This window comes from Pollachius pollachius, assembly GCF_949987615.1.
Source record: "Pollachius pollachius genome assembly, chromosome: 17".
In the NCBI taxonomy this organism is placed as follows: domain Eukaryota; kingdom Metazoa; phylum Chordata; class Actinopteri; order Gadiformes; family Gadidae; genus Pollachius; species Pollachius pollachius.
Window position 1 is genome coordinate 6,459,700 of NC_136950.1, and position 72,089 is coordinate 6,531,788.

Consider the following 72,089-nt stretch of genomic DNA (forward strand, 5'->3'; position numbering starts at 1 on the left):
CATTTGAAAATATCACTGGATAACACACATTGGATAACACAATGACCAATCAGAAGAATACAAGGGGTGACGTATCCAGACCAGTGGAGCTAACCAATAGATAAGACTCTTGCCGTATCCGGTCAGTAAAACAGCAACGCTTTTGGCCCGCCTATATTGATACATCGATGTGATTGATTAATGTTCTGGCCCAGGGGAGGCCAAGAATATACACGAGTATATTGCTCGCTCCCAGAGTGACTCGCTGAGCAAATTCAAATTGTGCTCTAGCGAGAACTCTGGATTTCCAGTGTATTATCGGCTCCAAATATCGGCTCAAGAAAATCGGTATAGGCGTATCGGTTATCGGCTAAGGCTGATAAAAAATCTGTATCGGTATCGGCCCTAAAAAATCTGTATCGGTCGATCCCTACTCGCGACCGGTTTCAACAACAAACAAGGGCATATTCAGATGTTCCAGCTGCAGTGGTCGCCATTCCGTCACGGTCTGAAGAAACATTTATTAATTAATATATTTAACACTTGAATCCCAAGACATTTTGGGACAAGCTAGGTAAGGCATTCAAATGATTGAATGAATAAATAACTGCATTTTAAAACAGCAGTTGAATTCAAAGTGTTGCCAGACCAGTGCAGTGCAAAGTAAATACCTTTAAGTTGTTGACTACGACCCCTAAACAGAGTTCAGAATACAAAACAAGTGAGGCAACAACTGTGCAAGAGCAACATTAAATATCCAAAATGCAATGCACCTTGTGTGCAAAAGTTTGAAAATGAATGGTGGGATTTTAAATAATCTGCAGCTCGGTCGCAGAGGGGGTTCCAAAGCAAGACAATTCAAAATGAAAGACTCCAAGTAGGGGGTTTGAAAAAACAAGTGATGACAAAAGTGGACTAAAAACCAGAGCTAGGACAAGGCCGGCATGACTTAACTGTGCATATTCTTATTATAGTAAAAGTATTTTCTTCTGCTCACTGGTAAGCTTTTTTACGAGGTTTGCAGAAAGACATCCTGTTGATTCGCTCAGCAAATTTAATTCTTCTTAGGCCTACTTATTTTTAAATGAATACAAATGCTGTTTCAAACTTTTCCAATTCCATATTATAAGTTGAGTGACAGAATAAAACAAAGACGGCAAAGAGTTGTTTACTTAAATTGTTTCACTTTAATTGCCTTTCCGTTAACACATTTCCCTTCACGCTAAAATCGGTGTTCTTGAGATGTTACCTTTTTTTGCTCCTAGGTGCTGGTTGGACATGTGGGTGTCTTAAAAACAACAAGAGAACACAATGTCTCTGCATAACTTTAAATCCTTTTCTCACACTGTAGGCAGATGCGGCAGATATGAAGCTGAACTTCATTTCCCAAAGTCCCATAGGCCTTCCCGTTAGAGCATGAAGCAGATAAAACGTCAGGGAAGCAGAAATATCAGGGAGTTTTAGGGGCCTCGATCAATTGATAAGGAGTACCACGTCTGCAGAGGAAATGAAGTCAAAACCTTTAAAAGGCAGACAGAAGTTAATTTCAGTGTTCACGTTATCAGGCATTTCCCCCCAGAAATAAATAAAGAGAACAACTGATAGTGGTATAGGGGGAAAACAGAAAATGCTAAAGTGTAGATTAAAAAAAGCCTGATTATATTATTGTGAAAGTAACATGAACATTACAATCAGACAAGTGAAAGTATTCAGCAGGTGAACGGAGAAGTGAAAAAGTGTTTGGTTTAGATTCTCTGGCGCCCTCTGGTGTACTTTGCAGGATTCGACGAGTCCACTTTTATTCATTGCCAGGTACATTTGCACAAATTCATAATATGTGCCAACTTACCTGGCAATACATTTTTTTCTGATTAAGATCTGCTAGAGTGCCAAGCCAGCTGACTTCTCTCTTGTTCCTTTTTTTTGCTTTGTATCCTTATTTGGGTCTTCATGTCTCGACCTCTCCACAGCGGTCCGATTGATCTTGTGTGCATCAGATCGGGGAGCCCCCGCCCGCTGTGAGTTATTTATGACTCTCTCACGCTCATTACTCGCTGGCGCTAACGCGTATCAACACGAGGTCAGCAAGAAGGAATTATTCCACCTCAAAGGGCACTGCCAGCATCGATTTCTCCATAACCAGAAAACCTTTAATGGAAGGGCCATCTTGGGACCAGTTGTTATTTACAGGACTGTTATTGATGATATAGTGTGTTATCTGCTTTCATATAAATAGGTATAACATATTTGTACTGTAAATGAAGGCTGTGCCAGGTACATAGTAGACTATAAAACAGCAACTGCTGGCTGTTTGGCACAAGAAGTTTTCTCCTGAATTGTAGGAATATTGACCTATAAAAATACATTAAACTGGGTGTTCTTGTGTCTGTGATGAATCAGCATGCAGGAAGAGTAGGGTTGGAGTTCTCCATTGATTTGTTGTTATTGGTTTGCTCCTATAAATTGACAAAACCAAATAGCTGGTTAAAGTAGGACAGATTTATCTCAGATTTGTCTTGGTCTGAAGACATTGGATGATATTTCAAAGTTTTGGATTGCTGATATTGATATTGATTGCATTGAGTTCCTAATATGAAGGGCATCGTGTAGCACTAGGGGTGAACAAGCAATTACAATGAGCTATTGAGTACTGGAAGCAAAAATATATGTATTTTCCAATATTCTAATGGCGGTCAGCTTACGTGCCAAGTCAAAGCAGGCAAGTATTTTATAGTATAGTACTGCAGTGGCGGACTCAGACTGTTTGAAGTGCAGGGGCGAAAAAATAAAAACGGCACATTCTGCACAACATGGGGCCAGCTCGTAAAAAGAAATGAAGTATAATGAAATGAAGTATAATGAAATAGTCCTCATCCTCATTAAGATTAGCATTAGGTTATAAGGAGATCCAGATCAAAGTAATAAATGATATGGTACAGACAATTAAAATTATAACCACACCTCTTTGATAAAACCACACAGGGATCTACAAACCCTTTACAATGTTTATTTCACAAACACCTCTTCAAGTAAAACACAGCGGGAACTATTAATATTTGTTTCACAAACAGATACACAGGCATGATAATGTCAAAGAGAAAGCTATGATTTGGGAGCTTAGTAGTCAGGGGGTGGAGATGGTGGGTGGTGCAGTCATAGCAGAATTCTTCTTTTGGGCATGTGTTTGCATTGTTGGGGAGTAACTGAATACATGTACCGGCGTTACATATTCAGAATACAAATTACAAGTAGCTGTATTCCGTTACAGTTACAATTTAAATAGTTGGTATTTAGAGTACAGATATATTGTTGAAATCAATGGATTACATGACAATACTTGTCTGTTTCATAAGTTTATTCGTGCTTTCAAACCAACAGCATTTAGTGCGCACTAAACGACTTTGGTCCCTTGGTTCGGTACATTTGCGGTGGTGTGAATGCAACCACCTCACTTTTATGCGCACCAAATCAGCCGGCCGAGACCTCCCTGAAGAGGTGGTCTCGTTTAGCTTCCAAATGAACCCTGGGTACGGTTCGCTTGAGATGTGAAAGTGAACGCACCTCGGTCCGAACCAATTCTAAGAAGAATACGCCTCTTTGGACGTAACAGGCAACCGCTCAGCCGCACACATTATGGGAATATTGATTGATTAGCTGTAACCCCAAGACTAGCAGCACATTGCCGGACCGTCGGGTGAAAACGAGTCGCGGCTCTGCATGGAGCAAAGAGGAGACGGAATGTCTATTGGATAATTGGACAGACACCCACATAAAACGCATGCTTGAAAACACACTGTAACCCAGTTGGGATTCGGGTTCTGGTTATTCATAAGAATAAACAACATTATATACGAGTATTATTTTTCATAATGTTTTTTGACGTGTGTGTAATGGTTGCAAACTTTGTAGATGTTATTTGATGTATTGTAAATGTTGTATATATCCTTTGCTTAATTGAACTGTGATATGGCCATCCAGCCAGGAGGGGGCGCGATGAGGTGTTTGTGGGTGAATGTGGGGAAGGCGGGAAGGGAGAGGAGAGAAGACGTGCTGGAGTTGGGGAGAATGGAGAAAAGACGTTCGTTAGATGTTTTTCGTTGGAGTACCGTCTGTTGATGACATATCAGCAACTCTGAAGATGCAAGATAAAGTTCAATACGAACTTTACTAAAAAGCTCCACCGGACCAGTCCACATTAACGACCCGGACAGTTAATTAACACAAGGAGCTGAACAGTAGTGGCCTGCTAACTAGCGCAGCTAGCGACTCTACTACAAAGGGATTTTCCCGTGGACCGCCGCACCAGATAACTTTCGCAGACTTTCCCGATAGTGGCCTTTCCACGGACATTCAAGGACGCCCGTTGCCGTTCACCTGGACGTGTGAGTAGCCTACCGTGTTCCCGTTGGCTCGGAGGAGCGAAGAGGACTACTAAAATCAACAGGCCTGCAACAGGGTTTTCTTTTTGTACAGGATTGTTTTCTTTTGTGTTCTTTTATATATTATGCCGGCTTAGTTTAGTAGTGTTATTATTACTTATAGCCTGTATTGTGATATTGTGATATGGTATCTGTGACATGCACATGCATTTATATTTTGTTCTAAAATAAGTAAACGTTCTACTACTTACTTTTTTGTTGGTTGCTTACTTATACGTGTAGTGTTGATATTGTGTATGTTTAGTGTTTAATATTCATTAAGGATGCTCTTGTTATATGGTTACCAAATATAGGAATTCAAAAATAATAATTTAAGATTGATAGAAGAACCTAGGGCCCTGCCCTCTTTATTATAGGGGTAAAAGGGCTACAACACGTAAAATTGCCTTTAACACATTCAGCACCAGGATGAGGGAGAAGGAGCTGTATGACCGGTCCGCGACCGGTCCGCAACTCTATGAAACAAATCAATATCAGCACAACGAGTGCCGCCCGCTGGATATCCATGATTATTTACTTTCACAGACGCTTTCCCCCACTTTTTTTATCTTTACCACTTTACCCCACCCCAGACCTTTTTGTTCAATGATTTAACGATCTTTCCTCACATGTGCATTGTGGACAAATTCTGGGACTGTTGCGATTGCAATGTGAAAAGGAATCGCACCAATCCAAAAAATTATATTAAGGGTGTGTGAATGTGCCCAAAATAGTCTCTCTCTGTCTCCGTCTCATCTCTCTCTCTCTCTCTCTCTCTCTCTCTCTCTCTCTCTCTCTCTCTCTCTCTCTCTCTCTCTCTCTCTCTCTCTCTCTCTCTCTCTCTCTCTCTCTCTCTCTCTTAAGGTGACTTTAAAGGCTGAACCTATGCGCTTAGCTCAGTGATTATTTTTTTTAGATGGAGATCGGAGAGCCTTATTTCCCAACATCAGTTTCTGAGCTGGCTTTTGATCAACTTCAGTTTAGAAACGATTGCTCTACTGAAGCATATGTTTTTAGAAGCAAAGTCAGACTAGTGAAAACTGATTCCACATTGTTGTCCTTTAGGCACCCTAGCACAGCTTTCACATTGCTGGATGGCAGAGCATATGATGAGTGGAATACAGAGTTCGGTGCAACATTTTTCTACTCCACATCATAAAATCGGCACACATCTCTGACAGATAGGGCAACTCTGTCATTTCTCATGCCTTACCAGTGACTTGGGATGGTAAGGCAGTGAAGGCCTGAAACAATTAATCCAGTTGGTGTGTCATCCTTCCCCTTGAACCTCCGGTGTAGTTCCTCGGAGAGTATATTGAGAAAGAACACCTTTCCCCGGTATTGATCCTCCAAGTCTTGGTCTTGGTAGTCCTCTGTTGAAGATTGGGTGCTGTATTTGTACAGGAGTGTTGCATTATAACAAACGCAGCATGGCGTTCTGTAGATCCGGCAACAAATGTGTATAGACTTTCAACTTTCAAAAAAACGAACAAAATGCTGGTTTTGATTTGGCACCCAAGACCAAGTTGAGACAGTGGGCATGGCAGTGCACATATAAAACAATATCATTATGTCTCTGAATTCACGACTGCAGACCCTGTAATGTAAGAGAAATCATTATATGAATACATGATCAAGTGCATACAATTAAAAGGAATTGCTTTTACTGTACAGGTACTTGGCAACAGGAGATTTCTTCAGGTCTGTTGCCTTTGGTTTCAGGATGGGTGCCAGCACTGTGGCTGGAATAGTGAACGAGGTGTGTGCGGCGATATGGAACTCTCTCCTGGCTGATTACATGCCCAGGCCAGATGCAGCAGAGTGGAGGAAGATAGCTGCTGAGTTCAGCCACCTTGCTTTTCCCAACTGCATTGGTGCAATGTATGGGAAACACGTCATCACCGAAGCTCCTCCATCCAGCGGTTCTTTGTACTACAACTACAAAGGAACATTTTCCATCGTGCTCCTTGCAGTAGTAGATGCAAATTACCGATTCAGGGTGGTGGATATCGGTGCCTATGGCAGAAACAGCGATGGGGGCACACTGTCGGCCTCAGCCTTTGGTACTGCCCTGCATCAGAACACCCTGGGGATTCCTGCAGACTCCCCTCTCCCAGGCGCAGAACATCTTGGGCCAATGCCACGTGTTCCTGGCCGATGAGGCATTTCCATTGCGCCGAAACATCATGCGCCCTTACCCAGGCCACAACACTGGGGAGAAGAAAGTTTTTAATTTTCGTCTTTCCCACGTGCGAAGGATGGTGGAGTGTGCCTTTGGCATACTAGCATCACAGTGGAGGGTGTATTGGAGGGTTCTGGGCTAGCTCTTGAGGTAGTGGAGAACATCGTGAAGGCCACCTGCACGCTACACACATTTCTTGCGGTGGGATGGCAACACAGGCCTTCCTGGTGGGGCATCAACTGAACCATCTTTGGGCCTTCAGAGTGCACCCCGGTTTGGTACCAACAATGCCACCAGAGATGTGGGAGAGAAAATGCAACCAGAGCTGTGGGAGAGAAATTTGCTGCATATTTCATGTCTCCAGCTGGGCAAGTACCCTGGCAGGATCGCTGAGGCACACCAACAGCTTCTGCAAACCAACAGCTCTTTAAAGAGCTACCCAAAACCACTAAAGTTATTCCATTCCATCACCATCTAACACTAACATGAACATTTCACAATGTATCATTTTCTGTAATGCAGCTTGACAATTTATCCAGTCGGCATTTATGAGAATACCACATATGCTGAAATCATGGTACAAAAATCGGAATATACCTCATCCCACCCTCTGATTCCTTGCCACAGCCCCTACACCCCATCATGCTTACAATTGAGTTATTGACATAATAAAACAGTGTTGGCAATCTTAAAATGTTTGAAATAGTGATTCATATGGATACCATAATAATAATGCAAGTCCTAGGCGCCAATCTACACCACCACCACCACCACCACCACCACAAGGAGCTACACGAGTCTCAGGGAGGAGGAGGTCGCAGGAGAGCACAGTGACGCCATACCAGCAACGGTTGCTCGAGGCTATAAACAGAGAGCAGGACGAGCATGAGCAGGCAATGGCAAGGGTGAGGATGCAAACCCAATTTTTTTAGATTGAATTTGGCGAAAAATAGGATAATATAATATAATAATATAATAATAGGATAATATTGATTTATTGCGATCACATGGATTAAATAATATACAAATATTAACTTCATTGGAAAAATTTGGATTTATTTACAGCTTTTTCATTCATTAACTAACTATTGATGGTAAAAAATATATATTATCCTATTATTATATAATATTATCCTATTATTCGCAGAATAATAGGATTGTAGAGTAGAATGTCTACTCTACAAGCATGCAAACCTGTCATCTTTTAGCTAAATTTGCCATTTACCAATCATACTACTAAATAAGGGCACTTGTGGTTTTCTTGCTTTGGGCTGGATCAAAAAGAATATGTTACTGCTGTTCCTGCATCTTGGCTCCGTTGTCATGTTAATGTAAGGCGTGCGCAAGGAAAGTGTTTCCTCATTGGTCAAACATTTTCTATAGACGACTGCAACCAGGATTCAACAAAATAACCTGTTAACTTTAGAGTACAGGCTACATTCGGATTCTACTTTCTACACAACCTGTGGACAGTCCCATATAGGGTCCGTTTTTCAGCCCATTTAATATCCATATGGGCCCCACATACAAATGTTTTCTCTGAACTACAAAAAGATGCCAGTAAAGGTTCAAATCCACATTGGTTGACTGGCCACAGTAGAAACGTGTTAAAAGCCCCTTCTGAATGCGTCATCGCTGTACTTAGTTCCCCAAAAAGTATAACCACAGCATCATGAGTTGCACAGTTGAAGCATGATGTACACTTTCTCCTATGTCAATTTATGTCTCCTATATGGTTATTTGCTACATGGTAAATTAATGTAACCTTATTATAAGTTTAATATAAGTTTTAAGGTTAAGTTTTAATGGCCTTTATATGTCCATAAAGGACATAAGGATTAGACATTTGAATAAATAAGGGGGGTGCCACCCAAAAAAACAACACCTGCCTGCCACTCCCACCTCATCAGTGCAACCACCTTCACCTGTGTTCCCTCACCTGATTTAAACCCACTCTTTCCACTCATTCTCTGCCAGATTGTCTTTTGCAGCATGCAAAGGTCTCTAGTGTTATTTCCCGGATTGCTTCCTTGGTTTCGACCCTGCCTATCCCTGACCCGTACTCATTGTCCCTGCCCTGGTAACCTGAACAGCATTGTGTCCCTGACCCGTCCTCATCGTCCCTGCCCTGGTAACCTGAACAGCCTCCTGTCCCTGACCCCCCTGCCGGCTCGCCCCTTGTCTGTCTCCAGTTTGCTTGGATTCCCTCCCCGGAGGTGTGGACTATTCTCTGTGGATTTTAAGACCAGATTCATCTTCAATCATTGAATGTGTCAAATCCTGGTTGCATATAGACACATAGTCATATGTTAATGATCATCTATTAATAATATCTGATATTTAAGATGCATACAAATATCACTCCTCTTTTTTTTCCACTGGTGGCCTGTACTGAAGTCTATGCTATAGCCTTACAATTCCTAATCCTAACAAGTAAATATTTGGTAAAGAAAGAAAGAAAAGCATGCCCAGCTGTGATATAAATGGAACAACATGAACACATGATTAAAATGTCAATTTGTTCATTCCCTAATTGCAGAAAGATAATACATTGCACTTTTAGCTGTACTGTAAAAAAAAAAGTTGCCCACATAAGGAAGATGATGTTTCAAACACTTACCTATTTGTTTTTCATTTCAGAAAACCCACCAATCCAAATCCCACCAGACAATGTTTCGTTTCTCGATGTGGTTTCTTTCTCGGTGTGAACATATAGGAGACAATTGCTTCTTTAAAAGTTCCTTTCACTTCCTAAATGAGGAAGTGAAAGGAAGTTGTCAGATAAACTGTTACATTACATTTTGTCTTTAAGAAGGTCGTCTCATATCTAGCTGTGGTGAGTCTTGAAGCTAAGAATTATAGTGTTTGGCATTGCAATTGGTTGTACTAACTTTAACCCTAGTTTCTGCAGTGTTGGTTTTTGCTTTGTTGTTGTTGATAGTAAGGTCGTTGAGTCTAGTTCGGCCACCATTGAATGTTGTACGTCCTGGCACTTGCACATTACACTTATTCAAGATACTTAATTGTGTAGCATCTACAGTAGCTGCTATCGTTGCTTTACACGGGGAATGGGTTAGCCTAGCGATTGTAATACTTGGTTCTATGAATATCTTTACTGTACCGACAGCGATATATTGTTTCACTTCTTATGACAAATGTACTTATTGTAACAAATGCACTTATTGTAAGTCGCTTTGGATAAAAGCGTCTGCTAAATGCCCTAAATGTAAACTAGAAAAATGGATTCTACAAAGAGAACTGACAGAATATAAATATATATATCTTTTTATTTAATGAGTCAGATCTATACGCAGACAATATACGTATAGATGGTCCGGGGTCAAGCCCCCCATGGAAGAAAAATGTGAAAAATTACCCTTTAAATTGGTTTGTTCTGGTAAGATTTTTTTGGGAAAAATGTACGGATTGAGCTTCCAAATATGACATACAATTAAAAAAATGAAGAAGCTATCATGTTTTCAGTTCTGCAATTCACGTTGCTGAGGGGGGTTGTAGGGTTCGATCTAAAAAGCCCTTTTGAGATGAAATGTGTTTAAGAGCTATACAATAAGATGGACTTGACTTCTTATTACAAACAGGACATTAGGGAATAAATAATGATAAAATCGAGTTTCCATGAAACTAAGGAAATTAGTCTTCAGAGTAAAACAAAGACAAAAAAGAGTCTTAAAGATGCACACATTTTGCTAAGAGCAAAAAAATTACATTCCATGACTGTGATAAAATGTGCATTTTTTGGCATGTCTCAATAAGAGCTAAAAAATACAGCTTACAAGTTCTATAATTAATCTCTACTGTTTTTGCCTATGCTATTTTATACTGGTATGGACATTTCCATCAATCATTAGTTATTCAAATGCATCAGCAAAGTGACCAGTGTGTATCCATGACTAAGCAGGGTCAGTGGTTATAATGGCCTATACAGGACTCTGAAGTCTCACGCATTGGGCGTGAGACACACGCATTTCAACCCAGTCACACGCTCACTAGTCAAGGACCTGGGGAAGATTTGTATGTGCTTCATTTAGCGGAGAATATCTCAAATGTTATACACTAATATTACCCCACTGAACAATGTGTGATGTGTGCCAAAATCTCTATCCGGGACGAAAGTCCTGAAAATGACCACTATAGGTGACACTTTTATCACAATACAGGTGAATGGGACATTTTTTTCCCTTTATAGATATCCTAATCAATTTCTACCAGATTAATCTTCAACTTAATAGAAATACTTTTTGTATTACACTTTGTCTCAAAAATAATAAAAATATGCAAATTAGGCAATCTCTCATTAGATATGCGTACATATAAACTCTTGAAGCTACAGATTTTCTTAGGTGATCACAATGTTTACAGTGTAAGAATTCTGGGTTGATAGTTCTAATTGTGTCTCCAGGGTGGATGCTGTGTGTGTGTTTGGGGTGGGGGTGGGGTTATAAATACAATTGTATACAAACACAGGACTTTTTTCAAAGAAAGAAAACAAGCATTTTATTGATATACAGACATTTTATATCCAACCTTGCTAATATCATAAGAACGTTAACTTAAAGTGAAAACTACAAAGCAGCAGGTTAATTCCCTGTGTTGCAAGGTAACACGTCAAGTCCAGGTACTGATGGAATCCAGGTAAGGTGATGATGATGAGAGCTCATTCAGTGATAGGATTTTTACAACTATTGCCTCCCTTGCATTTGCAGTACTTGCAGCAACGGATACCAGCTACCCGACAGGGACATCCATTCTTGTGTGCACATTTGGCACATGAGCAGGGATCTGGCAACCCTTCAGGTTTTGAGATTACAATCTCAGGGACTAATAAACTGCCCTTTCTTATAAAACCATAAGCATCTGCATTTAAGATTGAGGTGGCGTCTGTAAATGGTGCTTGGACCCAAAGCTGCTGTTGATAATAGGCTCTTTGCATATGTTTTCCTGCATTAGTTGAGGTGCAAGCAGTTCTCTCAAAGTCCATCTTGAGGACATTACTATCGAACGCAGCAATGCGCAGGTCGTCAAATGTCTCCATGTCTGTTGATGGTTTGAGACATTTGACCAAGAATCTTTCAGCCATTTGTATTGCACTCTCTGTTAGCTGTGGACAGTTGAAATTGAGAATCAGAGAAGAGTTGTCTGGTTTGCGGACAGTGTTCAGAGCTGCAAGTTTAGTTGAAATTTTGCTAGTTGTATCACACCCAGTCAGCGCATGTAGTGCTGGGAGGCACTGTGTGAGCTCGTCTCCCAGTGCTTTGCAGATATCATGAAGTGGTAATATTGATCTTTTCACTCCTGAGTTACGGATAAGCCAGAGCTCTTGGAGGCCAAGACTTCTCCAATTGACTGTTATGTGGTATAATAGGCACACAAAGACATCTGTGTCACCCAATGACAGTGTCAGTGATGTAGATCCTGTGCGGTGACTTAAAATGTCCTGCACATGGAACATCATCCTGTCATCAGCTTCCTCGTGTGTGCAGTTGAGCCGAGGGAATGGAGTAGCACTCGCTGCTGACACAATCCATGCCTTTGGTGATATACCAAGGTATAGTGGTTTGGTGCCTTTGTAATTGGTGGTCAGCCACTCAACATAGAATGCCTGAAAAGCAGTTTTGCTAATGGAACATGACCAAAAGTTCTCTAATACCACTGGAACATTTTGGTTTGGTGATACCACATCAAGGACAACCATGTTTTTTGATTTTCCTCTTCTCTCCCTCTCTCCATGTTTGATGCTGTCCTCTCGGTAAGTGTCGAAAACTACATGGATCTCATCACAGTCGCCTCCAGCTTTGGTGACCATAAATGTCAAAGCATTAGCAAAGTCGTGGAATGTCTTGATGGGTGGATCAAGTTTCTTTAAGGAGACCTTTCTCACCAATGCCATGAAGTCGATAATGATGGCGTGTGTTTGCGGGGGGGTAACTGGACCTTTTATATCTATTTGTGGACACAACTTCAACAGCTCAGTCCCAAGTTGTGATTTGGCACTCTTCCTCAAGTAACCGTCTTTGTCAACCAAGAAGAATGCAGAGTTGGTGATCTCATGCTGGAGTAGCTCCTCAACTGTGAATCCCCGGTGACACCCGTACTCAATAAACATGAGAGCTTTGATTGTCTCATCTTTGATGTCTGCTTTGGAAGCCAAGTTCAAGGTGGTCTTTCGCAAAGTAAACTTGACTTTACTAATAGTCGAGTGTATCGATATCGACTTATTTCTGAGTCGATCATCGGTAAATTTAGCACAAGTAGCACTGCCCTCTGTGATGCAGCACAACAACTTGTCGACATTTACCTTGGTCACAATTTCTCCAGTGAGAACATTCTTAAGCATGCCCTGGTCTCTTCTCTTAGAAGGAAGTCTTTGAAAAAAAATGGGGTTTCTTTTCAGCTAACTACAAGATGACATGGAACCACAGACTAGTTTTCAGAACAGCTTTCTCTTCTAAAGTAGGATGATGCACTTTCTTAACTGTTATGCTTAAAAAAATGTAATTCAAAGAGTTTTCCTTGATTTCCTCTGTTTTTACCTGCAGGTGTGTTTACATATCTCCCAGAACAACAAAGTGAGAAAGGACAGCACTCACTATGAATTTAGGATCAGCAGCAAGAGGATTTATAGCCCTCCTTCTGTCAGTACCAGGTTGGTTAATTTACATTGTTAACATTTAGTTGAACGTTGAAGATAGAATTATAGTACAATAAAAGTATATTTCAGTTTTGGTTCATTAGTCATTGGAAATTACCACTTCACTGCAAGTTGTATACCGCCTCTTGAATGTACTATGTTGGTTTTTAGATCACAATACTCGTATTTCATATTTGAATGAATATATTTGGATTTGTGATTTGTTGGCTGTTTCCGTGTTGCTTGTCAAACACATCAGAGGCTTAATTTAGTTACTTTTACACTTTTTGAAAATAAATAAATCTCAAAAAGTTTTTCCCAGATTTATTTTATACATTGTGATTTAGACCTTGTATATCAATCTTCTGCTGCAATGTTGGAATAATCTTTCCGTGTAATAAGAGACACGGAATGCCATTTCCTGTCATCTATCCTATCTCCTGCTTTCCTCTCCCCTCCTTTTCTTCTCTCATATTTTTGTCTCCTCTCCTTTCCTTGACTTGATTTGTCTCTTCTCCTCTCCTTACCTTGTTTTTTCACCACTAATCCCACCTCCTCCCCATGTCTCGAATCCTTTCCTTGTCTCCTCTCCTCTCCTCCTCTACTCTACATTCCTTGTCTCCACATCTAAGTAATAACAAAGCCTATAATCACTTAAGACAGCCTAGAAGTATACACTACCATAATGCATTAACTATTAGTGTATGTTGTTCAGTTAGTGAAGTTTTCATTTTCTTACTCCACTAGTGTCACATGATGTTCTGGAACATTCCTCCTACATCTCAGTGATCAGCATCTATCTGTAGTTCCCATCTCCACCCACTAGCCTCCATCTCTTTATGTATTGTTCGGGTTATGTGGTAACTGCCGTGTTCTTAAAGAAAGTAGTCTAAACCGGATCGCTTTTAACTCACTTTATTTGTTAAAGTATTTCGGTATGGTAACTAAGAAGCAAAAGGAGGGGAATTGTATTTATCACGCGAGTGGAGCGACTCACGGCAGACCAATCTTCTAGCCACGGGGCTACCAACGGGGCTGCCATGGGTTTCTGACCTGATATGACTCCTGCTCCGCGTTTGTATCAAGTAGGGGTGGCCTATGTGACGGATTGGCTCCGGCTTCCGCGTCTGTCTTAAAGATGCTGCCTTCTGTGGCTGGAGTAGTTATTACAGCTTGTATGTTGGTCCTGCTCCCCTTATGGCTATGTATAGTAATTGCAGCTCATGTGTTCGATCCTGCTTCCTTGTGGCTATGTGGGGGTAGCTTATGTGCTTAAAATACGTAACATAACCCAAACAATACATACAGGCTTTAAGACACACTGGCACACCCTGTGTTTCCGGGCGGCCTGTGTCCGGGCGGCCTCTTGATTGGAGAGATGGTGTCTTCACTCAGAGATCCAGGGTTACCATGTAACCTGAACATTCTCTATCGTATTGAGACCATCTCTCCACTCCGTTAGATATTCCATATGTACGGGGTAACTCGTTAAGAAACCCCGCTAGGAGACGGTGCCACCTAATAGACAGATAGATAGATAGATAGATAGATAGATAGATAGATAGATTCTTTATTCATCCCGAGGGATGTGAAGCATACCCAACACCGTGTGAACCCAAAGAGCTATTTACAAATGTACACTATTTACATGCCAATTGGGACGATGCCCCGCAAGGCGCAAAGGCAAAGCCCGAAAGGCAGAAGGCTGCTTCGGCGGGTCTGCCAGACGCAAGACCCAACGCCGGAACACAGGTATAGCCCCGCCAGGCGCAAGGGCCAACTCTGTGCAGATAAGCAGCCCAGGTCAGCCCGCAAGACGCAAGGCTGACCAATTGAGGGCTCAGAGTTACCTCTGAGTCCGAGCCACGCCAAGTACCTGCTCCGCGAAGGAGGGTTCCGCTGCGACATTCAGGCGGTAAAATCTGGTGAACGTGGAGTGGGAGGACCAAGTGGCTGCTGCGCATATGGTGGCAAGAGAGGCTCCCCGCCACAAAGCCCAAGAAGTCGACATGCTGCGGGTTGAGTGTGCTTGATTGCTGGAGGGGGCAGGAGCGCCCGAAAGGGTGTAACCTTGCTGGATGGTGTCCACAACTCAGTGAGAAAGAACCCAAACAACTAGAGTGAAAACATACAAAGAGCTGGTCTGACTTTCTTAGCGGCTTAGTGCGCTGATACACTCAAACAGGGCCCTTACCGGGCAGAGTGCTAGCTGGTCCGCTGCTGAGACAGGTAGGAACTGCAGCTCTATGGTCTGGGACAGATGGAAATCAGACAGGACCTTGGGCAAGAAGGCTTGGTTGGGGCGAAGAACCACCTTCAACCCTTCCGGAGAAAAAGTACAGCAGTCCCTGTGGGCGGACAGCGCATGGAGCTCGCTTATCCTCCTAGCCAAAGTGATGGCCAAGAGGAAAGCTGTTTTTAGAGAGTGCCACTTTAGGTCCACATTGCCGAGGGGCTCAATACGCAGATACCGCAGGGACAAGATCCAAGTCCCAGGATGATACCTGAGGACCCCTACTGGGCGCTAAGGTATCAGGAGATCATGGAGCAACCATCCTCATAATGGCAAACTCTCTGATACGGACTGCCTTGATAGCTGCTAGCATGCCTCTCGGAGTGATTGCGGATTTACTGGCCTCCAACTGTGACTGCAGGAAGAGCAGGATGTCCTGGGTTGAGGCCAAGAAGGGGTCTGTCTGGTGTGCCTGGCCCGACCCTGCGAAAACTCGCCATCAAAGTGTAAGCTGCCCTAGTTGATGGCGCTCAGGCCTCCTGCATCGTCCGCACCACCCCTCTCAGGGGACAGCAACCAGCCTCAGCCCTGCTGGAAAGGAGTGGAACAATTTCCCGCCTGCCTGAGACAGGAGGTCCCCCCTGAGAGGAAGCATCCATGACTGACCCTCTAGTAGGGTAGGAATCGTCGAGAACCAAGACATGTGAGGCAAAAACAGTGCAACCAGGATAAGCCTCACCTGCTCCATTTTTACCCTGTACAGAAGGGCTTTGAAGGAGGGTAAATGGGGGAAAGGCGTAGAGCAGGGTCTGCGTCCAAGGGTGCGCCAGCGCATCCCATCCAGATGAGGATCGTCTCTCCTAAGGGAGAGGAAATGACCTCTGCCCTGCCAAATCAGGAACAGATTTCCTCAACCACCTGGGGGTGGAGTCTCCACTCTCCTGGACTCGGTCCCCCTCTGGACAACATGTTCGCCGCCACGTTAAGGGGCCCTGGCACATGAACGGCCCTAAATGAACTGAACTGTGGATGAGCCCATAGCCACAGAGCTGTTACCAGCTTGCAGTGGGTTTGGGAGCCCAAACCCCCCTGCCTGTTAATGTACGCAGCTGTCACTGTGCTGTCGGTTCTGACTATGACATGCTGACCCATGAGCCGCGGCAAAAAGTGCTTTAGGGCTAAACAAACCGCCCTCAGCTCCAACAATTTGATACGCTGAGTCCCCCAGCAACCCCTCCAGGTTCCGTTGATACTCTGACCTTTGTGTACAGCTCCCCAGTCTGCTAGGGATGCGTCTGTAAATACGATCTGGCAGTGAGTCACTGACCCCATGGTCTGCCCCCTCCTGATGTTGGCTGGGTCCCTCCACCAGCGTAGGGCCTACACTTAGGAGACACCTCTGAACAGGGCGCATGTGAAGAAGGGTCAGAGGGACTATCTATACCATTGCTGCCATTAGGCACATGAGTCTGAGGCAAACCCTTCAGTCCCTCTGAGCCCTGAGGGTGAAGAGACGGAGACAGGCCGCACAGGACTGCTGTCTCGCTGGAGAGAGGGTAACAATAGCCCTCCTGGAGTCTAACATCATGCCGAGGAAATTCGTTACCCGGCTGGGTTGCAGTTTGCTCTTCTTGGTATTGAGGCCCAACCCCAGACGCTGAATGTGAGTCAATAGCAGGGCCACATGTTGGCACAGCTCCTCTGAGTTTGCACAGATCAGCCAATCATCCAAATAGTTGAGTAAACTGAGCCCCTACTGCGTCCATGCACCTGGTAATGGTCCAAGGGGCAAGGGACATTCCGAACAGGAGTACCTGAAACTCGAAGATCCGGCCCTCGAAAGCAAATCTCCGGAAACCCCAATGCCCTGGCTAGATCGGAATAAGAAAATAGGCATCTTTTCAGATGGTCTTTTCGATGGTCGCGAACCAATCCCCTGCCTTGATGGTCTGCCGAACCCGTGGAACCGTCAAGAACCTGCATCTTAAGAGGCGGAGGTACTTGTTGAGCCCCCTGAGGTCTAAGATAGGGCAAATCCCCCCATCCTTCTTGGGGATGTCGGAGCGCTCGACCTCCCCGATCGTCCCCTTCTCTCAGAGAGTAGACAGCTCCATTCGCAGAGTCTGGGCTTGTAGTTGGTTGGCCGCCGTGGTAGAGATCTCACTACCCTGGGCCTGCACCTAAACTGCAGGCGGTACCCCTGAGTCATGGTAGAGACCACTCATGGGTCCGCCGCCAGAGCCAGCCAAGCCCTCCTGTGCTGTGATGAGAGGCGGGGCTGACTGGCCCGCAAACCGTCAGGAACGATGCGGGCGTCTGGAGGGCCCCTGTCTGCTAGCAGATGGCCCCCTCCGACCACCTCTTGGGAAATCACCATGCCCCCAGGGTGCTAGGAGCCGGTGTTTGAGGTCTCCCAGGCCCCAGGCCTGAGTTACTGACTGAGACGGCGCCCGAGTTGCAGGCGCTGCGGGTGCGTTGCCCGCTACCCCCGACTGCCGAGGGACTCTGACACCTCCTCTGCTTAGCGTTGTCTCACCACCCAGAGCTGAGCCAACGAGCACTGATGCCTGATGCCACTGCCTGCTCCTTGGACATCGGCTGACTGGTACTCCCTTGCCAGAGAGGCGTCCACCGGCTGGTTCTGCATGAGAACAGAGAGGTTGTGGGTGTACAGAGACAGTATGGCCGCAGTATTAGTCAGTCAGGCTTACATCACCGTGGACCTGTGCAGCTTACCAAACAGACTCTCAAAACACTTTAGTCTGCCTTGACCATCGATGATAGGATGATAGTGAAGTAAACTGGCGACATAACAGTTCCTTGAAGTCTGGTAGGAGAAGGATATCTGCTGACCTGAGACTTTCCTCTGCTTCAGCCTCGAACCTGGAGGCAGCAGCTGTCGGCGTTTCGGGGAGAACGATGTTCAGGGCCTTGGTTCCCCTGCCAACAATCTCCCCAAAAAGGTGAGCCAGCTCTTGCCCGGAAGGGTTGGCTGAGGGAGGCTGCTCACTGGGAAACTCCCCACTCTCTGAAGAGAATACTGTCTCCACATCCAAGTCCTCCTCCTCAGAACCATCATACTCCCTGTCAGAGAAAAGACTGGGAGGAGGAGAGGGACCCACGCTGAGAGAGACTGGGGCCCTAGGAACACTGAGGGAGAACAAAGAGGCTCGCGGAGCCCTTGAGTACTCCCCTGGCCCCCTGGAAAATCTCCCCATCTTTCTTGCTGGCCCTTCCAGGATAGGTAACCCTTCCCGTTTTGATGTGAAAAAACGGTAGCTTGTATGGATCGGCATGATGAAACAGTTCATACACGACTGGGGCGTAACCCTGGCCAACGCATGCTGGTGGCCTAAACATAACACACATTTTTCGTGGCCATCCTCTAGGGGCATGGCAATGGTACAACCAACACAGTGATGGCCTGAAGTGCCCTCCATACTACTGGGAGGAGTCAACTTGGCCACACAGCTCTGCTATAGCTTACTCATGGGGTACAAAAAGCAGCGTTTCACAGAAAACCCGCTTTTTATTTATTATTATTCATTTATTTTTGTTTATTTTTTTTACTTACCCAGTTTACGGTTTGAGGAATTGCTTACTGACCCAGTTCCGAGCAAAGCGCTGGCTTTCCAGGATTGGTGGCAAGATGGAACAATGTTCACCTGCCTTCAGCTCGCCGAAGCCCAGCCTACTGTTCGGCATGGCGTCGCAAAGTGCATGTCTTGGGTTTCACGTACAATACAATGTGAAGACTCTCACAGCTTTGCTTTCAGCCAGGGAGCGGATTTAACAAGATATGGCTATGGAAAAGGTGTTGGACAATCACACTCGCCGGCTGCTCAGGCTAAAGCCCCTACTGAGGTCAACAGCAGCCCTCTGGAGCGCAGCGACACACCGATAAGGAGTGGGACACCAGCCTTGGTAGGACTTCTGTGAATCCACAGAAATGTTTGTCGCTTCGCCTCTAGCGGACCCAAGACACTGCCAGGCGAGGGACCTGAAGCCAACGCGTGAGTCGTGGGTTGCACGTACAATACGTCGGTGTCACTACCAAGCCCAAAAGGATCTTTCTTTTAACCTTATCCGGGTTAGGCTACGCGATCCAAGGAGGCTGCCCGCAGACAGACTCCCAAAACGTACACAGGTAAGCGGATACCAATGCTGTAACCCACACATGTTCAACTAATTCACAACCCCACACCTTTCACAGTGTCACAATCAAACAATCACTGATTGCACGTCTACACAGGTGCTTTATAAGTTTGGTTGTAGGCGTGACCGGGCGTGCCGGTGTGTCTTAAAGCCTATCCACAGTCATATAGAATATGTAACGGAGTGGAGAGATGGTCTCGATACGATAGAGAACGTTTGATCTAATCATCAGGTGAACCTCTGTGTCTTGTTTATCTCATTGAGATGTGTGTGTTTTTTCACAGCGCTTCAGCTTAATGGTGAATGGAGAGTAAATTACTCATCTAGTAATGTCTGCGCTTTAAGAGGAGCAATGGTTCACCTCGGCTGCACTTATGAATACCCTGACGATGTACAGTACCGCTCTAACACAGTCAGAAGACTGTGGTTTACTAAAGTATCCAACGAGCAGCCAGTTGATCTGGAACACGATGCAGACTATACAGGTCGTGTTGAATCCGGCTGTGGAGTGGTCAAATGTATCGGGTCCAGATGTCATGGAACATGTACCCTGAGTATCAGAGACCTGAGACAGAGTGACTCTGCTGTCTACAAGTTTATGTCCAATACAAATCAACCAGGTGGGGAATATCCTGGTGACCCTGGAGTGAAGTTATCTGTTCAAGGTAAACTTGGATTACCAGTGAGTACAGTGTGGGTGGGTTTGTTGATGTTGTGTGTGTGTGTGTGTGTTTGTGTGTATGTGTGTGTGTGTGTTTGTGGATGTGTGTGTGTGTTTGACATAGTGTGTGTGTGTGTGTGTGTGTGTCTGTGACTATGTGGGTTCTAGAATGTTATCTTAATTATTCTCATAGAATAATTGTGGGTAACTTGTTGTTACAACAAGATCTCGATGACCAATGAGTATTGTGTGTGTGTGTGTGTGTGTCTATTGTGTATTAATAATACACAAGATCTCCAGGTGAAGGTGTCCTTTCCTCACCCTACCGATCCTACCCATGCAGAACTGGAGTGTCACAGTAGATGTGGTCTAGCTGATGACCCTGCCTACATCTGGTTCAGGAATGGACTGTATGTAGGACAGGGAGTGAACTACAGGGCCTACATTCAGTCTGCAGACAGCTTTTCGTGTGCTGTTGAAGGACACAATCTCCGATCTCCTTTAGTGTGTAAGTCCATCCACGGTACACTGACAAGATACCAGAAGTATTGGACCTTTAAGGGTACAGAACTACATGTTACCATCAACTATGAGTGCAGAGTCCATTCAAAACGTTCCCTGTCCAAGAGGGGCCGATGGCTTGGCCTCCTGTATTGCTGCTTGCAACTTTCTCGAGAGTCTCTCCTTTAAAATACTTCACACTCGACCCGGCACTTTCTGTGTTCACAGTAAAACGCCCGCCACGCTATGTGAAGTAGATCAAATGACATCAAGACATACAGAGACTCTTCTAATTATTGTTAAACTAATACAGGGCTCTCAAGTCTCACGCATTTGGCGTGAGACACACGCAATTCAACCCATGCACACGCTCACACTACACACTTCGTATTTCTCACGCAGAGAAATTATCAGTATAGCGCCCAACAATTTGCGCTGCTATTTAACAGTGGAACAGGTAGGAATCAAATGGTTTCCCCGTACGTAGGGTAACCAGTCATCCTCTTTTGCCTGGACATGCCCGCTTTTTGAGACACCTTTAAAACAATGTGTCTGGGCGGAATTTCATAATCATCCTGGATTTCATTACAAAGCCTCATACATGTTCACAATGAATTTGCGTTGCGTTTCTCTGGTCGTAGTTAGGCTACACCCTCCCCTACTCAGCTCTGTTCGCTTTGCATTGGTGGAAGTGAGTAGGGGCCAGGTTAAGTAGAGCCTTCAGATTGGACTGTTTGACTTTAGAGGTTCCGTCATGTTTTGTATTTCTTTTTTTTACCATTATTGTTTTATTGGGACAAACATTGACAAATTTCTCCTAAAGGGGATTGATAAAGTTATATCTATTGAACAGAAAGAAAAACCTGGTCATACCTTCCACACTTTTCCACAGCACTGGCCTACTGAATGCGACAGATATATGTTAAGCATTGGACTGAATGCCACATAAATATAAATGTATGTTTTTGCACACTTGCGACGGTTAAAATTTCAGGGAAAAGTACATGCCTTTACTGGTATTGCTTAGTCTAAATAGCCTTTTGAGGCAGTGTTGTTTCTGAATAGAAGTGTTAACGGCCAATAATGCTTACTATCATACATTAGTCACCATGTGACACATTTGTATGCAGTCACATGTTATATACCCTAATATAGTCCTGAAGTCCCGCCCGTTGCTGCACAGTTTAGTTCAAAGTGTGTTAATATTGAACGTGTCATGTGTCCAAATAAGTCAACACTGCACTTCCTCAGCTCTCAGCAATACACACACCAAGTACGAAGTAGATCAGATATACGGTCCTACAGATACACAGAGGGCATACATACATACATAATTTCATACACATAACAGTGAAGGCTTCTCCAGTGAGGAGAGGGAGGAAGATCCTCCTTAACATTGTTGAGAATAAAAAATGTAGATTATCCAGACTACTGTATGAATAAATGCCCTTAAATATGACTACTTCAATGCCTTTGTATATGTAATGTTTGTTTCCCTGGGTGAATGGATATTAGCACCCCCTATCGCCTTTTGACAATAACTTCCGGGAGGACGTTCCTCCCTCAGCCTCCATTGACTCCCATTCATTTCCCCGAAAGTGTTGGCGGCTGGTGAATAACATGGGGTTCAATGGGTGAGAATCACAATCCTAATTGGCTCAACACCATGACCAACATTCTGAAACAAACACAATTGTTTGTTACTCTGTCCATTCTGTTTGATATTGTGGAAAGGATGTTAGTGAAAGATTAAGAGCATGATGCATCTTAAATGGAATCACTTTTGGTTTTGTGTCCTCATTTTTCTTAAAACAATTGTAGCTGAAAATAAACATAGCCAAATTACAACCAATAGCTTCAGTCCATGAGGGCAAAAATAGGCCCAGATTTTTTATTTAGTTTTACAAATCAAAAGTAGGCCTAATTTGACTAATTGGCTTTGCATCCTTTCCTTCTGCCCTTGTAGTCCAAGACATGCTGCCCACCAGCTTTCAAAGTACAATGCTGCCACTGGTGGATTTGTATCAATTCACATAATTATCCCTCCCTGCTATTTTGTAGTTCAGCCAACACCCTGAAACAATGTCTTATGCCACCATACGCCACTAACAGTGCAAGCAGGCCAATGGCAACCAAGTGCGCAGTCCTTCCTCCCTCACTTTAAAAACCGCCAGCCGCCACTGATACATACATACATACACACACACACACACACACACACACACACACACACACATATAGATACATACATACATACATACAGGGTGCGATTTGCCGGTGGGGATGGTGGGGATTATCCCCCCCTCTGGTTTACACGTCCTACCCTCTGCTGAATTACTTTTATCCTCGGTGGGGATAAAAATTATCCCCCCCACCCAAAGTATTTTCACCATTACATCGTAATAATTAACAACCAAAATACACAGGGTCCGTCTTCATTTTGAAACATTTTAAAATGTTTCTCAAAATTATCCCCCCCTCTGGTTTTTTCACAAATCGCACCCTGCATACATACATGCATACATACATACATACATACATACATACATACATACATACATACATACATACATACATACATACATACATACATACATACATGCATAACAAAACATAACATTTCAAACATACAACACATACTATATATAACATATATACATAGCCTACATACATTCCTTGTTTTACCGGTACAGGGACCCATATTGCCGGTATTTTATATAATGACTTAAATGAAACCTGAGTCCCCCTGGTGAAATAGAGGAGTGCATTTCAGTGATTCTGAGCTGCAGCAGTCACTCCACCTCAGCAGCTAGCTCCACCTGGTTCAAGTAGAATGAAGATAATTCCCTGAAATTAACCAGTGACTACAGCTCGTCTTTGGGAGCATCCTGTTTTCAGACTTTGGACAATAATACTAGCCAAGTTTAGACTGAGCTACAACAACATCTAGTTTGATATTTATTGAATATTGAATCTTGTCCACATTAGTCATCAGACAAACCCAAAAACTTCTCCACTTCGTGATTTTTGTCATCATTAATCAGGGATAAATATAAATTTACATGCTCTTCTTACATGTCTCTATTTGTCTCCAGATGGGCCTCAACAAACATCTGTGTATTCAAGTCCCTCTGGTGAAATAGAGGAGGGCAGTTCAGTGACTCTGAGCTGCAGCAGTGATGCCAACCCAGCAGCTGACTACACCTGGTTCAAGGAACATGAAGTCTCAGTGAAAGAATCAGGACAGAACTACACCATCACTCATATCACATCTGATTTCGGAGGAAACTATTACTGCCAAGCTCATAATGCAATCGGAGTTCATAATTCCACCTTTTTGTTTATCAAAGGTAATTTCTCATTTAAAACACACCCACCCCTTCCAGTTACAGGCACACAGTTAAACATTGGCATATTTATGTTGCAGTTTGTTTTTCAGTGTTTGTAATGGACTGACTATTTTCCAGTATCATCATCATCACATACAGCAATGGTAGCTGTAAGAACCATTGGTGTGTTCGTGTTCACCATACTCCTCCTCGCCTTCTTCTGCATGAGGTGAGATATGAGAGAGCGATATATCCCTGTCTCTTTATCGTTTCACATTCCTTCGCTCTCCTGTGTCTTCTTCATCTCTCTGTTCCCTACTCCAGAAGAAAGAGGGCCTCCAGAAGGGCATGTGGACAGGGAGGAAGGGCAGATACCATAGAGGAGGTGAGACACAGGAAGCCTTTTAATTCTAACCCTTCCTTTACTAAGACACACAGTGGAAATGCCCTGACGCCAAAACACAAGACCACACAAGAGACTTCTAGTTGTTTCCTTAATGATTGTCCTTCCCTGTTGCTTTAGCCAAGTAGCAGGAGTGACTGTAGGAGTGACTTTCGCTATCTTTCAGAAATAATGTGAGGTTAAACCCTCAGCCTGCTTTGGATAATTCAGAAGAGGAGAAGAAAATCCAATTTTAATACTAGATTGATATAGACCTCCCAAACAGTAGGAGTGTTCTAAAGAGCTCCCAAACACAATGACTTTTAAAAGTGGGAAGAGACTGATTGCTGCAGTCATAATGTATTTTTACATGAATAGTGTATCTGACTTAGCGATCCTAATGTTCTTACAGGAAGCTAGTGTCTCTTACAGTGGGATTTTCATGCAAACTGAACGAACGTGGGAAGTTTTTGGAGTTAAACAACTAATCAAGGAGCCAAACACGGTTGTGTACAGATAACGCATCATTTCTTAATGTTGTGATGTATCGGATAGAGACAAAATATGTAAGTCAGGTGTTTTTAACTCTACTATTAGAGATCACTTGCTAATTTTGGCACCTCGAAAATCCTGAAAGTGCTGTTGTAACAGGGAAACATCTGCATAATGTTTCATGAATTCTTCCCCAAAAGATTGATTAAATCACACATTAAGGTAATTCACGAATTAAGGTAGCAGGATTGTCTCAGAGTTTACCATTAGCTCTGATATAAACAATATCATTCTGTCGAGTTTCTACCACGACAGAAGAGAGAGCTTTGAGCTGGGTGAAACAGCTGATAATGAACTTGCCAGCTTGTTGCGCTCAATGAGCCTAAACAAGGCCACTGGCCTGGATGGACTTCCTGCTAGGTTCATTCCCACTGGAATGGTCCTGTAAGATCTACAGAAGGCTTTTAATACACGAGACCGGACCATATTGTTTATAAACTAAAATGTTAAAGGCTAAGTGACACATCAATAGTGTTTTAAATCATGTTTGGCAGATAGATGATGGTGTGCAAGTTAATAAAGATGGTATCAGATGTCAGAGAGATAATTGTGGGATCCCCCAGGGGTCTATTCTTGGCCCTGTTTTATATTTGATATTTCAATGTTATATGATATGATATACTTTCATGTGCTAATCTGATCTAATCTAATGATTCCTAATTTTGTTCAAAAGAAGCAAATTAATATGTTGGTCAAAGATAAAACGTTTTTGGGAGCTCAGCGGTTGGAGAAAACCTTGCAGGAAGGACTTGAAGTGAGGCCTACAGCAGCCTGCATGCTGGCACAACTAGCCACCACCAAGGGTCTCTAGAGATTAACCAGAAACACCTGACCTTCAGGACTGTCTTCAGGAAGTGTAAAGTGTTTTCTAAATGTTCTCTTCTTTCTCCATCAGCTACTTCCTGTTTCTGTGTATGAAAACACCTCAGATCTGACCAATCGATTGGCTCCTGCAGCACAGAGAGAACCAATAGAAGAGCAGGATGTCTTTGACTGTGCCAGCAACTACACCTCTCTCTCAGAGAACCAGGAAGTGCCTTACTGTTTGGCTGGCTCTCATGCCCAATCAGAGCAGGCAGATGCAGTCTTTTACTCTGTGGTCAAAAATAAGAGACCCAACGCTGTCCCTGGGTAAGCTTCTCTTGGTATTTCTAAAGATGAAATAGACACTACATTTTGGGACTTTATCAACCCAATGGATCTGGTTTACAGGGTGACTGACGTTCTGTCTTCTTTTCAGAGAGTGACCAGACAGAGACGGTAGAAACCTCAGAGTTGTACAGCACTGTCAAAAAATAACTCTGATATTGAACCAGTTGCGGCAGCAAGATTTAAATAGTAGGACTAGGTAGAGTGTCTCATCCATTTAGTTTAACAGGACAATACGCTGGCTGCATATCATATGGCGCTTAATTACCTTTACGGAATACTTGCCACCAGGGCTAATACATTTTCTGATGGCAGTTTAGTTTATTTGACTTATTTACTTGATTGTGTATGTTCCACTTGTGATGGCTCCAGCAAGACCATATCTTATCCAGGGCCTCTTGCTCTGGTGGATTTAGCTCTGCATCATCGCTACCACCTGCTGGTGACCAGGATGTACTTAGAATTGCATTGAATTACCTAGAATTGCTTCTGTTTATAACTTTCTACATTTGAAAAAGAAATGTTCAACCACACCCAGTCGGAGATATGTTGTGTGGTTCATAAGTAGGCCTACAATACTGTTTTTTGCTTATGTGTCATTCTAATGGGGACTTTTTTTTATCTGAGCCAGCCGGAGGTAGTCGTAGATGTTAGATGTTTAGGTATGAGTTTTCAATAGACAGTCAGTATTTCGATTCCTATAATGTAGGCCTGTAAAGTCCTTTGAGTATGTAAATGTGATGAAGAGTGTTGCGTTCTTGAAGAAAGTAGTCTAATCAGGATCGCTTTGAACTCACTTTATTTGTTAAAGTATTTCGGTATGGTAACTATGAAGCAAAAGGAGGGGAATTGTATGGACACACGTGTGAGCGACAAACAGCAGGCCTCTCTACCTAACTCCCTAGTATGGACTGCCGGATGTTTCTGATTTGGTTGGCTCCAGGCCCTGCTTTAATACTGAGTAGGCGTGTCCTATGTGTCGTATTGGCTCCACCCTCCTCACCTGTCTAAAGGTGCTGCCATCTGTGGCTGGAATAGTTATTGCAGCTTATATGTCCTGCCCCCCTTGTGGCTATGTATAGTAATTACAGCTTATGTGTTTGATCCTACTTCCTAGTGGCTATGTATGGTAATTACAGCTTATGTGTTCGATCCTACTTCCTAGTGGCTATGTATGGTAATTACAGCTTATGTGTTCGATCCTACTTCCTATTGGCTATGTATGGTAGCCCATGTGCTTACAATACGTAACAAGAGCAATACAAATACATTGATTTCCAGTGTTTACAGGGAGACTATTGATCTCAAAAGTATATTATACAGATAATCAGAACATGCATCCACAAATAAAGTAGTTCTCTGAGGAAAGGAGCACATATCCTTCTACTCAGTTTATTCCCAGCACAATATCAACCTCACATTAATTAAACCTCACCATCACCGCTAAATAGTTTAGCCAGTCATTTCGACGTTGATAAGAAGTCTAAACGACGTTGGTCGTAGAGGTCGATGCGACGTCTAGTTGAGGGGTTGATGCCGCCTTCAAAAAGCTCAGAGTTTCAGGGAGGTTCGGACTTTAAGCTCGAAGGAAAGTGCTTTGAACCAGTGGCGGTTAAAGACAAACTGCAAGTCTATTTAGCCTGTGCGTTTCCTTCCTCTTCACCAGTTCGTCTTTGTTTCAAGCACCTCAGCATTTTAAGAGTGCTATACTGTTGAGAGTGGATAAATGTATGAATGCATGTAGCTGTATGTGTCCAGGAGAAGGCGCTGTTGCGCTAAAAATGGCATGGAGTCACGTGTGACTGATGACACCTTTTATAAGTGAGATGTTCCCTTTCGCTTCCCTTGGTACCTGGCTCTCACGGAGAGCAGCATGTTGTGCACAAAAAAAGAAAAAATGTTTTTCCAATAAACGTCTGAACGTTCATTTCATTCCTTCGAATTATTATTCCGCTGTGAACGGTAGGCAGGAGAACCTGCCTACATTTACGGTTCCCGGTTTTCTCACTCCTGTCCGTTTACTCCCGACTATGCCTTCTCCCTACCGGATTGTTTTCCCAATCTCCCAGAGATGTTCCGTACTACCGACCTATTTTAGTAAAGACCATTCTTTCTATACCCAGACTTTTTCCTTCCGAGTCGAGCTGTTGAATTTTATTTCCTGTGTTGCCCACCAAGCTGTTACACAATGCACTACAGAGGGAATGATACAACTTAACAAATACAAAACACTGTTTTGTACGCACGCACGCACGCACGCACGCACACACACACACACACACACACACACACACACACACACACACACACACACACACACACACACACAGGGCCGGCGCTCGGCATAGGCGACCTAGGCGATCGCCTAGGGCGGCAAATGCGTTGGGGGCGCCCTTAACTAGTCAATTAAAATATACGAAACAAACGGAGAAGGGAGGGGGCGCTGGAGCAATTGCTAGGGCGCCCCGAAACAGTGACCGTAGCACAGTCGCCTAGGGCGCCGAAACGGCCAGCGCCGGCTCTGCACACACACACACACACACACACACACACACACACACACACACACACACACACACACACACACACACACACACACACACACACACACACACACACACCCCCCCCCACCCCCACACACACACACACACACACCAGTGATAGGTTCACTTTGTGTCCGTCTCTTTGTCTCTCTGTCCACACATACATTCATCTATCTATCTTCAGATTTGGAGTTGAAAAAGATAAATAAGTAGATCATAAGTTGTATGTATGTATGCATATATATATATATATATATATATATGTGTATGTAATGACTACATTATGGGTTCGTGTTCCCCTCTTACTGATCGAGTTGGAGGGAACTGGCTATGAGTCACGGGGGTCTAGGGGGACGGGTTATGCAGTTGCACGAGTTCTAGCCATGCGCTGCGAGTGATTGTTCTGCTCTGTCGTTTTTGGATTAAAACGGTTATTATTACGCTGCCTACGTCCTCCTTTTCCTCCGGCACTACATATATATATATATATATATATATATATATATATATATATATATATATATATATATATATATATATATATATATATATATATGCATACATATATACATGACATGACAAAAGTGATATGACAAAGGTGTAATAGTCGAGTGCATTGCAGAAAATGTAAGTTCTCTGAACAAGAATTTTATTTCTAATGCAATTTATATTGAAAGAAAACTACTACTACTACACAACAGATGTAGAAACTTAATTAAATCTGTATCACACCTGGATCCATCATAGTTTTTTCTAACAGGATGCAAGGGCTTCTGTATGCAGCATTTGTTTTCTGTTACTTAATCATCTAACTTCCGGTTAACCTGCACGTAGGCCTTTAAAGGCCTACGTACAGGTTAACCGGAAGTTTTGATTAATAGGTACATAAAGTACTCAAAATATGTGTATCATTAAAGTGTAGTTTTTGGCAGTAACGGGTGTTTTCTAATGCCATTCGGCCATGACGTCACGTTGGGGAGACGTTGTGGAAGGTAGCCTCAGCCTAGTACTAGAACTATGGCGTCTAAGAGGTGGCAAGAACCGCAAATAATGTATGATGGCCCACAGCAGTATCATTTCGAACCTGTCAGACGTGAGAGGGCGAATGAGGAATTGCCGAGAACTGATCAAAGCCAATTAAATGCATGGTCAGAGGAGAATGAGTGGAGAGTTGCTATCATTTAGCAACGCAGCAACGAGTGCTGGAGCTAGTCAATGCACAGCAGTGCATACATAACAACACTTTTATTTATTTATTACTGTCAGTGAATAGCACAGAGTGAAAGTCAACGTTTTCTTTATATCTAGTGACAGCGTACCGGTAAACTTAGTCAGAAGATCTAGAAATAGAAGGCATAATGCTAGCTATGGGCTAACTTAGCCTATCGGATACGCAATCAGTGCACTTGCAAAGGAGTGCTTGCAAGTATAACCGATCGTTGTGTGACATTATTTAACTATCAATCTACTGCAAATACGACCAGACAGATGTACATTGAACACATACACAAAGCACATCGTCCAACCCGGCGGATGCTGGCAGACAGCCCACAACAAGCCAAACATCACCAAGGCGGGTGTGCTCACACTCTCGCACGCCCGTACACAATCACTCCAACTTATCCAACTCCAAGGCTAGGCTGCTTCACTAAGACCACAACTAACCACAAGGCCTTCATAACCATGCAGTATGCCGAAGCCGGAAAGGACACACGCACAGTCACACACACTCATCTTATGCAAAACAATCCGTTTTATCATCAACATTCAGTCACTGCAAAGATTTAAAGACTAGCCTCTTACCATAAGTTAGAATGGACCCAAAGTATGTGATTGATACAGTCTGGTTTAGCTTTCGCTTGCTATCCGTTTTTAGTATGACTTCTCCACATTAGTCTTTCTTGTGTTAGGCGCACATGGCTAATTTGAATACGCGCACAGGATTGGCTGGCTCCGTAAGGCAAATAATAGAACATATTTAATTATCTTTCTATCTGTCTATCTATCTATCTATCTATCTATCTATCTATCTATCTATCTATCAACGCATGTGTCTAGTTTTAATGTGATGTATTTTGTGTATGTCCAGTAAGACTTGTTGTCTCCCTTGTTCTGTGTGGTCTTGTAGTCTATACTGTGTGAATCACCTAAATGTGCCGAATCACCTAAATTAATTCCAGACGATTTGTGTAGTTTGGTATTAATAAAGACTTGACTAGGCTATCTATCTATCTAGGCTATAGTCAACAATTATTCACCGAAGGCCAAGTGAATAGTGGGGAATAGCCCCCGAGACCGAAGGTTTATTTGTTGTTATTAGGGGACATTTTGTGATGAAAACAATATCGAGTTTGAGATGTCAATCATGGGATATTGCCCAATATCCCGAGATAGCGAACCAATCAAATTGCGCCATCTTAGGAGGTTCACATGTAGCATATACTAACTATACATAATATCTATGTATTTATCTTTGTATCTGTATAATCTGCTGAACACCCTCTCACTAGTCTCTACTCTCAAGGGTCTCAATGTGGCTTTGGTCTGTGTCTCCCCAACGTGACGTCATGCAATGCATTCTGGGGGAAATGAGAATCAATAGCAAACCGCTGAAATATTACCTACTTTTTCGCATTACATTCTGTTTTGTGATACCTAAGAACAATAAATACCATAAATAACAGTTTAAATCTTTATTACCAACAAGCAAATTGCACAAATTTGTTGGAAAATAAACCCTGCAACACAGCCTTTAAGCATGTGGCTTAAAGCCAAGAAAGGAAAAAAACACGTGTGGCAGTCATTATCGTTATACAACAGGATAATAATCTCTAAATAGTTTGAAAACATCCAAAGTAAATAAATACCTTTAGTTTTCTATAGGCTGGCGAGACCGATGGATCCGTAACCACAATGCATACAAATGAACACCAGATGTACATTCAACCCAAATAAGAAGATGTTTTGCAATACAGCCAATAATGAGAGTTTTAGCTAACAAAGCCAGCAAGGGGAACTCTTTCACTTTCCCACCATAGAGACAGACCCCAGGTGTCTCTAGTATAATCCCCCCCCCCCCCCCCCCCCCCTCCATCCCCACAGCATTTGTAAGCCTTTTACTGGTCTGGTCCCTCTCCGGGGGGTCCGTCCTCCACGGTGAGCCGTAGATGCTCTCCCATTGGGTGCTCCTGGGTCTCCAGGGCCTGCCGGAGCTTCTCCCAGAACAGGCCTGGGTGTGCGTTTGCGCGGGACCAGCTCAGGTAGGTTTGTCTCTTCAGGAGCCTCCTCATGCGGTAGTACGGAGACAGCTGCTGCATGGGAATGTCCTGCAGGAACACCAGGATCAGCACGTCCTTCTGCTCGTCAAACAGACGGAAGCTGGGAAATGGAAACAGGGAGAGTTGTTTTTTCATGTATGTGAGCTGTTAAACCTTCAGAGGAAGGCTGGCCTGGGCTCATGCCCCTATGAAGACCTCATTGTGCCTCTGGGCACCCATCCTCACCCAGCACCGCACCAACCATACCTAGCATCCACATGGTTGTATTGGTATAGAAATACTTTCTTACCATACTCAAGTATTCCTTCTGATCATCTGTACTTTAATGGAGGTGAGTGCTGTAGCAGGGAGCATGTTTCCACTGTTGAACTGGACCGCTAGTGTAATAGAGTGACAGATGCCCTATGGGTTTACCTCACTACTGAGGCCTTAAAGTTGGTTTATTGGGATTGATGATGATATGAGAGTTTCAAAGAGAGAGAGCAGAAAAAAAAGATTTTGAAGCAATATTCTTCTCCCCCCCCTCCGACATTTCTCCACCAAAAGTGTTGCATTTGAAGAACCTGTGATTCATAGCCAATATGGATTCCCAAAACCAGTCGCGACAAAGTTACCCCAATTGGTCAGAAATAAGCCGGGAGTGCCGTAGACCGCTCCCTATGCATGTTAACTGGGGCGATGGATGCATGTAAACTTGGGGTTCTTACCTGGCCATCTGGATCTCTCTGGAGCACCATTCACTCTCCAGGTAATCGCGACTGACCACACAGATGGTTTTTCGGCTGCCATAGATGGCGTCTGTAATGTTTTCCATGATTGGTTTGCCTGAAAAGCATTGGTTATTTACAATACATTATTCATTATTATTATTATTATCATACATTGTCTAAACTCTGTTATAATATATTGAGCTTTTCCAGCCATGTGGGTCCATTCTCGCAGTAGCCAAACGGATGTTAGTTGCTTAAGAACAGGTAGGCAAGTCAGTTAGCTCAGATCCAGCAGAGCGACTGTTTTTTCAGAGCTTCTTGGGTGAGACAGCACAGAGCCTTGGCCAGAAACCAACAACTGTTATGGGCGGAGTTACGCCATGCTTCCTCAAGCAACACGATTGGTTGAAACAAATTAATCTAAAGAAAGTGAAACACACCGTTCTTGATCTCGTCTTCCATCAGACTTACGATATAAGTGACAAGTCTGATAAGTGAGACCACTGAGTCAGTCAGTTTTAGCCATTTTTTAACCATTCATTAGTTTACATGCTAACGACTGTAACATTGTTACTGTCATTAGCCCTTCTGTTCTGTAAGCATTTTCTTCTGGAGCCAAAACCACTGATTTAAAATATAAGTGGATGAAACTAGATATAATGACTTGGTTTATAGTCTAAACACTAAACTGACATTTTCGTGCTTTGACACTGAGTTCAAAATAAACGTATATTATTGGTTTTCATGTAAATAATTCAAAATGTCGTTTAAATTATTTACATTTCAACAAATCATAATATTCTGTGAATCTAAGAGATTTATTTTGAATGTGTTCAAACTAACCATTGATTATAGTCTTATAGTTTTATATTTCATGAATGTAAGTTCTTGCCCAATTATCTGTGTATAGGTCACAAGTTTGTGAGAAAGATTCATAAAATATAAAACCTACCAACAAACTAAGAAAATGCAGGAGCCGTCGCTGTTGGTACAAAAAAATAAGATTATCTTTCTTTTGTCTTTCAATCTGCAAAGAAATTATAAATATAAAGCCAGAGCAGCCTTGGAATGAATACAAATAGGTGAAATACACACATGTCAGAATGGGTCAAACCCAATATAATAATCTCTGAGTAGTGCGGATTCAAACTAAATCTGTTCAAATTTAAAACCCTGTTTTGCGCCACATTCAATTTTTTATATTGGACATACAGAAGAGTGTGAGTAGAATATAACCAGTTGGCATGAGACAAGATACAAAGCCCCACAATCCTCTAGTTTCACAGACCACTCCTACTCTTACAGGGCGAAAAACGGCATCAAGTCAGGAATGAGATTTTTAAATGGATAAATGGGATTGGGAGAGGCAAAAATTAAAGGATGAAGAATGGGAGGAAAAGAAGTGGGAGGAGGGATGATAGGATTCATTTGACTTGTTATTTTATTTGTGGTTGTGATAGTAAGGACCAGTCAATTGACCTGTCCACCAATGCCACCAATGCAATTTGCTGATCCTCCCTACATTATAATACCATTTTTAATTCATCAGTTTTGTTGAATGGGGTTTAATTTACTCTAGCATAATATATCTTTTTGTTTATCAAATGGTCATAAATAACAGGAAATTAATTGATTTCTGTATAATGTAACCTTGCCTTTACTGTACACAGAGCAATCATGCTTATTGTTTTCACCCGGGGGTGAAGAGGCTCATTTCTCAGCCAGGAAAAATCGCCCTAGCATGTTCATGAGCATATTTAATCAGTGGCGGTTGGTCAATAGAGGGCGCTAGGGCGCTGCCCCTCCGTGAAATATTCACTTGAATATATCTGCCAACTATTAATCAACTATTATCAATACGAAATAAATCAACAAAAATACATAGCATTTATCCTCGTTTAATTGTGTGATATACTTGTCACTGCCAGCAACCATTTAAATGTGTCTGAATGTCAATGATTTGCGCTAGGCTAGTTATTGGTCATTCGAAATAAAGCCCTCCTCCAAGTCAGGGGCACCGGTGTGAGTACCAAATGTGTTCGGCTGCCAGATCGGTTCGGGGGTCCTAGATGCGCAATAATGACGCACTTCCTGTAAACGATGTCATTAAATGCGCATGCGCATACTAAAACGCTGACCTGTTTTTCCGCTCTGTAGGTAAGTACTGTATTAACGATCTCTTTTTCTTTTCTAATCTATGAATTAAAGAGGCGTTTTTATGTGACTAAACACGCCACAAACTATTCGAAGCAGCATACTTGAGAAATAAAACAAAATAACTACAGCCAACTTATAATAAAGCAAAAACAATATAAATAAAATAGATAGAAATTTTAAAAATGAACTAAATTTGTATGAAGTTGTGTGTGTGTGTGTGGGGGGCTTTTGTAGGTGATAATTACCCTTAACCTAATACCATTGAATTAATTGTTTTCTGGCCTTAATTCTGAAAACTGCCTTTCTCTTTGTTTATTTCATTTATTTTCACAGAAATGGAAGGGTTTTATACTGAAGTCAAGCATTACCTCAATCTAAAAACATACCACAGCTTAACAACAACCGCCCCAAACCCAGAGAGCAGGAAGGCCAACATTAGGAGGGTCTCAAAGACCTACTTTCTGAAAGGTAAGTCACAGTGTGTCAAACACAAATGCACATTTGAGCCAGTTTATCGGAAGTATTCTGTATTGGCACTATTCCTTTGCTTTTTTCTTCCAAGTACTGCCCAAAACATTTGCATTTTATTTTGTTTTATGAAACCATATTCGACTTGCGCATTGTTGCGAGTTGGAATTTCACATCGAACAGATACTTTAAACTGTGCTAAAAAAAAAAGCTAATTGTTTTTTTGCCACCAAGATAATATATTTCTTATTTACTGCCATTTGATTTCTTTTTTTTTTCCTCAGAATGTTATCGTTTGATTTTGCTTGTGTATGTGTGACATAATAACACGACAATGTAGAAATGCTCAAAGATGTTTAAAATATTAACTTTCTCAATGACAAATGCGTTACACTTTTTCTATTTTAAACAAACATCCAAGTACAAAACATCTAGTTCCATCTAGTTCCTTTATTTGTAACTTGGCAATTTCACTAGATTTCCTGAAGCTACTTGTTGTCATAATGTTACCTAACCACATATTGTACATACACATTCATAAATGAAGTAGGGCTGCCCCCTAATAGTTGACTAAAAACTTGTTGGTTTTACTAGTAATGTTGTTATACAAAAGAAATGAGAGGGAATATTCTAAATGGAAAACTCTTAGTCAGGGCAGCTCTAAGTGAATTTTTTTTCCCGCTGCATCAGATGAGGAGTTGTATTATAGGCACAAAAACAATGTAAGATTGGTGGTGTGCACTAATGAGCGGGCTCGTGATGTCCTCCGGGAGTGCCATGACAACCTGGGCACTGGAGGTCATCCAGGGAGGCGCAGGACAATGGACAAAATAAAGGCATCCTACCACTGGGCAACATTGCGAGAGGACGTTAAGAAATGGGTAAGTTTTTGGACTTTTTGAAAGGTGAGTTATGAGACTGAATTGAGATGGATTTATTTTAAATTTAGACATTCTGTAGAAGTATTTTAATCTGTCTCCTGTAACCTCCTTAAATTGCAACAAATATACAGAGAACTTGTTATTTGCTTTGTCATACTTATGTAATACCATGATACCAGTAGATCTTAATGGAACTTTATTTCACTGCTTTAAAGGTTGATGAATGTCCCCGTTGTCAGCGTCAGGAAGTGATGAAGACGGTTGCCCCTGTCCTTCATCCTATTAATGTCAGCAAGGCATGGAGTGTCCTTGGAATTGACCTAATTGGTCCCGTTTCCACTACCGCAAAAGGCAAAAGGTAGCTTTTTGCATGGCTGATGTATGTGTAACCACATTTTAAGATTATCAATGCAAAAGATTTGGTTTAAAGGAAAACTAGTGACAGGGATGGAATGTCTATTAATGATTATTACTATATTTATCACATGCATTTTATGTTGCAGATTTATTCTGACAGCAACAGACCTTTTTTCTAAGTGGGTTGTGGCAAAACCGCTGTGCTCCAAAACAGCAGTTGAGGTGTCACGAAAAATTGTAAATATCCTCCTCGACTTCGGTCTGGTCGACAGGATTATTACAGACCAAGGACGGGAATTTGTTAATGAGGTACAGTTATGTTTATAAAACAGTGTATGTGTGACATAGAATATTTGTCATTGAATCCTATCTTTCAAGTTAATTTACATAAACTAATGCATTGCAGCTCAACCATGGGGTGTTTGCAGCGCTCGGTGTGAAACACTGCATCACTTCAGCCTATTACCCACAGTCCAATGGACAAGCAGAGAGGACAAATAAGACAATAAAGTCAGCCCTGGCCAAGTACTGTGGGGAAGAGCAGAATGACTGGGATCTGTATTTAAGGGGAATTGTTGCGAGTATCAACACCTCAAAGCAGGTAATATTAGGTAACGACTGCAAATGGAAACAATATTCAACATCGACAGATTTTCAATAAAATACTATATCCCCTTTTTAATTAAGAGATCAACCAAGTTCACACCCTATTGTGCCCTTTTCGGGAGGCACCCTCGCTCCCCTGGGGTGGTTAATGTGAAGAAAAATGGGGACTCTCTAACATCCTGTGACACAAGCGACGAACAGCTTGAGGCACACACTGCAGAAGTGGCAGATCTGCATGCAAAGGTGATGGTAAAATGGCAATATATATATATATCTCAATTGCTCCTGAAATTAAGTTTTAAGTGACAATTACATTACAATCATTTCATAATTTTCTCAGATATACGAGAACATCCAGGTGGCCCAACAAAGGCAAAAGAAGGCCTTTGAGCAAGCAAAGGGGAGGAAAAAGAGTTTCTCTTTCAAAGATGGGGATGAGATCATGAAGGCCAATATGTGGAAGCAGGGTCGGAAAGGGGGAAAACTGGAGGACAACTGGTCTGGGCCTTACATAATGTCCTCCTTGTCCTCCAAGGGTGTGGCGACTGACCAGCAAGACAGGTGTTGAGCTTAAACAGAAGCCAAATGTTTCTCAGCTGAAGCCTTTCGTTAGGCCTACATTCAGAGGTATTATAATTCTTAATATGAGAACACTTTGAATCTCTATTCCAAATACACTTTCTTGCACAGTACATTATCCCTCTCATTAGACTCCTGCAAGCCTGAGCATGCTTTCTCGACCCAATGTGTCACTGACCACAAGTATGCCTCCACTGGAGTGGTCTATTTAAAAACAAGACATCCTGTTCAGGACATGCTGGTATAGATGTCTATTTTTTACACAATTATGGAGGGGATATTTTTTCAATGTTTTCTTCTCTGGTTTAAAGTATGTTTTGCAATCTTTCATTTGTAGCTGAACTATGCACTTGACATAAGCAGACCTGGAGGGGAAATGCTTGTCAAGGAGGGAGATGTCTGCCTGACCAGGGAAGATTTTTGGAGCTTGGGCCTTCCGAGGAACATGGAATCCAATGTAGGCATAGTGAAGCTTTAACATGTAGGGATTTTTTGTTAGAAATTATTTCAAAAGTACATTTTGTTACTTTTCTTTTCAGATTGGAAACGCATGTTTTAAACTCGTGGCGGAGGCCGCCCGAAGACATGTGAGGCGTTTTCATTTGTTGACCTGTGAAACATTGTATTTTTTTCCAAATCATTTTAACAGTTTTGTAATGAGGTTTCCCCTTGGTGGTGCACTTATTACTATGAATATTTAATCTCAATCAATACAGGGAAAAGACATCCACGTTGTGGATACCTATGTGGTTCCAACATGGAAATCCAAAACAGTGGACCCTATGGCTGGTCTTCCAGTACGTCATTATTTCCTGCAAGCTTCTGTGTTGCTTGAGACTGACCAACAGTAAATGCCCAAGAATGTGTTCAAATTGCTAGGGTGACCTGCTGCAGAAGGACCTAATCCTCCTCCCTGCCTGGAGCCGACAGCCAGGGAAAGCAGACCACTATCTGTTTTGCGTGAGTCTATTATAGATCTACTCAACCGGTGAAGTAAAAATTAGCTGCAGTTTTGGTATATGTTTTCATTCCTAATTATGAACAGTTTGTGATTTGAGCTGTTCTGTGAATGGTTTACAGGTCATGAAACCAGCAGATAGGGAGCTCATTTTGCTGGACTCTCTAGAACCTGAAGGGTTTGGTGACAGTGGTTACCAGGACATTTTTAGGTTTTGTAACATAAGGACAGCTATCAGCCCTGTTCTGTGGCTTTTTATGGATATTGTACAGATTTCATAGTAACCGGATACTATGAAATATAATCAAGCCTGGTTCAAAGGCCATTTTCAAGGTTAGCCCTGTTCAGTGGCTATAAATGCTATTTTTGCTTGCAATGGTATTTCAGAATGTAAGGAAAACCTAAAAAGTGAAACTTATACCAGTATAATTATGATTGATCTTGACAGAGATCTAGCACAACGCATTTCCCCAGGCCAGTGGAGAACTACGCTTGGCAGAGACATCAAGGTACAGTTCTTTAGTATTTCATGCACTTGCATATGCATGTTTTTATTTTCCTTTAGCCCATGTCACAGTGATATTGCCTTGCCTATGTCTTACAGGGTTTCCCATGCCAAACCACTGGCAATTACTGTGGTGTCCTCATGCTGATGGTAAATATCTTATGTAGTCTCTATTTAAGGTGTGTTGGTATCCTTTGACACTTTCATAACTTCATATGTTTCCCTTTTACAGTATGCATTCTGCATATGCACGGATGCTCCACTTCTTTTCACCGAGGTCAGCATTTTATTTATGGGAGAAAGGAGACATAAAACCAACACCACTGTGTTGTTTCTTTTTAACATTGAGTTTTGGAGACTTTACTTGAAACAGTGAATTGCATGCAAAATGTTTAATGTTGAGCAGAGAAGTTATAAAGTACTGATTATTGGCTGAAAATGACAATTAGTACTCAACCTAATGCATATATTCTTCCATTGCTTTTAGCTGGACATGGCAGACATCAGGAAATGGTCGTGCATTTCCCTGATGGAACGTTTCCAGATTGATGGGTTCGACAGAACTTTAAAAGTAATTTCTTAAATACATTTTTTTTTATAAATAGGTTTAACTATTATGTTACTATCTCACCAAAAAGCCACGGACGGAGGCTTGCATACTGGACCAAGGAGGCCTGAGCATTGCTCGCAGGGTTGCTGGAGCCAGTGTTTAGGGTCCCAAAGGCCAGAAAGACTGAACATAAGGTGACATGCTTGAAGAAATGCAGTTTTGAACATACATGCCAATATCAATCTTTCTGTACATCGTTTATCCATACTAAGCTTTTTTTTTTTATGTAATTGAACAATAAGAGTTTATTTATCCTTCAAAGGTTCAGTCTGAGAAGTCCGACCGGTGCTTCATTTCGGAGGTAATTGTTTTTACTTCACTAGTGCTGTAATTATTAAATTATTAAAACTCATCAACTGCTTTCTTTAGCTCTTTAAAGGACATTGATAAAGAATTAAACACTTTACATCCCATATGTTTTTGTGGTAGTGGAAACCAAATGGGCATATATGGGGATGTGTTATAATCAATTTACATATAATTTTCGATATTGAAATTGCTGTAGCCTTATGCAAAAAGCTTTAAACGCCCCATTGCGTTTGAAACTGTGTTGTTGTTGTGTTATCTATGAAATCTTGTTGATCTTGCCTGACATCTATTTTACAGTTGCCAAAGTCAGTGCTGTCTGACATCCTCACTGAGGTGGTACTCCAAGAGGGAGATAAAGCTTACCCAACTCTGGCTCTGGTGTGTTCCACCTTCAGGAACATAGTGTCCACTGACAGGTTCAAAAGACAGGCATATTTTCTTTGGCTCAACAGTAAGTGCATCAGTGAAGGGTGCATCAGTGTACAATATCCTAATTGAATATAATAATGTAATGTCCTGTGGGGTCTATACATGTTTTTACTGCTCTATAAAAATAAATGTGCTATTTCATCTTACACTTTGTTTGTCACAGGCGTCACTACATGGTGTAGAGTATCCGCCAACTACAGAGCAGAGTTCTACACCATGTACAGTATTGGGACCTGCATGGCATGTGGTCGGCTCTACAAAGTCTGCAGAGGTTCTTACCTTCGATAATAGGGACTTTAAGCAGCAACGTTTTATGGCAACGGCATCGGGTTGCCGTAATATAACTCAAGTATCACTTAGCCACTCTCTACTTGCTTGACAAAACACCCATTCCTCCTTATAAACAGACGGACTACTGGAACGGGAGGTGATAACATAAATTCCAGAATGCCAGAAGTTGTTCTTTTTTTCTGTTTTAGGATATATTGGTACAGGGAAAAGAGGCAAACTGGAAGGAATATATTCCGACAGCTACGACGGGGGGTACTGTGATGACATCTGCCGTCCAAGGTCATAGGTACATTTAAATTGTAAATATGGATACAAATCCCTGACGAGACTAATTGTATGAAGTTGAAGGTCTCAAGATAAATACATCTGCACACCTCTGCTTCTTTCAGATGGCATTTCCACCCCCCCCCCCCCTTCCCGTCGAGAGGAGTGGAGATATGGCTTGATGACTGTTGTTTTCAGAGCCTGTGGGAATACACCTGTGCGATATCGCCACTGCAGGCCACATGAATAAAAAAATATATAATAATATGCAAATATGTCAGTGTGTGTGCCCGTGTGTGTATCCAAACACATACACTGCAATTCACATACACACATACAGCTCAATGTAAATCCATAAAAAACTGGATGTTTTGATCCCACGGCCAATTGAGGATATATTCATGAATTATATACATTCTTATAGGCCTACCTTGAATTTTTTACTATTTTACAGATGTTTGTTAAATTGTAGAGCAAAGATACCCCTAGTGGAAACGAGGAAAATGTTACATTTTATATTGTTATTAGTTGTATAGGCAAGGATACAACTCAGTGAACATCTGGAAAATCATTAAAAAAAAAATCAATATTCAAGGACTAGGATGAATATCTAATATGAACACATTCATGAATTCATCCTCAATTCAACATGGGATCTAAACATGCCGTTTATTATGGATTTACATTTAGCTGTTCCTCAGTTGTATGTATTGTCTTATTTATTCTGTTTTGTATGAGCAAATAAAATCTCATCAATCATATGACTGTCCAAGCTCTTCATTTTCAGTAAATAGAAACTAGAAAATGTATATAGAAAATATTAATCCTGTACTTTTGTCATTACAGAAAATACTGTCTTAATATCTAACTTTAACAATGGCAATCCTTACTTTAACATATGTGAAAATAAAAATATGCATTCATCAGCGCTTATAGACTTATTTCCAATGGCTTTGTGAGAGAACGGGCTCCGTTCAATGAATTCAAAACCAAAACTGATTGAGCACCGTTTATAAACAACCCTTCCGGGTTTTGTCCGTTGGCTTTTGTCGATACGTCAAGTGTCGATACGTCATCTGTAAGCGCAGGACCCCGAACCATTCTGGCAGCCGAACACATTTGGTACTCACACCGGCCACGTTGAAGTCAATGTAAGCTCGCTAACTTTTTGCTGTCTATCAAGCAGAGACAGCTTTTCATTGGCGCAAGAAAATTCACCCTCGGGACGCACCAGTGTGCGCCCCAGGCCAATGGTATCGCTTTTCTTTTTTGTTATCACCACATGATTGGACAATTCAGCGAATAAATCCAATAGGCTACCTCCCTCAGCAGCATTCACACAACACAACTACATGTAGAGAAGAGATACATCGCTAACTAGCAGAGAGTTGTAAGCACTTTCCGCCCTTTTCAGTGGAGGAATTGGGCTCCCCAAGCAATGTTATACTATAAAAGAGCAAGTAAGTTACATATTAATTTAGTCTTTCGGCCTGTAGCATCTAAAAAAAATGAAGCAACTGTCCCATATTTCTAACTGCATTTGAAGTAGACATTAGCTGCGTTTCCATCCCCCTGATTTTATGCGAATTTTGAAGTAACGAATCAGTAAGCTGTGATGGAAGCACTAAAATTCGCATAAAAATCCTCTAATTCGCAAAAAAGTGAGGTGGTTTTTGAGAAATGCGAAAGAGAGTAAATGCGCAAAATAGGAGATGGAAACACGTTTCGAAACAGCTGTGACGTAACGAACATTGAACACACAGGACTGACAACGTCCTTCCGATTTCCGCAAAACGACCGGCCATAGCAACCCTGCCAACATCAACTTGTATATATTTTAAGCATTTGTATACATAGACATCCTATATCATATATATGATATAGGATGTCTATGTTTGCATATCCTTTAATTATACCGTGTCCATTAATCCCTGATATATGGACACCTACTAAGTAATTCCAGTCAAATTGTCTGTTCAGCCTTCAAAACGAGAGAGCTGGTACATTGTGAAAAATGCATTAAACTGTAATCAGAAAACGTGGTTATATATAGTATCTGTGGTATAAAAGGCTGGGGCGAATTTCAAATTATAAATATGTACACTTTATGTTGAAAATATAGACCGTCGCGATTCCCATTTAAACGAATGGCGAGGTGAATAGTCTTCAAAACGAGAGCTGGTAAATTGTTAAAAAATAATTAAACTGTAATCAGACAACGCGGTTATATGCTATAGACCCTGGAGTATATGGGGTATAAAGGCTGCAACGAATTTCGAATTATAAATATGTACAATGTATCCTTTAAATACGTCCATGGAACAGATGGCCAATGTGAATAATAGATACATGTGGACCGCTGAAGAGGTGAAACTTTTCCTTGCTCTCATCGAAGAAAAAAATATTACAGCTATTTTAGATGGAAAAAAACGCAATTCCACTATATATCAGGACCTAAGAGAGGATTTTATCAAAAGGATACGACAAGCCCTGAAATGTGTGTCGTTTTCCGCTCCAACCACTTGATGGAAATGCACCTAATTTGAATTTATTTTTTGCGAACTTTCTAAAGATTCACTTCACCTTTTAGATGGAAACGTGACTATTGAGACTCACAAAAAATGGACGCTATAGGACAGTGATCATGATTTGTCTCAATATCAGAATAACAACAATGGGTCAAATAGCAAAGGCTGGTGGAATGGTCCATAAAGTAGGTCTGTATATGCAGTGTAAGCTTGTCCAGGCCCTGCAAGTCAGGATGTAGGCTATGAATCTGAATGAATAGTAGGTAAATAGGTAGTGGCCATCCCCAAAATGCACCAGAATACAGGAAATCAAATCTATTAAATTCAATTTTTTTTATGGGGGGGGGGGAACCCCGGACCCCAGACCCCAGACCCCCTGTCTATTACTGTGCCCCACCAACATTTTTGATCACCAGCCGCCACTGTATCTAATTGCATATCCGCTGGCATGTACGATATATGAAATAGTGTAGGCTAGCATGTATGCTAATGGAGGTGCAGAGGATGTTCAGGGTAGGGCTCCTCACCTGGCTGGAAGTCTCGGTGGTGCAGACACAGTCTCCAGCCCTGCTCGTCCTCCAGCATGGGCAGCAGCTCCCCCAGCACCCAGCCCTCGTCGTTTGCGTTGTAGGAGATGAAGGCGTCGTATTGATGAGCGCGCTTGTCCTTGTGCTTGGAGTTGTAGAGGAACGCCAGCATGAGGTAGTACGCGTAGACCAGATGCCATTGCAGGAAATGGTAGGTGAAGGACACTGCCATGGTCATGATGACCACACATGCCGTTGAAACATAACAGATGTAGCCTGTGTCGTCTGTACAAGAACCAACGTCAATCTCCAAGAGTTTTCTTCCTTTGAGGTTTGGAGGCCAGTTGCATTCAAAGTTGTACGCATCATACACTTGTATTTGCTTGTTGGTGATTACCCATCGGAGGAACCATGCGTTGTCACAGTTACAGGTGAAGCTATTACCCTGCATATCCAGGTATTTAAGTGCTGACAGAGACAGCATCACTGGCTCTCTAATCACAGAAAAGGCATTCTTCCTCACCTGCAAGAACTCCAGCTCTGTGAGGTTAGCAGGGAGCAGAAAATCGAGAGACCTCAGGTTTATCCGTGAAATGTAAAGACTTTTAAGTTTTTGAATCGGGGAAAATAAATTGTCGGGAAGGTCTGTGAAATCATTTGAGCACAAATAAAGCTTATTCAAATTAGGAGTATAGTTGAAGGTGAGTGGGTGCAGGGATGTAAGTTGCATACTTCTGATATTGAGTACCGACAGATTTGTCAGGCCTTTCAGAAAGTTTTGTGGGAGGGCGCTCTTAAGTCGCTTGCGTTGAACTGAAATAAGCAATGTATCCAGTTGTGAAAGCTCAGCAAATGGTGGATCATCAATACGCTCTTCCGATGTATATTTAAGGTGATTGGTCATCAAATTCAATGTCTTCAAAGCTTTCAAATCACTAAAAGTACCGTTGTTAATTTTTGTTATTTCATTTGATTGAAGATTAAGATATGTAAGATTGGACAGTCCATTAAAATTCCCCTTATTAAGTTCTTTTAATTTATTTCCTTGTAATGACAGACTTTTGAGGGATTTCAAAGCTTTAAATTCTCCCTGATCTATATGAATGAGTTGATTTTCAAACAAATTAAGCACTTGGAGTTTTGGCATGTTTTTTTTGAAGGCACCGTTTAATTGATAAATGCTGCTGTTTTGCAAGCCTAAGGTCGTTAAACTGACCAAATCTTTGAAAACACAGTCATTTAAAGTCCACAAATGATTGCCATTAAGCTGAAGAATACTGAGACGGGTCATATTGGCAAAATCATCACAGCCAAGAACAATGATGTTATTGAGGCTGAGATCCAGTTTTGAGATTTGAGTTTTCCTTACGGCATAGGGGACCGATGTGAGACGGTTAGACTTCAACATTAAAATGTTAAGCTTCCTAAGAGATTGAAACGAATTGTCAGAGATGTCAGTTATCTCATTCGTCCCCAAGTCCAATATGTTAAGATTAGTACACAAGTGCAGCATGTCTGATCTAATAACTTTGATGCTGTTATTTCGGACTTCAAGAGAGGTCAGCGATGGGATTTTGCAGGAAATATTGATGAGAACCCTTATGTTGTTATACATATGGTTTAACGTCAGATTCATCAGTGAGGAGTTAAATGTCTCTAGAACTTCCTGCAGTCCTAAGGAGGAGTGAACCCCACTGATATCTAGTTTGGACACGCCACTAAGGTACGATGTGTCATTCACCTCCCAGACGATACTATTCTTAATACCCTTTTCCTCAAGGTACAAGCTTGTGAGGTTGGGAAAGATATCTGCAGTGAGGCTAAAGACCATGAGCTGATTTAGAGACAAATCAAGTGAAACAAGTTCTGTATACGTATTTGACAGCTCCCATGAATGAAAATTGGAAATTTTGTTTGCTGGAATGTTCAGGGTTTGTAAATGCGGTGTATGTTTAAAGATGTTCGCTAAGTTGCACAGTTTGTTATGGCCTAGGCCCAAAAACCTAAGTTTGCTCAGAGACTTGAAAGAGGCCGGTGCTACTGTTAAGATGCTATTGAAATTCAGACGCAAGTCTGTGAGATTGGCTAAGCCATCAAACATACCCTCCTCTAGCTTACAAAGCTTATTGCTGTTTAAATTCAACACCTCTAGATACATTTGAAACACAAAAGTTCCAGGTTCAATTATGGAGATAAAGTTGCGTTCCAGGTTTAAGCGCAACAGATTTGTTAAATTTTTCAAATCTGCATTATTTAGTTTTGAAATGTTGTTTTCAGAGAGGTCTATACTTGTGACACTTGCTGGAATGTCCTTTGGAAATTCTTTGAAACTGTTCTTCTGACAGATGGCCTGTGTGTTCCTTGTGACCCTGCAGTCCTTCAGCACGTATCCAGCAGCTGAATCAATCAAACTGTTCAGATTCAAAAGGAAACATAATATTCCAAATGAACACAAACTAATTCCCCTTATTGGCATCGCCATTTCCGTTTTCATTTTAGCACACAAAGAACTTTCTTAATGTTGGTAATTTCCAAGGCAATGGATCTCCAGTCCTATCAAGTGGATCTTTGGTTACATTTGTCAATTTCTTTCAGTCCGAGGGATCCGAAAAATCTGTCAAACAGACACACAAAGTTACACAGACAGCGGTCATTACAATCTGCTTTTGATATTCTGGAATTAAAACATGTGTCTTATATCCAACCCGGTTAGACTGGGTTCCCCCAGCCCATTCTGCCGGCGATCTGAATTCGCCCTGCAGAAGGGTCTGGAGAAGAGCAATTAAATTCTTTCTGCTTCTGATACACTTTTGCATGAGCCAATCACCAAGCTGGCTTTTCCCCCTGGTGCACTATTGGCTGGTTTAACACAATGATGACAGGGAAGTGACGGCAGGCCGCCAATTGTGTACAGATTCATTATAGGCCCGTCAATCACGCCTCTTGTGCTGAAGAAAATGAAAGCAGCCTCCCAAGACCAATATGTAATCTACGATTGAGCTTGGTCCGGCAATAGCCAGGCTACAACCCGTTATCACATGATGTTGTGTGCACAAATGGTAATCCATTGAATCGTGTCCCAGAGCACTTTTTTCGTTCTACACAGAGACACAGAGAGAGAGCGAGGGAGAGAGATGATTCAGATGGGGTGTGCGCAGATATATATATATATATATATATATATATATATATATATATATATATATATATATATATACAGTGGGGCAAAAAAGTATTTAGTCAGCCACCAATTGTGCAAGTTCTCCCACTTAAAAAGACGAGAGAGGCCTGTAATTTTCATCATAGGTAAACCTCAGCTATGAGAGACAAAATGAAAAAAAAAAATCCGGAAAATCACATTGTCTGATTTTTTAAGAATTTATTTGCAAATTATGGTGGAAAATAAGTATTTGGTCACCTACAAACCAGCAAGATTTCTGGCTGTCACAGACCTGTAACTTCTTCTTTAAGAGGCTCCTCTGTCCTCCACTTGTTACCTGTATTAATGGCACCTGTTCGAACTCCTTATCAGTATAAAAGACACCTGTCCACAACCTCAAACAGTCACACTCCAAACTCCACTATGACCAAGACCAAAGAGCTGTCAAAGGACACCAGAAACACAATTGTAGACCTGCACCAGGCTGGGAAGTCTGAATCTGCAATAGGTAAGCAGCTTGGTGTGAAGAAATCAACTGTGGGAGCAATTATTAGGAAATGGAATACATACAAGACCACTGATAATCTCCCTCGATCTGGGGCTCCACGCAAGATCTCACCCTGTGGGGTCAAAATTATCACAAGAACGGTGAACAAAAATCCCAGAACCACACGGGGGAACCTAGTGAATGACCTCCAGAGAGCTGGGACCAAAGTAACAAAGGCTACCATCACTAACACACTACGCCGCCAGGGACTCAAATCCTGCAGTGCCAGACGTGTCCCCCTGCTAAAGCCAGTGCATGTCCGGGCCCGTTTGAAGTTTGCTAGAGAGCATTTGGATGATCCAGAACAGGATTGGGAGAATGTCATATGGTCAGATGAAACCAAAATATAACTTTTTGGTAAAAACTCAACTCGTCGTGTTTGGAGGAGAAAGAATGCTGAGTTGCATCCAAAGAACACCATACCTACAGTAAAGCATGGGGGTGGAAACATCATGCTTTGGGGCTGTTTTTCTGCCAAGGGACCAGGACGTCTGATCCGTATGACGGAAAGAATGAATGAGGCCATGTATCGTGAGATTTTGAGTGAAAACCTCCTTCCATCTGCAAGGGCACTGAAGATGAAACGTGGCTGGGTCTTTCAGCATGACAATGACCCCAAACACACCGCCCGGGCAACGAAGGAGTGGCTTCGTAAGAAGCATTTCAAGGTCCTGGAGTGGCCTAGCCAGTCTCCAGATCTCAACCCCATAGAAAATCTTTGGAGGGAAGTTGAAAGTCCGTGTGGCCCAAAAACATCACTGCTCTAGAGGAGATCTGCATGGAGGAATGGGCCAAAATACCAGCAGCAGTGTGTGAAAACCTTGTAAAGACTTACAGAAAACGTTTGACCTTTGTCATTGCCAAGAAAGGGCATGTAACAAAGTATCGAGATGACCTTTGGTTATTGACCAAATACTTATTTTCCACCATAATTTGCAAATAAATTCTTTTAAAATCAGACAATGTTATTTTCTAGATTTTTTTTTTTCATTTTGTCTCTCATAGCTGAGGTATACTGTGGCATCCCGGCCCCCACCGGGAGGGTCCGGGGGTTTGTGGTGGAGGGCGTGTACCGCCGCCATCCACCAGCCGGCGGCAGAGAGCAACACACCCCTCACCCCCATCAGCCGGATGAGGGACACCTGGCCGGAGGGAGGACACGTCGGGGCAGACCTCTAAAAGGGGAGCGGAGGACTGACTCGAGGAGAGCAGGGATAAGAACGACACGGAGGCGCTCACGGAGGCCCCAGAGACTACGAGGCTCGCGGAGACTCTAGCTCGCTATTACCGTTCTTGTTTTGTTGAACTCCTTTGAATAAACGCCGACAACGGCTTTCATCCTTGCTTTCCGCGCTATTCTTACCGGGCACCCGACACTTGGGGAAACGGGCTGCCACAATACCTATGATGAAAATTACAGGCCTCTCTCATCTTCTTAAGTGGCAGAACTTGCACAATTGGAGGCTGACTAAATACTTTTTTGCCCCACTGTATATATATATATATCAATATTTCTGATTTTTTAAGCAGGCCTCCTCAAAAACTGAAACATGCTTGTGCTCCACAAAACGAAATGTAAACCAATGCATTTTGAATGGGAGCATTACAGAAAATATTCTTGTTCGCAGAACGAAATCAGAGAGAGAGAAAAAGATAGAGAGGGGGAGAGAGAGGCTTCAGAAGGGTTGTGCGCAGATTGTAAAGAGCACCCTCTAGTTATGTATGTGTCAAAACAACCAATGCATCAAAGGGTAAATGTAGTGTATTAGGCATACTCTGATTTCCCCCTTTTTTACGGCAGACCTCCTCAAAAACATTTCGTGCTCATGCTCACAAAATGTAATCTATTGAATCGTGAATTATTTCAAATAACCCTGCCTCGTTAAATCAATGAGCTTGGTGTTTTGCCTTCACAAATAGGTAATAGGTAGCCTGGCTAACGCTAGAACTCATCTCAATCTACATTGAGATGAGGTCTGGGAACCACACATTCATTTTCTCGTATTTGAGGCGTGATCGTTCGGAGCCGTTTATTGGGCGCTACGAATGTCTATCATATGAGTCTGTACGTAGCTCATAGCCAATCAAAGCCTGTTGATACTCCTTAAAACACTATCTAAGGCTGCATCTAATGTTAACGCGTCTGCTGCCATTTTGGATCCGTAAACTACAAGGTTTGAAGTGTTGCATAGATGTCGTCATCGTCTTGCCATCCCTCCCCGTTCTGTGATTGGTTCCCTATCTCAGGCGAAAATTGGATCCATGGAATCCAGGCTGCAAAATGAAATCGCGCGCAAGGCAGCATGGGTATACCAACTACCAAATATGTCTGTGCACATCTCTCAGAGTGACATTACTAGCCACCAGACAAAGTGCAAAAAAATAAAAGTCACGGTCACGCGTAAGCTGCGAGGGGCTGAGCGGGAGTTATTGGAAACTATGCAATATTAAATGAAATTGAACCCCCCTCTATGGCCTATATACAACAACCATGGCGACCCAACATTAAGTATTTTTGTGTGATATTGCACGTAGAGAAAGGCAGGAGCTGTGACAAAAGTCCACAAAAGATTTAAGACGCCAAGCTCTGAGACTTTGCTGTTTAACGCAAGTAGAGTCTCTGATGAGGCTACTTCGCCTACAGCTCTTCTAGCGGTGAGTAGGCAACAGGAACGTAGGTTTATGTGTGTGCGCAGTCAGTCAGCACCCGCCATGGTGTGTGTATATGTGTGTGTGCGTGTGTGTGCGCGCAGTCAATCAGCACCCGCCATGGTGTGTGTGTGTGTGTGTGTGTGTTTGTGTGTTTGCAGTCAGTCAGCACCCGCCGTGGTGTGTGTGTGAGTGTTGTGTTGTGTTGTGTGAAGTGTTTTAAGAGTGGTTGGCTGCTTTTTTAGGTGCACACTACTGCCCTCTCTCCAGCATAAGGCCTTTCTACACTGCCAGGCTTGGCACGCCCTGCGATTCACCGTCTTGTTTCAAGTTTCCTGTGTAAAACCGAGGTGTAAAATCCCCCGTTCGCCACGGGGCTTTCTTGGTTCACTGGAGAAGGCGCACGGAGTCTAGACCTCTTTAGAATAATTTGCATATTCACAAATGTTTTTTTTTTTTTTATGAATGAAGACACCCGCATGCAAGAATGAGTTCACGTCTAAGTGTAGGCTACAAACACGATTAACTACTGTATTTACAAGTGCAAAAGCGCCAACATATTCTTTATTTTGCTGACCACTTTCGGGTTAGGGAAGGGTTAGGGTTTTTTATCCCGACAAAAGCCTCGTACGGACAGTTCCTCTGCGTCTCTCTCGTAGATCGCACCATCTTTCAACGTCTTTGTTTAATATGACTGCATCACCTTCTCTCACATGATCAGCAGCTCGCAGATTTCACCTTCTCTCCAGTTCGAACTGCTCATGATGATATCGCTGCGTTGTCTCTGTGCAGACAGTGCAACAACACCTCTGACCAACGTGATCAGGCATGACTTTTACGTGATTAGGGCATACACTTGTTGTACGTCTTTTAAGAGTCATCTAGTGCTTGATAGGCATATGACTAAGCCAGCTGACTGGGCCTGCGTTGCAGTTCCAGATGCACTTTCATTAATCAATCAATTTAATGTTTTGGCCCGCTACCTACTGGCTGGAAAAAAGATTTCCCCGAGGCCAAACTTAGTTGCCAACCCCTGCACTGCGCAGCCCGCCACTCCTTCTTAAGAAGATCTCCCAATTGAAATTCATTGGTTTACTATTGAATTAATTAAATATTAAAATATGTATTATATATATATGAACACAAAATTATTTAGTTCTATTATTATAAGTAAACCATGTAGGTTTTATTCAATTATCATTATAATAAGATCTGTAGCTGACCATTGAAAATCCACTCCCACCAATGTGGAACTGTGGTTCAGGTATAACCAGAAGATATTAAAATATTCATAATATAAAATCGACTTAAAAAATAAGCCGAATTCTGTTAAAATTCAGCCTCTGCTGGCCCACAACTAGATTGTGTCATCGTCTCGTTACACGCTTTAAGTTAATTATATTAAAATGATTATAACCATGGTTCCTTCATTACATCCTTTCTTGTTAGATCGATATAAATTCTCGAAACACAATGAAAAGGAGAAGAGGGAGTCGTAGAGAGAGACACTGATGCATCGCGGCGCAAAGTAACTGGGCTTAAGAGGTCCTCTCCGTATATATATATATATATATATATTCTGAGAAACGCTCCCATCCAAAATTCATGGGTTTACAGAACATTTCGTTCTGTGCAGTACTAATAAAGTTTGACAATTGTGCCCTGGGAGACGATACAAAAGATTACTTTTCGTGAGCATGAGCACAAAATATGTTTGAGGAGGTCTGCTGTAAAAAACTGAAATCAGAGTATTCCTATTACACTACATATACCCTATGATGCATTTGTTGTTTTGACACATACATAAGTAGAGGGTGCACTGCACTATCTTTCTGAAGCCTCTCTCTCTCTCTCTCTCTCTCTCTCTCTCTCTCTCTCTCTCTCTCTCTCTCTTCTGAGAAACGCTCCCATTCAAAATGCATGGGTTTACATTTCGTTCTGTGTTTTTCTTATTCTTATAACCCACACTGAGTGAGTCAATAAATCTCCCACAAGGTCACTTGGTCTAGTTTTTGCTTATTAAGTACATTTGGTATGAATGATAATGTGTCATTGAATTTCATAATCTTATTGAATTGAAGTGGATTTAAAATATAATTTTAAAAGTGCAATTAATTGTGAGTTAATTGACCAATACTATGCAATAATTTTTTGTTTATCGTTTGACAGCCCTAATTTAATCCATAATAAATAATGTATAAAGGCAAAGGAGAAACTGTTTGTTTCAGGCCAAGCAGTGAGTGAGTGATGATCCGTGTTTGTGTGTGTGTATTTTTGTAAGCTGAAAGGGTTTCAAATCACCAACCAAATTTTAACATGACGAGGTGATGTACCTGTTATTATATTTATTTTTAGTCAGTTAGTATTCTTTTTTACATTTAGTATTGTTTCGGAGTTGTGCAATGAATCATAATTTGTCTTTGTCTGAACATTATCTGCTTCTGAAACAGAAATTCTGCATGTATTTCACTCAGATATCTTGTTAGAATGTATTTCATTATTGGAGTTTGTCATGTATGTATCATTCTCATTATGAACCATCTGTGCCACTTTTCTGAGTAAGTGTCTATTTTTCTCCACTCTTATTTGTAAGCCCTGAACATAACAGATACGATGCCTAGACTTATCACGTCAGGGTCGTGGTCTTCTCTTCAACAAACTGTATATATGCTGAATGCATCTGAATAAACTTTCAATATCTATGAGCAATACTGCCTTGTGTCCCATTGATTCAGCTCACTGCTTTGCTTACAGCAATTTATATTTAGTCAGCTAGTATTTTTGATATGTTCAGTCATTTAGACGGCCAATTTATCCAAAATGAATTTCAGCTAAGGCTGAAAATAATCCAAGCATGACATTAATACTGCCACGATTCCAAAACATGACGTGTTGCACAACCAACTTTCTAAAGACAACTGAGTTCTACCTTTGTACTGAGCAGATTAGAAAAGGTTCAACAATAGTTACATTATTAAAACCCAAAAAATATTTAACATATAAAAAGATGACATAGATGGTATGAAAGAAAGGAACTCCCCAAGCCCAGAGGGAAGAAACCTTAAGGAGGATAGGAGAGGGTTACCAATTCAAAGGATGGTTAGGAGGGTAAGGTGCCAAATGGGCAGACATATAGTATAAAACAATAAAGCAAGGTTAAAGCTCCTTTAACCTTCCTTCATGTAAAGGATCTGGGATGTGTTGTACATCACTAACACGTAACCATGTGAAAGTATTTTAGACGGCATGTCTATTCTACAAGCATACAAACATGTCATCTTTGAGCTAAATTTGCCATTTACCATTCACTGTTACTGTTGTTCCTGCATCTTGGCTCGGTTGTCATGTAAAGGTAAGCCATGCGTGAGGAAAGTGTTTCCTCATTGGCCAAACGTTTTCTAGGTATTGTTCCTGAGCTTTGACGCACTCACAAAACACCTTGACAAAATACAGGAACACATCTATTCTTAAAACACGTCAGTTCAACAACACCTCGGAAATGAGTAAATTCTGCAGCTGCATGTGTGGTTTGTTCACCGTCGCGAGTCCCTGTCCATATTGGATCCATATTGTAGTGAAACCAAACCTTTTGTGCAATCCATAGTTTGATTAACTTAAACACTTACATGCCAAACAATCCAAATTCCGCAAAAACAAATGTTTCTTGATGTGGTTTCCTTTCCGATGCATATGGCAACTCAAAATAATTTTTTATTGCCAAAAACTGGTTGGCAATGGCCTTTTTTGTGTGATACATTGGGTTATAAATGAGGAAGCAAAAGCTAGTAGTCAAATTAAGTTAGAAAAGGGTAATTATCTAGGGAACTGACACTACATATAGTTTTTTTCTGAATAGACGACTGTCTATATGCAACCAGGATTCAACAAAATAACCTGTTAACTTTAGAGTACAGGCTACATTCAGATTCCGCTTTCTACACAACCTGTGGACAGTCCCATATAGGGCCCGTTTTTCAGCCCATTTAATATCCATATGGGCCCCACGTACAAATGTTTTCTTGGAACTACAAAAAAAAAAGCCAGTAAAGGTTTCAAATCCACATTGGTTGACTGGCCACTGTAGAAAACTGTTAAAATCCCCTTCTGTATGCTTCATCGCTGTACTTATTTCCCCAAAAAGTATAACAACAGCATCATGAGTTGCACAGTTGAAGCAAGATGTACACTTTCTCCTATGTCAATTTATGTCTGCTATTTGGTCATTTGCTACATGGTAAGTGAATGTACCCTTAATATAAGTTAAGTTAAATTTTAATGTCCTTTATTTGTACTTAAAGAACATATGGATTACACATTTGAATAAAAAAGGGGGGTGCCAAACCCCCCCCCCCCAAAAAAAAAAACACAACAACAACAACAACATTGTATTTAAAACTAACAAATACTTCATACAGTATATAGTTCACCATAGAAGACTCAAAGCAAAAACAAACACATACAAGTATTTAAAATTGAAAACGTACTAAATTAGTCACACACACATAACTGTTAAATTAATCGTGGACACCTAACTGAAGGTTTGTCTTGTTGAACTGAACTGCTGGTAGATGGTTGAGGGACATCACCTTATTCTTGGTCCTGGGTTCCTCCAACATGCTCAAATTTGAGGAGTGACCCTGAATTATTTCTTTTAAATGAAGGGGGAAATGAATTAGCATGTACGTAATAAGAGTTTTCAAGACACTCAAAGATCAGGGCCCCGTTTCCCGAAAGCCTCGTTAGCCTAAGTGGATCGTGAAGTGCGTCGTACGAGCATCGTACAGTTTTCACACCGTTTCCTGAAAGCATCGTTGGTAACGAACGTCGTGAAAACGCTCGTAGCTAGCGAGGACTCCAGGGGTACTCGTAGGATGCTAAGAGAATCGTTAGCCTACTATAGCCTCAGTGGCGTCACCAGCGGACATTTTGTGTATTGGATGTGTTTTATTAAAACACATCCAATACCACGGAACGCACAGCTGGCACAATTTCGCAACCAAAAACAGTGGTTACCGCCGATATATTACTCATAGACTACTGTTAGATTTAAACAGCAAAGATAGAGACATGTTAGAAGTCAACAACAACATAATTTATTGCAGGAATTTAAAATTCCAAAAATACATGCGCAGCCGAAATGTACCGATCAAACGCCACGTCACAAGGCATGTAATAAAATCAAATGATTCCATTGCTCTTGTGTGGGAGGTCGCTTTCGAGCTGCACTTGTCTCCCTCTGATTTTAATTCAACTATCGTGCTTAAAATGTCCTCATATTGGTCAATGACCAAAGACATAGGCTATTGTAGACATGCATCATGCTGAGACAGGCGGGTGTCTGAGAATTTCTGCAGGCGTTTTTTGTTGCGTTTGTTTGCGTTAAGCACTGTAGGCACTTCGGTGAGGCTGTGATGAAGTTCACTAATTATTGGACCCTGTCTAGACAGTAACGAACATCCCTGATCATAGTTAATCGTGTTTGTAGTCTACATTCGTAGTATTGTTGCGTTCTTGAAGAAAGTAGTCTAATCGGGATCGCTTTGAACTCACTTTATTTGTTAAAGTATTTCGGTATGGTAACTATGAAGCAAAAGGAGGGGAATTGTATAGACACGCGTGTGAGCGACAAACAGCAGGCCTCTCTACCTAACTCCCTAGTATGGACTGCCGGATGTTTCTGATTTCGTTGGCACCAGGCCCTGCTTTAATACCGAGTAGGCGTGTCCTATGTGTCGTATTGGCTCCACCATCCTCACCTGTCTAAAGGGGCTGCCATCTGTGGCTGGAATAGTTATTGCAGCTTATATGTCCTGCCCCCCTTGTGGCTATGTATAGTAATTACAGCTTATGTGTTCGATCCTACTTCCTAGAGGCTATGTATGGTAATTACAGCTTATGTGTTCGATCCTACTTCCTAGTGGCTATGTATGGTAGCCCATGTGCTTAAAATACGTAACAGTATACAGACGTGAACTCATTATTGCATTGCATTATGTCTTCATTCATAAAAAAATTAAAACATTCGGGAGTTTGCAATAATACACATTATTCTAAAGAGGTCGGAGACTCCGTGAGCAGCCCCGCCTTCCCCAGTGAACCAAGAAAGCCTGCGCCGTGACAAACGGGGGATTTGACCCCCTCGGTTTTACACAGGAAACTTGAGATAAGAAGGTGAAATCGCTGGGCGTGCCAAGCTGCGACCGAACCGGCTTGGCAGTGTAAAAAGACCTATAGCCTACTTCATCCTGCCCAACAATATGGGCAGAATCTAGACCAAGCTCTCCTAATGGGGTCAGCAATAGCCGTGTGTCAATGCCTAGCCTCTGTGTTTGAATGATAATAAATGAATGGAACGCTGCATTTTTAATCTCTACAAATATTCTAGACTAGAGAGTGCGCGCCAATCAATGAAACCTTATGCGGAATCAGATAAAGTCGGCTCTCTTTGCTGCGCAAAGTATGCTTCAGAAATCAGCACATTAAGATAAATGTAGTTGTCACACGGATGTCACAGATTTTTTGTAATTTGAAATTATTTCAGGGGGGGAAATGCCGTGAAAAAATGTATGCACAGTGCGTTCAGGATTAGGATTGATATAGCATATGTCGGCCTAGGCCTAATCAATTGTTTTAATATCTTTAGCATTCATATTATTGCAGTCTATTCTTTTCGTAGGCTACTCTGCTGTTGTTTCCTGCGACATTCCTGCGTCTCCCCCTCCTACATAGCCCGTTTCAGTACCGTGTCAGTGGACAGTTAGAATCCTACGAACGTCGTGAGTGCAGTTTACCCGCGTTCATGTTAAGAGGAGTTTCGGGAAACGCTCCAAAGAAATTCACGATGGTTCGCAAGATCCATTGTGAGAATGATCGTACGAGCGAGGCCTAGGACTGAAGAGGGCATTAGCAAAGACATCCGAAAAAATATTAGTATAAATAATCAATCACACAATTATGTCAGCTGCAATCATTCAAAGATGATTTATTAGATAAATATATTTTACACGTTCATGCATACTACAAATGGAAGCACAATTGTTACTGCCACTGTCTGTATGTTGCTGTCTTGTTTTTGTTGACATGTGAGGTGCCAGTCATCCACTTCCATCATCATCCCGCCTCTGCCAATCAGTCAGCTCATCCGGTCCCACCAATCATCTCGTCAGTTCCCGTTTTACTAGGCTCTCTTTCTCTCTATTTTGATATGTTATATGTTAAGTTATGGTGACAGATTGACACGGCAGTAAATGCTGAGCAGAAAAATGTAAATAAATAGTATCTATGGTGATCGGGTGCTGGCCGGTTGACTGGGAATCCAGGACTCCAATCACAGTCACCCAAACAGACCTGGCATCCGGGCTCAGTCACCGGTACACTCTTAAACAGACCAGGCATCCGGGCTCAGTCACCGGTACACTCTAAAACAGACCAGGCATCCGGGCTCAGTCACGGTACACTCTAAAACAGACCAGGCATCCGGGCTCAGTCACCGGTACACTCTAAAACAGACCAGGCATCCGGGCTCAGTCACGGTACACTCTAAAACAGACCAGGCATCCGGGCTCAGTCACCGGTACACTCTATAACAGACCAGGCATCCGGGCTCAGTCACGGTACACTCTAAAACAGACCAGGCATCCGGGCTCAGTCACCGGTACACTCTAAAACAGACCAGGCATCCGGGCTCAGTCACGGTACACTCTAAAACAGACCAGGCATCCGGGCTCAGTCACCGGTACACTCTAAAACAGACCAGGCATCCGGGCTCAGTCATCAGTCACACTCTAAAACAGACCAGGCATCCGGGCTCAGTCACCGGTACACTCTAAAACAGACCAGGCATCCGGGCTCAGTCACCGGTACACTCTAAAACAGACCAGGCATCCGGGCTCAGTCACTGGTACACTCTAAAACAGACCAGGCATCCGGGCTCAGTCACCGGTACACTCTAAAACAGACAGAATTTTGAATTAGACGGAGGGATACCAAAGCTTAGGTTGCAGTGTTTTGATTCTGATTGAAAGAGAAAAAATACTGTTCAATTTGTAAGAAAAGATCCAAACCAGTGAAGGGTAGAAGCTACAGTCATCTACCATAGTGCATTTCTTAGCATGTTCGTGATTAACAATGGTGCTGCGGTGCAATATTTTTGAAACTGAAATTTTTGAAGCAATTTAAAAACCACGTTGATCATTTGAAGTATCCCACATACATTCAAAGCAATGTCTCTTCATTGAGACTTAAAGGGCAATTCCGGTGTAAAATGGATCTGGGATATGTTGTATGTATGATAACGAGTTGGAATGTTCGTTTGGGAGCAAAAAAGTGTGTATAGATGCATTCTTAAGTTGGCTGTTTTTAGCCGATTCTACCAAAACCCTATAACTTGAAACGATGGGGGCATTTGTTATGGTAAAGACTTAATCGCAAATTTAAACGACTTAAAAGGCTGGAAGCAGCCCGACACTTGTTTGGTAGTATAATAAGGGCCTTAACATATAAAACAAAGCATTGATAACTTTGTAAGTGTATAGAATGTTTATAAAAAAGGACATTTTATACACACAATATACATCGTTTTTACCATAACATATGCCCCTATCGTTGCAAGTTCATAGCGTTTTGATAGAATCGGCTAAAAACAGCCAACTGAAGAATGCGTCTATATGCGTTTTTTGTGCTCCAAAACGAACTTTCCAACTCATTATCATACCAAACATATCTCAAACCCACACAAGTAGGTTATGTTTCCAATGAGACCGAACACCTCTACTGCCATACAGCCATGCTATAACTTCCAGCACTGCTCAAAACCTGGCCGCGCATAGCAGCGCCATATTACCAAGAGTAGATCCGGAAGCCTCAGACTTCCTCCACGACTCTTTCAGAGAGGAAATGTCTCGTCACGAAAGTCGTGTTAAAAATGTAGCATGGTGATGAAGCGACACTATTACATCGTTTTGAGAGAACCCTTTAATATATATATATATATATATATATATATGTATATATATACATATATATATATATATATATATATGTATAGCTAATAAAATGTCCATAATAAAACAACAAATCAGAATAAACAGATTAATCTTGAATAGGCGAATTGTGTTAAATCCTGGTTGCATATAGACACGTAGTCTTATATTTATTCAAAATAGGAATACAAAAATGTAATTCACTATTTAAATAAATATACAGATTTATATGTATCTTCTTCTTCTTCATCTGATATTTAAGATGCAAACAAATATCACTCCTCTTTTTTTCCGCTGGTGGCCTGTACTGAAGTCTATGCTATAGCCTAAAAATTCCCAATCCTAACAAGTAAATACTTGGTAAAAAAAAAGAAAGAAAAGCATGCCCAACTGATATAAATAGAAAGCAACATGAACACATGATTAAAAGGTTAATTTGTTCATTCCCTAATTGCAGAAAGATAATACATTGCAGTTTAAGCTGTATTGTAAAACTATTTGTTATTCATTTCAGAAAACCCACTAATCCAAATCCCACCAGACAATGTTTTGTTTCTCGATGTGGTTTCTTTCTCGGTGTGAACATATAGGAGACAATATCTTCTTTAAAAGTTTTTTTTTAATGTCTGTTCCTTTGGGGACTAAATGAGGAAGTGAAAGGAAGTTGTCAGATAAAATAAAAAAAATGGTTCTCTAAAGAGAACTGACAGAATATAAATATGTATATTTTTTTTATTTAATGAGTCAGATCTATACTCATGAGGGGCAAAAATAATTATTAAACCATTAAAGAAAGTGGTTTAATGAAATATTATATTGTGTAAACAGTGTTTCCCCTATATATTTTTGTAGCAGTGGTGCTGTGAGATGGTAACCTAGCAACGCTAGGGGGTCCGGGGGCATGCCCCCCCCAAAAGAAAAATGTGAAAAATAACCCTTTAAATGGTTAGTTCTGGTAAGACTTTTATTGACATTTTTTTATGACATACAATTAAAAAAATGAAGAAGCTATCATGTTTTCAATTCTGCAATTCACGTTGCTCAGGGGGGTTGTAGTATTCGATCTAAAAAGCCCTTTTGAGATGAAATGTGTTTAAGAGCTGTACAATAAGATGGACTTGAATTTTTATTACAAACACACCAGAGAATAAATAATTATAAAATTGAGTTTATACAAAACTAACGAAATAAGTCTTCAGACTTATTTCAAAAAATAATTTGAAAAAAGCACATTCCGGGACTGTGATAAAATATGCATTTTTTTGCTGTGTCTCATTTAGAGTTAAAAACTACAGCTTGCCAGTTTTATAATTAATCTATCTAATCTAAAATCCGATGGTTCACATTGATGGTTGTTCAGCCAACTTCAAGATGACCTGGAATCACAGACTTGTTTTCAGAACAGCTTTCTCCTCTAAAGTAAGATCATGTATTTTCTTTCTTTTATGCATACAAAAATTAATTCAAAAAGTTTGGCTGGTGTGTTTAAATATCTCCCAGAACAACAAAGTGAGAAAGGAGAGGACTCACTATGAATTTAAGATCAGCAGCAAGAGGATTCCTAGCTTTCCTTCTGTCAGTACCAGGTTGGTTAATTTACATTGGGAACATTTAGTTCAATAACATGACAACCAAGCACCTGGAATGAGGAGAGGGTTAGGGTTAGGGTTAGAGGGTTAGGGTTATTAAAAGCATGTTGAAGATATTTACTATCATTCGATAGTAAATAGAACATTAAAGAATCACCCTCTAGAACGATGTGTTTGGTTAAACAGACCACTAACTTGGAGAACACTCTACTTTATTCAGTTATGGTTCATTAGTCATTGGAAAGTACCACTTAACTGCAAGTTATAAACAGCCTATTGTAGGGTAAGTACTGCACTGGTTTTGGATTCACAGTACACTGTGAATTATTTGACAGAATGTATATCTGCATTTGATATTTATAAAAAGTATTTTTGCTTAATACCAAAACTTATTTGAAAAGAAAAATATTATGATGTTCTGGAACGTTCCTCTCACAGCTCAGTGGTCAGCATGTATCTGTAGGTTCCATCCCCACCCACCAGCCTCCATCTCTTTATGTATCTTCTGATCTGTTCATCAGGTGAACCTCTGTGTCTTGTTTATTCTCAATGAGATGTCTTTGTTTTTTCACAGCAATCCAGGGTTATGGTGACTGGAGAGTTACTTCCTCATCTCAGTCAGAACACTGTGGTTTACGAAAGTATCCAACAAGCAGCTAGTTGATCTAGAACACGATACAGACTATACAGGTCGTGTTGAATCCAGGTGTGGACTGGTCAGCTGTACCTCGTCCAAATGTTATGAAAAGTGTACCCTGAGAATCAAAGACCTGAGACAGAGTGACTCTTCTGTCTACAAGTTTAGGTTCACAACAAACCAACCAAGTGGGAAATATACTGATGACCCTGGAGTGACGTTATCAGTAACAGGTAAACTATGATGAGTCTAGTGTTTGTGTGTGTGCGTGTGTGTGTGCTGGTGTGTTGGTGTGTGTGTGCATAAGGTGTGTGTATGCATGCGTGTGAAAATCTGCGTGTGTTTGTGTAGAGAACTGTGAACCTTGGGCCTCTGACCCCCCTTCCCCATTGCGAAAAAGGGAGACCACCGGGTCATCTTACTGTGTGCTCTCTCTCTATAGAACTGCAATAGTAAGCTATGAGAATTCCAGCTCTAAAACAATAATATGCTAGTCCAGCAATAGCAATCCATCCATTTCAAAGGGTAGAAACATTTAGTTGTTTATGTGTTGATTGTAAAATATAGAATAAATAAAAAAAGATAAGAATACATATAGAATATCTTAGAGGGCCCTGACAGTTCCAGTCTATGTGTTTGTTACCTTCATTTTATTTTATAATTGTGTGTCATTTGTTCTCAAACCCAGACCTCCAGGTGAAGGTGTCCTTTCCTTACCCAACTGATCCTACCCGGGCAGAGCTTGAGTGTCACAGTATGTGTGATCGAGCTGGTGACCCTCCCTACATCTGGTTCAGAAATGGACAGAATGTAGGACAGGGAGTGAAATACAGGGTCTACATTAAGTCTGGAGACGGCTTCTCATGTTCCGTTGAATGATACGATCTCCAATCTCCTTCAGTGTGTAAGTCCGGTCCAAACTGACATGATGCCAGATGTAATGGACATTCCATCAGTGTATGTATGAATTATATTAGTGTATGGACTACATGTAGAATTACTATTAATGGACCCAAACTGCCGGTATTTTATGTAATTAATGTAATGCAGCTTTCAACAGACGCTCCAAAGGCCCCCTCAGTGACCGTGAGTCCCTCTGGTGAAATAGAGGAGGGCAGTTTGGTGACTCTGAGTTGCAGCAGCGATGCCAACCCAGCAGATGACTACACCTGGTTCAAGGTTTATAGAGATCATTCCTCCAGAGAGATGAATGAGGGACCACATCTCATCTTCGATTCCATCCTGTCTTCAGACTCTGGAAAATATCGCTGTGACGCTCAGAATAAGCTAGGGGATGAATCTCTGTCCATCTCTATAAATGTCCGATGTGAGTTAAACACAATACACAATCAAATTAGCTTAACTGTGCCAACATTAGTTATTAACCCAAACATCTCCACATTTTGATTACTGTTATCATTAACACTGTCATGAATATAAATGTTTTTGCTGTTTTTCCATGTTTCTTTGTGTCTCCAGATGGGCCCAAACAAACATCTGTGTATTCAAGTCCCTCTGGTGAAAAAGAGGAGGGCAGTTCAGTGACTCTGAGCTGCAGCAGTGATGCTAACCCAGCAGCTAACTACACCTGGTTCAAGGAACATGAAGACTCAGTGAAGGAATTAGGACAGAACTACACCATCATTAATATCACATCTGAGCTTGGAGGAAAGTATTACTGCCAAGCTCATAATGCAATCGGACTTCATAATTCAACTTTTTTGCTCATTAAAGGTAATGTTTTGTTTAAGACACACACAGCTTCCACACCGCCACAGGCATATAGTTCAACATTGTGCTACTTATGATGCAGTGTGTTATTAGTGTTTGAAATAATTGTCATATGTTCCAGTGATATCCTTATTATCAGAGACGGCAATTGTAGCTGTAACAATGATTGGTGTCTCACTGGCCACCATACTCCTCCTCGTCTTCTGGATGAGGTGAGATATTTTAATTTTCCATTCCTTAAATTCCCCTTTTGCCTCTTCAACTCTGTTCTCTTCTCCAGAAGAAAGATGGCCTCCAGAAAATCATGTGGACAGGGAAAAAGGCCAGATACCATTGAGGAGGTGAGACACAAGAAGCCATTTATTGCAAACCCATCCTTAACTGAGACACACGTTGGAAATGCCCTGAGGTCACATCACAGAAAACTCCAACCAGCTCTCTGTGAAGGTCAATCAGTTGTTTCGGATCTCAACTGATGTAGGAGCCAAAATTGTTAGTTCATTGTTGATAAAGCATAATTTCTAGATCATGATATGATGGTATCAGATAAAGACAAAGTATTTGTTTTAAAATGTTGGCGTTTGTGGTCACCTGCTAATTTCTTTCAACCGTCCAATCCTGAAAGTGAAAATCTCTCTGGTAATCAATTTTGCTGTCTGCTGTTTAATCCTAATTTGTAAAATCGATTCTTACAATTAGGATTTAACGGCAGACAGCAAAATTAATTACCAAGATGATTTTTGACAGTTCTCTGACAACATTTGAAACTTTTAAAAGATTAGTAGTAGCAAATACCAAACTTTGAAGGATCAAACGGTACAAAATACAAAACAAAGCTATTCCAAAGCTAAAGAAAATAATCAACAAAAATCGTTTCAAACATTGATGGCATTCTATGTCACATTAGAAAGGTGGGTAAATACAAGCTGAGCACTTTATTCGCTACTCAGATTTTTCCTTTGACTCAGAGTTGCCTATTAGCTCTGGATAAAATGGTCACTGCATCATTGAGAGTTTCTAACAGGACAGAAGAAACAGCTCTGAGCTTGGTGCACATCAGATAGTGAATTTGCCAGCTTGTTGCGTTCCATGGGCCTAAACAAGGCCACTGGCCTGGATGGACTTCCTGCTAGGTTGATTTGGGACAGTACTGAAATCACTGCTTTTGAATGGTCAATGCTGGAATGGTCCTGTTAGATCTATGGAAGGCTTTTGATACAGTAGACCGCACCATGTTGTTTATAAACATTAAAAAGTTGAATTGTGGGATCCCCCTGGGGTCTATTCTTAGCCCTGTTTCATATTTGATATATGTCAAAGATATATATGATATGATGTACTTTCAAGCACTAATCTCTATCCATGATCATCATCAACGTGCTCCATGATCATTAGTATTGTTTGCATGCTTTCACTTTGTTGAAACCTGACACTTTGTTATGGTGTGATTATCCGCAAAAATAAACTTTAGTTTGGTTCATTATCAGTCTTGGATTTAAGAGTAACGACTTGATAAGGTGACGTTTGCCGAAAAGGTGACATCTAGGGTGAAATCTAGGGTGAGATCTACAGGACAAACTGGGTTCTGGTGAGACTTCTGCCAGTGAGCAGAAAGAGAAGATTGGTGAGTGGAAGTAATGATGTCTAATTTTGTTTTAAAGAAGTTGATATGTTGTTCAAAGATAAAACTGTTTTAGGTGCTCAACGGTTGAAGGAATCCTTGCAGGAATGACTTGAAGTGAGGCCTACAGCAACCTGCATGCTGGGACCACTAGTTACCACCAAGAGTCTCAGATGAACCAGAAATACATGACCTTCAGGATTGTCTTCAAGAAGTGTTAGGTGTTTTCTAAACATTCTCTTCTGATCTCACTCCCCGATAGCCACTTCCTGGCCCTGTGTATGAAAACGTCTCAGATTGGACCAATCGAATGGTTCCTGCTGCACAGAGAGAACCAATAGAAGAGCAGGATGACCTTCACTATGCGAACATCCACCACTCTGTCTCAGAGAAGCAGGAAGTGCCTCGCTGTTTGGTTGGCTCTCGTTTCCAATCAGACCAGGCAGATGCAGTCTTTTACTCTGAGGTCAAAATTAAACGACCCAACGCTGTCCCTGGGTAAGCTTCTCTTGGTATTTCTACAGAGGCAATATAATCTACGATGTCGGACTGCATCAATCCAATTTGTCTTTTTCACAGGGCAACTGAAGTTCTGTCTTCTTTTCAGAGAAAGTGACCAGACAGAGGCGGCACAGCACCTTCAAAAAGCACCCCGGAGATTGAACCGGTTGTGGCAGCAAGATTTAAGTAGTGGGACTAGGTAGTTTAACAGGACAATACACTGGCTGAATATCCTATGGGACTTTATTACCTGGACTGAATTGAGATTTTAATTGTATCAATGTTTGAGGAGTAGGATAAACAGTAGATTTCATCATTGAATTCCCATGATCTCCTTCATGTCTTGGTTTTATAAGTCAGAGCTTGACAAGAGATCTGAATATGTATATTAATGATCTCAGTCAGGTCGTGGTTATAGCAAAGAGAAGCATGTGAGATGAGTCTGAGACTTTCATGTGGCAAATCTGAGAAGTATGAGCCCAAGAAGAAATCGTATGATTTTATGTCCAATGTTTCCTCCTTGTCTGATTAATTTCTCTAAAATGTGCCACCGAAGCTATATATGAGAAGCTAACACAACAGATATTTGAGAGCCAATTATTATTCAATTAATTGACTGTATGTAGCAATGTCTGTTTGTTCTGCCCCCACAATTTGTTTTTTGCTCTAGACGGCTAGTGGTTGATAATGGCATTGCATGAGTGAGTTGTGTTTTGGCCCTTCTGTGTTACCATAGTTACATGTTACCTAGTTTAATGCAAGATTCTAGAGAGCACAGCATGTCAGTTCCTTCTCTTTTTGGTTGTCCAGAGAAAGTCTTAGTCCGTGAGTATTAATGTTTAATGCATTCGAATCATTTGTGTGGCTTAACAATTATGTTTGTTTAATTTCGGAATGATTAGGTTTACTTATAAATCGCCAATGCTAATCGCGGTAGCATTTCCCATTGAATTAGTGTAAAATTAGCATTGGAGCTAGCGGGATTACAAAGTGTGATGTTAATGGATACTCTTTTGTTTAATGCTATTGCTTATCTTATCGTAGCTTTGTATATTGTATATTCATTTACATGAGCAGATTGTAAATACATGTTTTGTATGTTTTTACAGTTGTACAAGTTTGGAAGTAAACAAGGAACCTTATCAAAGGCCTAAACCAGGGCTATTCAATTAATTTGGAATTGGGGCCAGTTCATGAAACTGAGGCAAAATAAGGGGCCGGAGAATATGAGTAATTATGGTAACAAAGAAATTACAACAACATACTGAAGGAGTCAATATAATCTATTTTGTAAATGCAGAACAACATATGAACATTGTGATGCAGTAAGACACATAGGCCCAAGGCATTGTTACATTCAAATGGCAATACAATGTTGAAAAATCCGAGACACAGACAATTAGAGAAATGCAATTAACTAACAGAAAACATCCACTTAATAGCACATAACTGTACCAACTTTACAGCTCGTTATCCTCAATTGACAATGAGGAGATAAATTTCAGTGTTACAAGTAAAGAGGGAAATAATTCTCAGAAAAATCAAACTGTCCCCCTTCTCCACTGGCTAAAAACAGAAATGCAGCTAAATGGTAACTGAATCCAACTCACACTTTTTTCCTTCAAAAAAAAAAAAATAGACTGCCCCATAAATCCACGCATGGACTACTACTGTACTCACTTCTTTCCATTTTGAACATAAATCAGACACCTTAACAATCAGTTCAGCCATATCACAGGTATTTAAGATTGCACTCATTTGAGTTACAGGCAACATCAAATGTATATCCACCACCAACAACAATAAAACCAAAGTGCATAGTATGGTACAGAATAGAACTATAACAGTGCATGGCACTTTATCAAGGCAAAACATTTCAAACTGCATTCAACAATAATACCACATCAAGAAAAATATTAAGAGCATAATATGGGGTGAATAACATGTTAATTGCATCATACTGTTCAAAAATCAATCCTCATTTCTTGCTTGACTAACATGCCTGTTACCTTGCATGTAGTTTGCCAACATTTGCCATCTAATGAGAAAAATGGCATTTTTTTGACTTGGCAAGAGCAGTGAAGTCAGGTGTATATGTTGTCAGGGCAATGCGCAAGCACTGTTGCAGATGCTGGTCAGTGAGGGATATGCGATTGTGAGTTTTAATGGCATTCATGTGTGAGAATGACGACTCACAAGTGTATGTTGAGCCAAACATTGTCAGAAGAAAAAGTGCAAGACCCCTTGAATGTGGAAATGTCTCTCGGCTGACCTCATGGGTCCAGAATTTTTCAAAACCTGCCTGCTGCAATGACTGTCGCAAGTCATCTGACGACTGAATGTCAATGAGTTCCAGTTGTAAAGACCCCTCATCCAATGACGATACCAGCTCCTTTCCTTTCAATGCAAAGTCTGCCTCAACATTCACACAGAAAGGGTCCTTCACAAATCGAATCACTTCACTGGAGATGCTGAAATCCTCAAACCTAGTGGCAAAATTGTTTTTCAATGAGTCAATAAACCCTGACATCACCTCGGTAATTTGCAGGCCAGATTTTTTCAATGTGGGGAAGTGGAGCATCTTGCCAGGACAAAGATCAGCAGAGAAGAGTGAGAGCTTTCTTTGAAAAGCATGAAGTTTCTCCACAAGTTCTGCAACTGTTTTATCTCTGCCCTGCAACTCCATGTTGAGTTGGTTCAAATGATGGAAAACGTTGCTCAAAAAGCAAACAGCGGCATTAAACTCATCATTTTCCATCAGAGACAGAAAGTTGCCAGCTTTTTTCAATTTTGAAGACCGGAGAAACACCAGAATCTCCTCTCTTAGTTCACAAAAACGTTTCAAAGCGTTTCCTTTGCTAAGCCATCTAATGTCATTGTGAATGAGCAAATCTTTATATTCAGCAGACATGTCAGTCAACAGCTTGCGGAAAAGGCGGTGCTGTAAACTGGAGGTACAACGGATGAAGTTTATAATTCCCATGACGGAGTCCATGGTCTCTTTTAACTGACCACTGAGCTTGGCACACAGGAGGCTTTGGTGGATGAGGCAATGTAGCGATCTCACCTGCGGAGCCGCTGCTGCCATCCTCCCGGCGAGCCCCTGATCCCTGCCCACCATCGAGGGCACACCATCCGTCACCAACATGTTGACGCGCGCCAAATCCAAGTTATTCTCCTCAAAGAATGAAGCAATTTTGGTGAACAGAATCTCACCAGTAGTGTGCCCCTCCATGGGAATTAGTCCAAGCAGATCCTCACGAAAACATTCCCCATCAAAAAACCGCACATAGAGGCACAGCTGTGCAACATCACTGTTATCAGTCGACTCATCCACGGCCAAAGACATCACCTCTGCCCTCCTCAGCTTGTCCAAAAGCGTCTCGAAAACGTCCGATGCAAGGGACTCAACTCTCCTCATATTTGACGTGTCAGAAATTGGAATTTGTTTGATCGAATCGATAATGTTTTTTCGTGTGTTCTCATCAGTTACCACCTCCTCAATGGATGCCAGCATACACTCCTTGACCGTCTCTGAGTCTGTAAACGGGTTTTTCTTTTTGCCCAATATCCATGCCACTCATAATGATGCCGCAGTTGCTCTCTCTTGATCCGTACAGGCCCGAAACAAAATGCGACGTCTTTGCTCATAACAAGATGTAAGGCCCGTTATCTTCTGCCTCCGAGCAGCAGAGCCTGGTGGGAAAATAGCATCAAAATTAGCATGGGTTGTCTTGAGATGCCTTCTCAAATTATATTTGTTTCACACGGCAAGGCACTCGTTACAGATTAAGCACACAGGATTTGCATCAACGGCAATAAATGCGTATTTCTCTGTCCATTCATTGTTGAACTGCCTGTTCTCTGAGTCAACTTTTCTTTTTTTTAAGGTAGAGAGAGACATTTTCAAATCAAACTTCGTGCTTGGCTTGAAAGAAAGTCAGAGCGGTCAGAGCGCGGCAAAAGAGCGCGGCACTAGAGCGAGAATGGGCCTCTTTGATTGGTCATGTGTGGTCCCCCAAAATATATGTCCAGCCGAAACAGGTAGATATTCTACGTGTTTTGCCACCGGCTTAATTGGGTGCATACTGCCTCCTACTGCATGAAAGAATGTAAATGTAATAACTACAAATGTAATAACTACACTTCACTCCAAGGGCCGGTACAAAATCCCTCAGGGGCCGGACCCGGCCCTGGGGCCGCCAATTGAATAGCCCTGGCCTAAACCGTTCCACGTTTCCTGGTCTTTTATTTCAAGGGACCGACTTCATGTTAGCTATCTGCTAAACTAACCTAATCGAGAGCAAGAGCAGAATACTGTTGCTACACGCCACCCATAAGGATTTTACTGGACTCCCCGATCAACAAGAGTTTCTTGCTGTCATGTCAAGTGAATGTGTGGTGATGGTGGTTTTAACTTGTGCGCATTATAATACTATAAAGCTTTATAGCAGACACAGGTCCATATAAGACATCATACAGTATAAATAGTATAAAAACAGGAGTTACAAGAATACATTAAACTTGCATATTAGCCTGGCTCTGTAGGATATACAGGCTATTGCACCAATGCCGTCTTAACCTAGAAGTGAATCTAAAGCAGCTTTTCAGAGGGCTGACTAGGGCTTCAATTATGTTGTTCTCTGACTTGTCCAGGCGACACATAAAACTTAACATCAGTTATCTGAAGAGCAGTGGCGGCTGGTGAATTTTATTTTAGGGGGGGCTGAACGTTTGTAAACCAAACCCCTGTAGGGGGGACTGGGGGTATCCTCCCCCCGAAGATTTTTTTTGTGATTTTCATATGAAAACGAAGCATTCTGGTGCATTCTGACAAAATAATAAAGACAAAATAGAACATTTCCTTAACTCTTCCAGGGGTTAAGGAACTAAGTTTTAGCTTAATTTATTTGCCTTGTAGAATTCATTAAAAGGGCCAATACATCAATAATAATTGGGAATTATACACAAGTTAACATTCTCTCTCTGTCTCTGTCTGTATGTGTGTTTGTGAGAGAGTGAGGGCGAGAGAGAGAGAGAGAGAGAGAATGTGATTCTAAAAGGGGTGAGTGTGTTACGGCCAATCTATTGTTTTGGTAACTTCACTCAAATCTATCTACAGTCAAGTATGCATTTAGACAAATACGATAAAATATCAATATAATATGTGCATCCTTTTATGTGTGGTTGTTCAAGACACACTGAAGGCATGATGCCACCATAGGTTTGCAGAGAACTATATACAATATACACACTGAAGGCATGATGCCACCATAGGTTTACAGAGAACTATATACAATATACACACTGAAGGCATGATGCCACCATAGGTTTGTAGAGAACTATATACAATATACACATTGAAGGCATGATGCCACCATAGGTTTGTAGAGAACTATATACGATATACACATTGAAGGCATGATGCCACCATAGGTTTGTAGAGAACTATATAAAATATACACTTCAAAGGGGCGGGGTGGGGGTGTGGGGTTTGTGAGGGCCGCTGTAACCCAGTGTCCATCCTCACGGGAAGGGGGGGTGGGGGACAGAGAGAGAGAGAGAGAGAGAGAGACTACATTACTTGTACTGAAACATTGCTTGTCTCACTTTCAGTGCAGCAAAGCAGTCAATGACTTTCTCATTGAGAGCTGACTTGACCTCCTCCACAATCCTTTCCCGTGCGACCGCTAGCATACATTCCAAAAGCTCGTTCTGCATCGTCTTGGATGTGCCCTTGAACACCGTGACATTTTTCAGGTGGTCATCGAAAACTTCATCCAACTGTGCCACGAAGTTCACCAATCCAAGAAAAATACCTGGGTTTGTGGAGCCCTCCGTCTCATCCTTGCCTAGCAAAGCCAACTCGAACACTCCGCAAAACTTCACGCGTTGGATGAGCCGGTTGAGGATGTGTCGGTTCTTGCTCACCTCATCGTTGTGGCGACGAACAGCTAGCCGGTATCCCTCGTCCAGTTGAGTGGCAATGTTCACCCTCCCAATAGTCGCAAATCTCAAGCAGCTATCCATGTGGATCTTTGACATCTCATGCTTCTTGATTTTCTCAGACAGATGGTGCATATCTGTCACACCAGTCGATTCCCTAACAGTGCTGTCTGTCGTCAGGGTGAAAGAGTAGGCAGTGGTAGCAGAAGACTGCTTTAGCTTCTACACAACCTACTAGCCAGCTTTTTTTCTCGTACCAATTTGTTGAAAATCCTCGGGTGTAGGACTTTCTCCCCTTTGTAGAAATTTGTTTAATAATTAATTTTGGCCAATTTGTCTGAATTGGATCGTCGACTAAAAGGAACTTCTTTCAGAGACGCAACGGAATTGCACACATTAGCAGCCATGTTGAAATTAGCAAGTGACTTGCTCAAAGATATCCCTTCGCTCTCTTTGCTCAGCTACCTATGACGCAAGCACGTTAGGGCGAGTCCCAAATCCCCATTGAAAATGCATTGGAAGCTCATTTTCTGAAAA

The 72,089-nt window shown here is 41.7% G+C and overlaps 2 protein-coding genes across 4 annotated transcripts; one reads left to right on the top strand and one right to left on the bottom strand.

Annotated features, from left to right (window-relative positions):
- Positions 1-9,395: 9,395 nt before the first annotated feature.
- LOC307088783 (B-cell receptor CD22-like) lies at positions 9,396-28,067 on the top strand. Of its 3 annotated transcripts, XM_079754774.1 has the most exons (9): positions 9,400-9,415; positions 13,137-13,243; positions 19,901-20,281; positions 20,570-20,785; positions 23,874-24,128; positions 24,246-24,336; positions 24,432-24,492; positions 25,937-26,172; positions 26,282-28,067. In XM_079754774.1, exons 2-9 carry the CDS (start codon positions 13,189-13,191, stop codon positions 26,286-26,288), a joined length of 1,302 nt encoding a protein of 433 aa, XP_079610900.1. In that variant the 5' UTR covers positions 9,400-9,415; positions 13,137-13,188; the 3' UTR covers positions 26,289-28,067. The 3 variants fall into 3 exon arrangements, with proteins under 3 accessions (XP_079610902.1, XP_079610900.1, XP_079610901.1); XM_079754775.1 differs by lacking the exons at positions 9,400-9,415; positions 13,137-13,243 and adding an exon at positions 18,971-19,608; XM_079754776.1 differs by lacking the exons at positions 19,901-20,281; positions 20,570-20,785 and having other exon boundaries at positions 9,396-9,415.
- Positions 28,068-31,849: 3,782 nt separating this feature from the next.
- LOC307088782 (uncharacterized protein) lies at positions 31,850-46,684 on the bottom strand (the record flags this gene model as incomplete). The annotated part of the gene is made up of 3 exons (XM_079754773.1): positions 31,850-32,111; positions 32,719-32,836; positions 44,191-46,684. The coding sequence occupies 3 exons, from the start codon at positions 46,682-46,684 to the stop codon at positions 31,850-31,852; spliced, it is 2,874 nt and encodes a 957-aa protein (XP_079610899.1).
- Positions 46,685-72,089: the final 25,405 nt, after the last annotated feature.

Excerpts from the sequence above, each read along its gene's own strand:
- LOC307088783 (XM_079754774.1), top strand. The coding sequence starts at position 13,189 with ATGAATTTAGGATCAGCAGCAAGAGGATTTATAGCCCTCCTTCTGTCA. Across the intron at positions 13,244-19,900 it reads CCTCCTTCTGTCAGTACCAG|CGCTTCAGCTTAATGGTGAA; the intron begins GTTGGTTAATTT and ends GTTTTTTCACAG. Across the intron at positions 24,337-24,431 it reads CTCGCCTTCTTCTGCATGAG|AAGAAAGAGGGCCTCCAGAA; the intron begins GTGAGATATGAG and ends TCCCTACTCCAG.